General features: G+C 36.3%; 1 protein-coding gene across 5 annotated transcripts; it reads left to right on the forward strand.

Annotated features, from left to right (window-relative positions):
* The first annotated feature begins 24,397 nt into the window (after positions 1–24,397).
* LOC122025708 lies at positions 24,398–47,998 on the forward strand. Of its 5 annotated transcripts, none has more exons than XM_042584558.1 (11): positions 24,398–24,739; positions 24,960–25,081; positions 25,184–25,522; positions 27,440–27,539; positions 28,298–28,366; positions 28,659–28,776; positions 30,407–30,498; positions 34,197–34,258; positions 34,360–34,453; positions 47,272–47,356; positions 47,597–47,998. In XM_042584558.1, the coding sequence occupies exons 2-10, from the start codon at positions 24,990–24,992 to the stop codon at positions 47,305–47,307; spliced, it is 1,002 nt and encodes a 333-aa protein (XP_042440492.1). In that variant the 5' UTR covers positions 24,398–24,739; positions 24,960–24,989; the 3' UTR covers positions 47,308–47,356; positions 47,597–47,998. The 5 variants fall into 5 exon arrangements, with proteins under 5 accessions (XP_042440492.1, XP_042440488.1, XP_042440489.1 ...); XM_042584554.1 differs by lacking the exon at positions 47,597–47,998 and adding an exon at positions 47,003–47,123 and having other exon boundaries at positions 47,209–47,339; XM_042584555.1 differs by lacking the exon at positions 47,272–47,356 and having other exon boundaries at positions 47,591–47,998.
* Positions 47,999–72,089: the final 24,091 nt, after the last annotated feature.

The raw sequence follows: 72,089 nt of genomic DNA on the forward strand, positions 1-72,089 counted from the left end.
TCTCATATTTTTGTTAACACAGGTAGTTCTGTCAACATCATTTTCAAGTAAGTGTTCATGCAACTGCAGATAGACCCAAGCGATAACCCATGGTGACTCCTCTATATGGATTCATGGGTAATGAAGTTCAACCACTCAGTCAAATAAAATTGACTATATCTTTGGGGGAGGATCCCCTAGTAAGGATGCACCTATCGAACTTTATCGTGATTGACGTGCTCTCGGCTTATAATGTCATTCTAGGTCGTCTGCCCCTAAATGAGTTTCGAGCAGTAGTCTCTACCTTTTGTTAAAAAATGAAGTTCCCTTATGGATGATCAAGCCGGGGAAGTTCAAGGAGATCAATTGGCAGAACGTAAATTCTATGTTGATATAATAAAGATTGAAGTCAATGCCGCCTGAAAGTTATAACGGATGGAGGTCAATGTTGTCCAAGAGGCACCACCCGCCCTGGTCTATGAAGAGAAGGAGGAGGTTCAAATCTGACCGGGCCAGTCAAAAGTTGTTACATACTCAAGTGGTGGTCAACCTGCCCCAGGAACTTAAAAAGGAGTTGGTTGCATGTCTTACACGTAACAACGAAGTTTTTACCTGGTCACCTGCAGAAGTAACTGGGGTTTCACCAATAATCATGGAGCATGCGCTGCATGTATATTTAGATGCTCGACTGATCAAGCAAAGAAAGTGGAATTTTAGAGCCGAGTAAAACAAGATCATTAAAGATGAAGTTGACAAATTGCTGGAGGCGAGCTACATTCGGGAAGTTTAATTTCTAAGCTGCCTAGTCAATGTCTTCCTTATGTCAAAGCTAGGAAACAAATGGTGAGTCTGTATCAATTTTAGAGACCTTAACAAGGTCTGCCCAAAAGACTATTATCCGCTCCCTCGCATCAATCAAGTGATGGATTCTACTTTCGGGTGTGAGTTTATCTATATGCTGGACGCATACTAGGGATATCACCAAGTTTCACTCGCCAAGGATGACTAGGAGAAGGTCAGTTTCATAACTATCGAAGGCACTTATTGTTATAATGTTATGTTATTCAGACTGAAGAATGCAGGGGGTACCTACCAACGGCTCATGAATAAGGTCTTTCGGAAGCAGATCGGGCTGAATATGGAAGTGTACGTGGACGACATACTCATTAAGCCCCTTTGAGCGGCTGATCTATATGTGGATGTGGAAGAAACTTGCAAAACTCTAAGGCGGTATGGATTAAAGCTTTACCCCAACAAATATCTGTTTGGAGCCAAGAGTGAAAAGTTTCTGGGCTACATTATGACCTAGCAGGGGATAGAGGCCAACCCGAATAAGGTACGGGCACTTCAAGACATAGCTCCTCCACATAATCTGAAGGAGGCATAAAGACTAACTAGCTAGATCACTGCTCTATCTCACTTTATCTCCCGGTCAGCCAATTGAAACCTACCTTTTTTCAAGATACTCCACTGAGCGACTAAGTTCCAATGGAAGGCTGACTATGACAAAGCTTTTGAGGAACTAAAAAATCACATGCCCGCCCTGCCTATACTTACAAAGCCCATTGTAAGTGAGACATTATGGGTATATCTATGAACTAATGATCATGTGGTCGGGTTAGTATTGTAAGATAAGAGGGGAAGGAGCAATAGCCTGTATATTTTTTAAGTCATTTAATGAAAGGAGCCGAGTGTCGTTATATCGTACTCAAAAAGTTAGCCTATAGATTGGTTTTAGCTATTTAGAGGTTATGTCCTTATTTCTTCTCTTCTGATCATAGTACTCACTAACAGTACTTTGGGCAAAGTACTTGTCAACCCAAGGCCTCCGGAAGGTTGATTAAGTGAATCACCGAGCTCAACGAGTTTAATATACAATATCAACCATGAGCAACCATCAAGGCTCAAGTTTTAGTAGACTTTCTAATAGAGGTCCAAAATCCCAAGCTAGAGGAGACTTGGAGAATATATATGGATGGATCCTCCACTTGGCAAGGAAGTAAATAGGTATTCTTATGATATCACCCGAGAAGATAGAATGTGGCTGTCTGTTCGGTTGAATTATTAGGCCACCAACAATGAGGCTGAATATGAAGTATTGATAGCTGGTCTACAGGCTGCAAGGCATGTGAGCACCGCTCAGATTTTAATTTATTCTGACTCCCAACTAGCTGCACAATAGTTATCGAGCAATTTCAAAATTAATACTGAGCAGCTTAAGCTCTATGCGGAAGCATTCAAGAAACTCATAGTGGAGTTCCAAGAGGTAGTTATCCAGAAGATTCCACGATTAGAAAATCAAACGGTGGATGACTTGGCCAAGCTAACTTCCACCATCATTCCCTGGAATATAGACAGGCCGGTTGAGCATACACTGTTAGTAGCCTTCATTAAAAGACAGGTCAACCTTGAGCTATAGAATGATTGGAGAACTCTAATTATATTATTTCTATAACAGGATAGTTTACTAGCCGAAGGCGAGCAGGCGCATATGATTAAGAAGAGAGTTGGTCAGTTTACTTTGGTTTGTGATCATCTTTATAAGCGAGCTTTTTCAGGTCCCTTGCTCAAGTGCATAGGGTCGGAGGACATACAATACATTTTACAAGAAGTGCATCAAGGTTCCTGCGTAAGTTATGTGAGTCGTCGATCTCTCGCTCGGAAGGTATTGTTCGCCGGGTATTTTTAGCTCACTCTACAAGTCGATGCTACTCAGCTAGTAAGAACTTGTTTGTCTTGTCAAAAGCATCAAAACATCCCTCATCACCCCACGGAGTTTTTGAAAACTTCCATTATTTCTTGTGCATTCGATCAGTGGGGCATGTATATAGTAGGTCCTTTCTCCTTAGCACTTGCTTAGAGAAGATTTTTGTTAGTAGCGATGGATTATTTCTCTAAATGGATGGAGGCTGAACCATTAGCCAAGATAACCGAATAGATGGTTATCAAATTCTTATGACAACATATTATTTACAGATTTGGGATTCCACATAAATTGATTTCAGATAATATAAGGCAATTCCAGAGCATAAAAATCAAGGAATGATGTTCAGGTTATGGTATCATACAGGCCTTTATATCTGTGGCATACCCTCAGAGTAATGACTAGGTAGAGATAGCCAACAGGGAGATCATCAGAGGTCTCAAGACTAAATTGGACCATGTTAGAGGAAGCTGGGTCGATAAACTCCCTAGCGTGCTATGGGAATATCATACTACCCCTTGAGAGGCGACAGATATCACCCCTTTTCATTTGGTTTATAGTGGTGAACCAGTGGTCCCGGTCAAAGTGGGCATGGAATCTGATCGGAGATGGTTGTATGATGAAGATAATATCAACCAGTGCTTAATGGAGCTTGATTTGATAGAGGAAGTTAGAGACAAAGCGAGGGCTCAGTTAACAGTATACCACCAAAGGATGAGAAAAAATTATAATAGAAGAGTTATTCCTCATTTTTTTCAAGTAGGCAATCTGGTCTAAGAGTGAGTCAAGCCAGTCGAGGATGTAAACAAGTTAGAGCCATAGTGGGGAGGACCCTACAGAGTGGTGCAAAAGTTCACCTCGGACTCTTACTACCTTGAAGATGCAAAGGGTAAAAGATTAGATCGGCCCTGGAGTGCAAATCATTTACAGCTCTATTGAGCTTAACAAGTACGCCTGTAATTTACTTGTGTATTATGTAAAATCTCTTATAATTAATGAGGATGCAAGCGAACTTATTCAAAGATTCTTATAAGTTATAGCCCTCGGCTTAAACATTGGGCGAGTCCCAGACTCCCAAATCATTCGGTCGGGTTATAAGTGAACATGCTCTCGAGGCTCAATTAAATCCAGAGCGGCTTAAACACCGAGCAAGTCCCAGACTCCTGAACCGTTTGGTCGGATTATAAATGAGCATGCTCTTGCAGCTCAGTTAAATCCAAAGCCACTTAAAGACTGAGCAAGTCCTCGACTCCTGAATTGTTCGGTCAGATTATAAGCGAACATGCTCTCACGGCTCAGTTAAATCTAAAGCATCTTAAAGACTGAGCAAGTCCCAGACTCCCAAACCGTTCAGTCAGGTTATAAGTAAGGATGCTCTCGCGGCTCAATTAAATCCAGAGTGGCTTAAAGATCGAGCAAGTCCCAGACTCCCGAACCATTTAGTCGAGTTATAAGCTAGCATGCTCTTGCGGCTAAATTAAAAGCAGCTTAAAGATCGAGAAAGTCCTATACTGCTGAATTGTTCAGTCGGGTTATAAGTGAGCATGCTCTCGCAACTCAGATAAATCTAGAGCGGCTTAAATTTTAGGTTATGATAAACTCCTAAACTGTTTGGTCAAGTTATAAGCGAGCATGTTCTCGCGGCTGAAGTAAATCCAGAGCGGCTTAAAGATAAGGTTATGACAAACTCTTGAACTGTTCTATCGGATTATAAGTGAGCATGCGTTCGCGGCTCAAATAAATCTAGAGCAGCTTGAAGACCAAGTTATGACAAATTCTTGAACCATTCAGTCAGGTTATAAGTGAGCATGCACTCGCGGCTCAGATAAATCCATAGCGGCTTAAAGACCTAGTTATGGCAAACTCTCGAAGTGTTCGATCGGGTTATAAGTAAGCATGCACTTGCGACTTAGATAAATCTAGAGTGGCTTAAAGACCGGGTTATGACAAACTCCCGAACCGTTCGGTCGGGTTATGAGTGAACATGTGCTCGCGGCTCAAATAAATCCAGAGATTATAACCTCCAGCTTAAAAACCTGACAGGTCCTAAAACTCCTGAATCGTCCAGCCTTGAATTTTTAGTCAATATTAGTATCTCGCTCGATATTATAATTTGGCATGGCAAGCGAGGAAAATTATTAGTCCCTATGTCGTAAGTCTCTGAGTCATTGTCCAAGTTATAAGCGAGGGTATATTCCAGATGGATTTCAACTATAAGAATTTCATTGCATTATCTAACCTGATTATCTTGCTTGGCGTGATTAAGTCGTCTGGCTCGAAAGTGTATTATGCAAAATCATTCAGTACCTTGCCTGGCTTATTATGCTAGTTAATATATATTATATGGGGAATGCACAAAGGAATTTATTCTATGAGAAGTGTGGGTGGTTCTGAAGATATGCAAGAAAAACAAGTGCCACTTAAACTTATTTAAAGCATATCTTAACACAACCTAAATTCATATTTTAGAATATCTTATTAGTTAACTTTCATTCCTTTTAACAATTACGTACGGTTGCATGTTAGGGAACATAACATGGAAGGTATCAGTCAAATTTGCTTAAAAAATATGTTGGAAGCTTGTTAAGAAGTCGGTATTGGTCTATGAATTCTCTAGAGGGTTCTATTGACCAATAACAGTCTTCCCATAGTTGTTGAGCAACTCCTTCGACCACATGGTTGAGCATGCCTGAAAGTCGCTTAGCTAAGTTTATTTTAAATCCGACAGAATCTAGATATGCTCTCCTTCTAACTTCAAGGCGTTCAGCTTCCCCTTCCTTATAATTGGCTAGCTCGGTCTGTATGGAGTTTAGTTGAGCCTATAATGATCCTATCTAAGTCGCTCTCATGCTCAGGTCCTCTTGTTGCTCTAGAAGCAATAAGTTCTTCAAAGATAGCTCCCGAGGCAAGTCCTTCGCTTTGTAACTGGCCAGTTCAGCTTTTGTAGAATTTAGTTCTGCTTGCAATGATCTTATCTAGGAGTCTCGGGTGCCCAATTCCCTTTATTGTTCCAATATCAATAAGTTCTTCGTAGACAACTCTAGGAGTAGTTCAGGAGATTTGGACGCGCGTGAAAGGGCCAATTCTTCTAGTAGAGTGGTTTTATGGGCTAAGTCAGAAAGGGCTTTGTCTCTTAGTGCGTTGTCTACTTGAAGTTTAGATTCACTAGATTATAATAGGAATTCCAACTGTTGCTTATCTCTCTGTTGAGAATCCACCAGTTGTTGGGACTCCCTCAAGGTCTGCTCTAATTTTGAAAGAAGTTCGTTTCGGGCTTTAACTTCTTTCTGCCTAATTTCAACTTCTCTTTATAAGTTGATCATTGCAGTGTTCAGAAGGGAGGCAGTTGCCTCTAGCTCCTATACTTAACCTTTTAGGATCTTGTTAGCTCGCTCCAAGTCCATGACCAGTTGGCCCAAATATAGCCTAGAGGCATAGAACTGAATAAGAATAACGATAAAGTTATAGTGCATAAAGGTACTTTAAAAAGACTTAGTCATGAACTCATCGTAGTAGAATTTTGAGTGTGCTCGTCAGCACACTCTGATATGTTGGTCCCTTGTATTTATCTGTGCGCTTGTACCCATGACTCAGCTAATGGACCCTTCAACTTAAGTATCTCATAGGATAGGGACGAAGTGGTATCTAGCTCTTGTTGGGATGGTAACCCATAAGATTGCTTGAAACGACATTGAGAGCTAGGGGGAGAAGTGGGCCTTGAAGGAAGAGAAAGAGGGATCTCGGGCAGCTGTGGATGAACGGGAGTTAGTTGAACGGGTAAATATTCTGATATTTGTATGATCGACCTAGGACTTGGCTCGGGTATTGGTCGTTCAGATGCACAGTCGGCCGATCTTGTATTAGAAGTCCGTTTAGATTGAGGGGTGGTTGAAGAAATGCTCAAAGCTTGTGTTGAAGTTCGTTGAGTATGTAGAGGGGCCGATATTGCCTCTATTGGCCTGATAACTGGGGGGCACACAAAACATAGGTATAAGAATGTCTGACCTCATCATGGCAATCGTAAAATGAGAGTGACTATGTTTTTAAGATCCAGGCTCTTTATCTCAAACAAAAGAGATCTCAGCTACAACAAAAGGATCCAGCTTAATGATGGGTTGCTCAGGTATATCCGGGCCTGTAATTTCTGCTTGGGGCCTTTTGTGCTTAATTATGAAAGGAGCGTCTGAATTTATAGAGTTGGAGGAAGAGATATGGGTGTTGGGTGCTACTTGGAATTCCGTTCTGTTTCCCTTGTTCAAAAATTTATACAAGAACATAACTTTTCCTAGCAGTCCATGTGCTCTACAGAAGTTAAACTTGGATTGCAAACGAAACTTAACATTTTTAATCCAAGTTGTTGTTCAGAAGTTAAACTTGGATTGGAAATGGAACTTAATATTTTTACTCCAAATTCAACCCATGTGTTCTTTAGAAGTTAAACCATATTACAGAAGTTGATTAAATATCTATTTCAAATATTGGCTTCCAGGTTAAACATGGCGAGGCACTCGGTCGTCTTGGGTATTAAATAGGAAACTTCCTTCTCTTCTTCTTCCCCTCCAAGCAAACCGGCCACAAGAAGATGGAGCTTGATGTGCCGCCGACCTTAAGAGAAGAAAATAAAGGGAGAAGAGAAAGAGAGAAGGGTCGGCCACCAAGGAAAAGAGAAGAGGGAAAGCTTAGGTTTCGACCCTAAGGGAACAAGAGAAATATGGAGATGTGTTATGTGTTTTTCGTTCTTCCCATAAGGCACCCTCTACCTCTCTTTTATAATCATTGGTCATGGCAAAAAAGGAAATTTTAATAATAATTAAAATCTCTCTCTTTTAAATTTCCTATTGTGATGGCTACAAAAGAAAAGTTTAAAATTAAACTTCTCTTCTAAATCATGGTTACAAAAAGGGAAGTTTTATCAAAATTAAAATCTCTCTTTTTAAACCAATATAGATGGGAACAAAAAAGGAAAGATTTTAAAATTTAAAACTCTCTTGTAAAACTATGTGGATGGCTTCAAAAAAGGAAAGATTTTAAAATTAAAATATCTCTTTTAATCCTTTGTAGATTGCTATAAAAGGAAAGATTTTAACAAAAAGTAAAATCTCTCTTTTTATTTCTTTAGTGGTCAACCCCTTGCTTGGTCACCAACAGGGCTTGGTCGGCCACATCTTGGACACCAAGATGGGCTTGGCCAGCCCCTTGCTTGGGCACCAAGCAAGGATGTGGTCGACCCCTAGCTTAGGTAAAAAGCTGGGCTTTGGGTGGATAAAAAGGCTTTTAATAAGAGGCTACAACAGGGACCTAAGGAGGAATTGATGTTGGCCTCCTGATGGACTTGAGCTTCCTGTGTTCAACCCGAACACTCAACTCAAGTTTATCAATAATAACTCATACCACTAAAGAGTCATTATTGAACTATCAGACCAATCACATATTACATTATGAGCTCCTTCTTATTATGAGTGCATTAATCTCCCTGTGTTTAAGATATCGAATGTCCATTAATTAAATGAGTTACTGACAACTTACTTAATTAATATCTAACTCCAAGAGTAGTACCACTCAACTTCATTGTCATGTCGGACTAAGTCCACTTACAGGGTTTACATGACAATACTTATGAGCTCCTCAAGGGGGCATCATCAACCTAGATAACTAGGACACAGTTTCCTTCTATAATCAACAACACACCATATAAATAATATTATTTCTCAACTTATCGAGCCTATTTATTCAACGAATAAATCTCACTCATTGATAAATTAAAGAAATAAATACTAAGTATATGTGCTTATTATTATATCATGATTAAGAGTACACACATCTATAATAACAGAGGTTATGCTCTTTTATGCAGTCAATATAAAAAGAACAACCTTAAATGGTCCTGCTCAATACACACATAGTGTACTAGTGTAATTTTATAGTCAAGATAAACTAGTACCAAATTACACTACAACCATTCCAATGGTTTGTCCCAGCCCATCTTGGTTGTGAGCTACTATTTATAATTTATATGGAACTGATAACATGATTTTCTGTGTGACACCACACACCATGTTATCTATAATATAAATTAAATGGACAACTACATTTTACTAAATGCAGACATTTGACCAATGTGATTCTCATTTCAAAATAAATATTTATACAAAAATCTAGACTTTTAGTATACATTCTAACAATCTCCCACTTATACTAAAAGACTATGCTGCCATATATGCTGCTATATATCTTATCCCCATCCCCTCAACATGTCCATCAAAAGCTCTCGCCGGAAGGGCCTTAGTGAAAGGATCTGCCAGGTTATCTTCTGATGCAATCTTGGTGACAACAACTTCTCCTCGCTTTACAATGTCTCGTATCAAGTGGTACTTGCGCTCAATGTGTTTACTTGCCTTATGAGCTTGTGGTTCCTTCGAGTTTGCTACTGCACCACTATTATCACAATAAATTGTGATAATTTTGGGCAAACCAGGAATCACATCTAAGTCTATCAAGAAGTTTCTGAGTCATACAGCTTCTTTGGCTGCCTCAGAAGTTGCCACATACTCAGCTTCTATGGTGGAGTTTGAAACGCATTTCTGCTTAACACTCCTTCGTGCTATGGCTCCACCTCCCAAAGTAAACGCATACCCTGAGGTCTACTTACTATTGTCCCTTTCTGATTGGAAGTCTGAATCCGTGTAACCCACAGGGGCAAATCATCTGCCTGGTAAACTAGCATATAATCTCTAGTCCTTTTCAGGTACTTTAATATATGTTTTACGGCAGTCCAATGTCCTTGTCCTGAGTTACTTTGATATCTGCTAACCATGCCCACAGCAAAACAGATATCTGGTCTCGTACATAGCATCGCATACATTAAGCTTCCTACAGCCGAAGCATAAGGAACTGCCTTCATGTCCTCTATTTCCTTTGATATTTTAGGAGACATCTCTTTAGATAAAGGTACTCCATGCCGAAAAGGTAGAAAACCTTTCTTGGAGTTTTGCATGCTAAAATGAGCTAGGATAGTATCGATATATGAAGCTTGGGATAAGTACAACATTCTTTTCTTGCGATCCCTTATTACTTTGATCCTAAAAATATGTCCACATTCTCCCAAATCCTTCATATCAAACTACTTGGACAACCATACCCTTACGTCTGACAACACTTTAACATTGTTGCCAATGAGAAAAATGTCATCTATATATAGTACAAGAAATACTACCACATTTCCGTCACTCTTCTTATATACACAAGACTCATCCAGACACTAAATAAATCCATAAGATTAAACTGGATGTTCCAAGATCTCGAAGCTTGCTTCAGACTATAGATAGACCGATGCTGCATCTTTATCTTGGAGTGCTTCATCATATGTCCAGGGATCAGGTTCATGTACATCAGGGATCAAGTCTGAAGATTCTCCCAACAACATGAATCTATCAGGTTGCCTAACAACCCTCCCACTACAATGAGTAATTGTGCATCATTTGTGACACGTGTTGCGGTTTCTTGTGGTATCTCATCTTGTACCGTTGGTACTAAGGTGGACGTGTCTTCTTTTATTTCTTCAAGAATAATTTTACTCATGGGCTTGTGGTTCATTACATAGTCCTCTTCTAAACATCGGGCATTGATGCTAACAATGATCTTCTGATCTTTAGGACTATAAAATAAACCACCTTTCGTTCATTTAGGATAACCCGCAAACAAGCGAACTTCTGTATGTGATTCGAACTTATCAGTGTCTCCCTTCAGCACATGTGCTGGACTACCCCAAATATAAATATGTTTCAGACTAGGTTATGCCTATTCCACAATTCTGTGGGAATAGAGGGTACTGACCAAGTTCAGAATGTACACTGTTGTTTCCAAAGCATATCCCCAAAATGAATTAAGTAATTCTGAATAACTCATCATTGATCTAACCATTTCCATAAGAGTCTTATCCTTCATTCTACCGCACCATTCTGTTGGGGTGTACCAGGTGCAAACAGTTGGGATTGAATCCCGGCCTCTGATAAGTAACTCCTAAACTCTCCTAAGAGGTACTCGCCACCACGATCAGACCGTAGTGTCTTGATACTTTTATCATGACGTTTCTCCACATCAGCCTTATATTCTTTAAACTTATCAAAGCACTCAGACTTACGGCGCATCAAGTAAATGTACCCGTATATCGAATAGTCATCTATAAAAGAGATAAAATATTCGAAACCACTTCTTGCCTGGATAGTCATAGGTCCACACAAATCAGAATGAACCAATTCCAACACATCTTTGGCTCTATACCTCTTAACCTTAAAAGATCTCTTGGTCATTTTTCCTTTTAAGCAAGACTCGCAAGTTGGAAGGTTTTCCATCACTAATGAACCCAAAAGTCCATCGGCTACTAACCTTTGAATCCTACTCAAGTTAATATGACCTAGCCTTAGATGCCAAAGATATTTTGGTTCATTTTCGAAGATTGCTTTCTCTTATTTGAATTAGAATATGTGTTATTAATTTTCATTTGTTGCATCGTGGGAGTTATTAGATTTAGAGTATACAAATTGCCAACCAATGTACCAGAACATATAGCTACCCTATTTTTCTTGACAGCTATTTTGTCATTAAAAGAAACAGAATATCCATCCTTAAATAGTTTGGAAACTGAAATCAAGTTCTTTCTAAAACTTGATACATAAAGATAATTTCTCAAAATTAATATTTTATTCATATCAAAGGATAAATAAATATCTCCCACTACAACAGCCGCCACTTTTGTAGCATTGTCCATGTAGACGGTGATTTCCCCTTCATATAGTTGTCGGGTTTCCTAGAACCCCTGCAATGAATTGCAGACATGATTAGTGGCTCCCGTATCTATACACCATGTACCGATAGATAACACCGTTAAACATGTTTCAACAACTAATGAATAAGATACATCTTTATTGTTCTCTCTTTTGCGAGAACAGTCCAAGTTTTATTTCCAATCAATGTAATTGATATTCGTAAGTTTGTTCTCTTTCAATATATCAACAAGAGGATTGAAAGTCATTTGAAATCCTAAAAATCATAAAATATTTGGTCAAAACTTTAGAATTTAAAATAATATTGATTCCTCAAATAATATCATTTAAATTTACCAACACCTCAAAACACCATGAATTTTGTATGTCACGATAGTGTGGGCGTATACAAATTTAAATATTTGTAAGAGGGGGGTTTACCTATTAATTTTATTATCTTGTCAACCTAACTTTATGACAAATAAAATTAATAGTTGATTTTTCTTCGGTCACACAAATAATAGCAGTGACTCCGATGGGAATGATACTATTAAATGTGTCTAAGTGTATACCATTACTTGATACTTGGCCCATTAAATAGGATTGTGCCCCTTCAGATGGAGAAGATCACCCGCTCCTAAATAATTTCCTATAATCATCCATAAAGGAAGTTTGATCTAGTGATCCACAAACAAACTCATCTGATGTGGAGGAAGGTACTCAAAGCCAACGCGCAAGTTTGAATGCATCACTTACAAACCAGTAATGTAGACTGTGGAATTTAAATAATTCCTCTCCCACTTAGTTATTTAAAGTGAGGAATTTTAACATGCACACACATACAGCACATATAAACAGCATAAAAGGCAATAAATATAAAAAATAATTTTCCATATGGCCTCATCCATAGCTGTCCTCCGTGTGTCACTAACCCTAGCCGCCGCCAACGGGTTATGTCGTTGCGTCTATCTTGCTTCCTTTTCCACTGCACCTCCAGTCCTCAAATAGCACCACGCCTTGCAAGGATACGATCTGCGACAAAATAAAATTTTACATTTATCAATCCTATATTCCACAAGGGAATGTACATGTAATCTAGATCGAACAGAATGTAAAATCCTAAAAACTAATACAGCTCCTGCTGTATTTAATAATTACAATCATGCACACACATAAAATACCCTCGACATGTCCGAGGGTCCAATCTCAGAACTTTTCCTAGCAGCCCATGTGCTCTACAGAAGTTAAACTTAGATTGCAAACGAAACTTAACATTTTTAATCCAAATTATTCTTTAGAAGTTAAACTTGGATTAGAAACGGAACTTAACATTTTTACTCCAAGTTCAACCCATGTGTTCTTCAGAAGTTAAACCATATTACAGAAGTTGATTAAATATTTATTTCAAAGATTGGCTTCCAGGTTAAACATGGCGAGGCACTCGACCTTCTTGGGTATGGGATCATCCACCACTTCCTAGACAAAGCCTTTCAAAGAAATTAAATATTTAAACTTCTTATAGTAACCTTAGGTTTAACTATAGAGACCACAATAAAAATACAAAATTGATAACCTCTTGTGTTGGTATTTCAGGATCTATACAAAGAACACAAACTAATTATACAGAGGAAACAAATAATTAGTTATACCTTTCTTTGCAGCTAAAGACCTCTTGATCTTCTATTGTATTCCTCTCCTCCTCTTGGACGTCGTGTGGGCGATGATCTACCAAGATGAAATCCACCCGAACCTTCTTCTTTGCCTATAAGTTTCGGCCACCCAAGGAATGCCAAAATAGGAAACTTCTTTCTCTTCTTCTTCCCCTCCAAGCAAACTGGCCACAAGAAGATGGAGCTTGATGTGTCGCCGGCCTTAAGAGAAGAAAACAAAGGGAGAAGAGAAAGAGAGAAGGGTCGGCCACAAAGGAAAAGAGAAGAGGGAAAGCTTAGGTTTCGGCCCTAAGGGAACAAGAGAAATATGGAGATGTGTTATGTGTTATTCGTTCTTCCCATAAGACACCCTCTACCTCTCTTTTATAATCATTGGTCATGGCAAAAAAGAAAATTTTAATAATAATTAAAATCTCTCACTTTTAAATTTCCTATTGTGATAGCTACAAAAGAAAAGTTTAAAATTAAACTTCTCTTCTAAATCATGATTACAAAAAAGGGAAGTTTTATCAAAATTAAAATCTCTCTTTTAAAATCAATATAGATGGCAAAAAAAAATGAAAGATTTTAAAATTTAAAACTCTCTTTTAAAATCATGTGGATGGCTTCAAAAAAGGAAAGATTTTAAAATTAAAATCTCTCTTTTAATCCTTTGTAGATTGCTATAAAAGGAAAGATTTTAACAAAAATTAAAATCTCTCTTTTTATTTCTTTAGTGGTCGGCCCCTTGCTTGGTCACCAAGCAAGGCTTGGCCGGCCACATCTTGGACACCAAGATGGGCTTGGTCGACCCCTTGCTTGGGCACCAAGCAAGGATGAGCTTGGGTAAGAAGCTGGGCTTTGGGTGGATAAAAAGGCTTTTAATAAGAGGCTACAACAATGATCTAGCAGAGGAATTCGTTTTGGCCTCTTGATGGACTTGAGCTTCCTATGTTCAACCCGAACACCTAACTCAAGTTCATCAATAATAACTCATACCACTAAAGAGTGATTATTGAACTACCACACCAATCTCATATTACATTAGGGGCTCCTTCTTATCATGAGTGCATTAATCTCCCTGTGTTTAAGATATCGAATGTTCATTAATTAAATGAGTTAATGACAAGTCACTTAATTAATATCTAGCTCCAAGAGTAGTAACACTCAACTTCATTGTCATGTTGGACTAAGTCCACTTACAGGGTTTACATGACAATACTTATGAGCTCCTCAAGGGGACATCATCAACCTAGATAACTAGGACACAGTTTCCTTCTATAATCAACAACACACTATATAAATAATATTATTTCCCAACTTATCGGGCCTATTGATTTAACGAATAAATATCACCCATTGATAAATTAAAGAAATAAATACTAAGTATATGTGCTTGTTATTATATCAGGATTAAGAGTACGCACATCCATAATAACAGAGGTTATGTTCTTTTATGCAGTCAGTATAAAAAGAACAACCTCAAATGGTCCTGCTCAATACACACATAGTGTACTAGTGTAATTTTATAGTCAAGATAAATGTATCAAATTACACTACAACCATTCCAATGGTTTGTCCCAATCCATCTTGGTTGTGAGCTACTATTTATAATTTATAAGGAACTGATAATATGATCTTCTGTGTGACACCACACACCATGTTATCTACAATATAAATTAAATAGACAACTGCATTTTACTAAATGTAGACATTTGACCAATGTGATTCTCATTTCAAAATAAATGTTTATATAAAAAGTTATGCTTTTAGTATACATTCTAACAATGGGAAGGTTCTACCAGAGGGAGTATACCAATAAAAGCGGAGGTCTGTTCAAGATGACACTCTTTTAATAGGTTCTTGCCTATTCAATTTAAAGTTTATTTTGTTAGCTGAGTGTTTTTGAAGAGAAAAGCTGGAGTAATGACCTCCGCTGTAAAAATAAGTGAGCAATTAGAAATATTTATATTGATTGGCTAGGAAATACCAAATGACTAAGGAAAGACAAAGATTTTTTCTTATCAAAGGTAGCGCTTAGCTCGAGATTAACCGGAGTAAGTCCAAAAATATATAATAAGCCTTCTATAGTCAACTCGGGTAAGCTAAACTTCAAATCTCTTAGTTGATCTAGGGCTTGGCCAAGGATTGGATCTGTGCCAAGGTTACCCAAGTTAGGAATAGGGAGAAGGTTTGGCTACCATGTTGTGGGATAGATAGAGAGCTCGGAAGGTGTATGAAAAATATTTATCTCTCTATTTTTCCTAGGCTGGAATACTATTGAACAAAATCACATTAGGACGAGCCTGAAAATGAAATAGGTCATCCTCTATTTGTCAAGGGAAGAAATAATAGTAAAACAAACAAGGAGAAAGAGAAACATTGAACAAGTGAAAAATAATGACCACACAACTTAAGATGCGAAAAGATTGGGGAATAAGTTGATGGAATGATATGCCAAAATAATAGCTAACGTCAACAAAGAAATGATGAAGGAGAAGCAAAATTTAGCTATGACCTGTTCTTTAAAGACAACAATGCTCTCCAATGGGGGAAGATAAGGGTGAGCTTGGCCGGTAGGAATAATTATGTACAAAGGAAGCTCATAGTTGATGGTGAGGTCATAGGCATCCTCAATAGTAAAGTTGGAAGAGCATTGGATATATCACGAACGAGCATCAGCCATGGTGAACAAGAAGATGAGAAAAATAGCAAGTGTGAAAATACTGAGGAAGGAGAAGAACTAGAAACCTTAGGATTTTTTGAAAGATTTTTTATAGGAAGTTGTGAAGCTCTCCTATCAAGAAGAGTCGTTAGATGGTAATAGTGAAAAGGCGGGTTATATTCTAGATCGTTGGATGATGAAGACAAAGCGGTAGGTATAGGGAAGGGTGCATACAAGTAATGATGAACACACACGTGGCACTAGTTAGAAGTCTGCTGTTGTAACTAATTTGACAAACAACTCTCTCGGAGCGTTATTGCTCTTATCGAGGTAAACCTAATTTTTTGTGCGACCTTTTTCAAATCCTGGTTGATCATATGCTCACATGAGCTTCTATGACTCACTCAGGAGGATAATGGGTAAAGCAACTAGCTTGGGACTCTGAGTAAAATGAGTATCGATCGGTTTTCATTCTGGTCAATCTGACCTTGAAATTTAAACTCAAATAAATTTATGCCTGGTCGGTCACCAAAGTGGTTGGATTTAGCTAGAAATGTTTTATACATTACAATTCGTTCCACCTTAAGGGTCAGACGAATTTTACTTCATGGGGATCTAAGAGGATTGATTTGCCCTTGACGTAGTTCTTGTTTCGTCCTATCTAGGTTCTTTTGGTCGGATTTATGTTATCTTTAGTATACACATAAATTATTGGACAACTAGAATTCATAGTAGAGACATTTAGAGGAAAGTCAAGCGGTAATTAGGATGGGTATGCACATCTAAAAACAACAATGAAAAAATAACATAAATTATAAGAGGTTTGGAAGCAGGTTAGGAGGGCCACTATCAGTTATCCTTTAGAGGTTTAAAAGTTGGCAAGAGGATAGGAAGTCAAATGTCCATTTTCTTTCAATTGTTCTATTGCACCTTTCGCTCCAATAAGGAGTGATCTAGTGATGGAGGGGCAATGGGGGCATTGAATTCACGTGTCCCAAAGAGATCTTTTTTCTTTGCCTCAAAGTGCTCGTCCTCCCTAGCCCGATAGGTGGCCAACTCTATCTGGGCAGCTATCAATCCAGTTTGAGTAGTTATTAGATCCAAGCGCAAAGAGTCTCGCTCAACATGTTGAGTTGGTAGTTCGGACTCTTTGGCTGCTAGCTCTGTGACGTGTGTAGCCTTTAATTCTTGTAGTTGAGCGAATAGTTGGGAGATTTCAGTAGTTTTTTCATCCAACTTTATCTTCATTTCTGTTTGGAAACTGGTTTCCGATTGAAGTTAAGCTTCAAAGGCGTCTAGAGCAGTCTTCATCCTAGCTGCTTTCTCAAGTTCAACCTTGGCCAGTCTTTTAGCCTCTTGGAGTTGGGCGTCCAACTCCTTGATCTGCTCAAAAGCACACGTGGCAGTTGCTTCGGAAATCTGCTGCTTTAGTGATTCATTCTCTCGCGCTAGAGCATATAATTATTGAGCCACACTTATACTTATCGCCCAGTGCTGAAAGACAAGCGTCAATATGAGTATTCAATATGAGTGAAAAATAATAAAGTAAGTAATGTTACCATGGTTTGCTCATAGCAGTATTCGTCTGCCAAGTTCTTAGGGATAAGTTCACTGAGTCAGTTCCCTGCATCCACCCAGGCATCCTTTAAATGACCCTCCAGCAATATGGGGACGACAGGTGAATAGGGGGTCGTCAACGTAACCACATCCTTGGCAGATGGCAAAGCAAAGGTGACTAACGAATGATGAGGCTAGCTTGTTGTGGTGGTAGTAGTCTTTGCAAGAGGCGATGCAAAGAAGGTTGGCTCCAAAGAGTTGCCTAGTTGAGAAAAAGCCTCCAGTGTCAAGCTAATCCCTGGAGTCAAATCTGTAGAAGGATGAACAGATAAAGTTCATTCAAAAGACCATGCCTCCTCTCTAATGGGCTCTTCTTGGGTGGAAGATAGAGGCAAAGAGGGTGTTTCCAAGGAAGAGGCTCGCCTCTTAGGAGATGGGGTTAGGGTAAATTTATCTCCCTTGCATTTTTTTCATGGGGGAAGCATCTTTCTCTACTGGAAGTAGATCAAGAGGTAGCTCCCCGACAATGGTAGTCATGATGGACTCTGCTGCCTGACTTTCAGAAGTCTCTTCGGATGAGGCAATTAGGGGAAGACCTCCTTCGGCTAACAGTTCTTGCTCCTTGACACAAAGTTTTTCCCTAGTTAGTGGGATTTCTTCAGCGATCATGGATTTCAAAATAGAGTCCACTGCATAAAATAAAAGAATACCTTAGTTAGCAATAACGTAAGGATTAAATTGCTAAAACTTGCCAAAGGAGCAAGACAACTTCTTTTGGATTGAGCTTAAACCAAAAAGATATAGAAAATCTTCATTCAACCACTTATGAATGTTGAAACATTAGTTGCTCAATGTTGAAAGGAAAAAAATAAAGATAGGATCCCGTTTAAACTCTCCAAGGTCAGGGAGAGGAGGAAAAGAGGATTGTCATTCGGTGGATCAAGTAGCCGGAGCGGGCATCTCCATGAAGAAGAAGTGGGATTTCTAGCTTTTGTTCAAAGATGACATGTCTTCAGGGAGAGGAGGAAAAGAGGATTGTCATTTGGTGGACCAAGTAGCCGACTGCTTTTGGTCAAGACTGGAAAAGAATAACCCCGGGCTTTGATTTTTTAGGATAAGAAAATAGATACAGATTGCGAGGAGTGGAAGGGATATCGAATAAACGAAACAACATGAACATCCCACACATATACCAAAAGGCATTTGGAATGAATTATTGTAAAGAGATATGGAAGTATTGGGCATACTTCCAATAAAAAGGGATGGACAGGAAAGCGAAGGTCAGCTACTAACTAGTCGAAAAAGAAGGTGATGTGGTTAAGAGGGGGGTGATGAGGATGATCATCTGGCAAAGAAAGAGTAATATGGTAATTCTTGGGAATTGCATATCTAGAGTAGAGAAAATCTTTGTTAGAATCATCAAAGCTCAAACTTGTAAAGGTGTACCAGGGAGTGAAGGATTCTTGAGCTATAAGGAAGGTGAGGAGTAAATGACTTACTGGATCTCTTAAGGCACGCGGGTGAAGAAAAAGGTTGAGGAGGAAGGTTCGCCGGGAAAGGAATTGGAGAAGATGAAGTGGAGAAGATGAAGTGCAAAGTGCTGAGGAGGTCGGTTGTTTAGGGTTTTTATAAAGACTAGTGTAATGGTGACTGCTTGATCAAAACGACACGCACTTTGGCACACCGTTGATCTGTAAAAAGTTATGCCATTGAGTCATACAAATTAGCATGAGTCAGAAGTCGTTTCGGAAAATGAAAAAAAGGATGCCTCTCTTAGTAGCCCAGTATAAGCCTAGGTGGGAAAAGGACGATCGAGCCTACAGTACCTATCCTCGTATTATCACCCGAGCGGGATTTCAACAAAGCAAATGTTATTAGAAGGACTTCTAGAGAACATGAGGCGCTATATTATTTATCGAGCATATTTTCAATATGACTAAGATATTATTATAACACCCTCAAATAAATATCTCAGAATTGTACAGAATATAACAGAGCGGCTTAATGACCGGTCAGGATACATGTGGGATAGTATACGGCAAAGCAGATAATGAAGAATGCAACCTGGGCAGTCCAATAGAAGCGATAGACTTAAAGACCGACCAGGATATATTTAGCAGATTGCATCATCTTAACAAAGTGGTTGGCTTAAAGACCGATCAAGACATATTTAGTCAACAACATTATCTTAATAGGGCAGCCGACTTAAGGACCGACTAGGTTATATATTCAGTTGACAACAGCATCTCAACAGGGTAGTCGGCTTAAGGACTGGCCGAATCATGTTTAGTAGACAATATTCCCATAACTTACCATGATAATAACTTTGTATCAGAGAATATTCTTCTGAAAACTTCTTCAAGGACCATCGTGTCTCCCATCAACAGACTAATAATAACAGCATATCCCTCCAACAACATTAGTAATAATAGAAGCTATAAATGACAAAAGGGGTATACATGTGGGTACAACAAAGATTTCTCAGACGATTATGGTGAACTACTTAATAAACTCTGACACATTTTGCCGCCTTATGATTGCGGAGGTTATGAGAGGTGGTATACAAAAGGGAAGTCCTCTCCGCAACGAAGGTACGCTTACTGGCATTTGCAACTCCACTCTCATACATATGTTCTGACGGTTCTTCCATTTGGATCAAGATTAACTTGAGCGTCGGAGGGCCTTCGCCAGTGACTCCTTTTCCTAGTTTCTAGGTACTGATGTTTTGTTGGATCGTTTGCTGGTGTGTAGTATCAAAGGAGAAGCTTTTTTTTTTTAGAGAAAAAGGTCTTCTGATGATCATTTACTCATCTACCGTGCTCAGCGCATCATCTCCGCAGTCTCAAACAAGATCAATAAGTATTAATAAAGATGAGTTATTATCAATTTGGGTTTAAGTACTTTCGTTTGATGGTTAGACTTTAGGAACTAACACACAAATTTTATAGAGAGGATTATGACATGGTGGAGTCCTGAAAATGAAGTTCTATAAGATTAAGGAGATATTGTTTGATGTCACATTTAGTTGACGACGAATGATCCTAGATCATGAGTTGGGCCTTGATTGATACTTGAAGCTTTAAATGTAGGCGGTTGTGACATCCTAGTTTGTTTTTGCATAGAGAGTTATGGGTTAATAAAGTATACTTGTAAACTTACGAGATTTGGGGTAACTAGGGTTGTAATGTGTAAATGAGCCAAGCTCATGAGCCGATTGCGAGCGACTTGATCAAAAATTGACTCGAGCTTAAAGTTGATTAAGCTTGAAATGAGCTCGAGTCAGCTTGATTAGAAATCGAGTCGAACTTAATTATTATTGGCTCGATGACTTAACGAGCCAAACGAACTGATAATAATATATATTTTTTACATATTTTTATAATATATAGTATACTAATTTATTTATTAAGAAAATAAAAAAATTAAGTTGGAGCTCGAATCCATAATTAAATATTAAACTTGAGCTTAACTCGAGCGAACTTGAATTTGAATCGAACCAGTATAAATCGAGTCGAGCTGAACTTCAGCCTAGATTCACTCGAGTTCAGCTCAGCTCAGCTCTTTTACCGTCCTAGTCACAACAGAGAGTATTAGAAATATCTCTTATCAAAGATAGCGAGGGATGGAAAAGGGCTACTACTATTAAATGATCTTAGGCTATAAGTTGAATTTGAAGTATTATTCAGGATTTCCAGATTTAAGTGAGAGAATATATTAATAACCTAGTTTAGTCAAACATGGCTAGTCATGCTACTATAGTGGATTATACGCTTAGACGAGTGAGTGTATGATTTTGAGTAATTTTAATTTATTAGTCGTATCATGTGAAATTAGATTGTGGTTGTCCTACCTTCAGTGACAATTCATTCCTTCTATAACGACTTGAATAATTGTTTAATTATAAAAACACTAGAAATCTTTAAAATAATTACTAAATTTTGTTTATAAGTATCATCCTATTGTGTTAAGTGTCATCTTCTCATCCAAACACATTGCATTATTCTCGAAATCTCTTTCTCTAATCTCTCATATTCTCTACCTCGTAATCATGTTGGGTAAAAATTAGGACACCTCTTTTTATTCGAATTATCAAAGGAGCGCTCTTTTTTGATATATTTTTTTTTACTCAAAAAAACATCCACCCCATCAACTCCTCCTTTAAAATGACACATCTACGGATCTACCGTCAACTGCATTGCTCGGCTAGTTTTGATTTTTTTTATGGTAAATCGATTTCAAGTTTAAACTCTAAACCGATTGGGTGGAGTTGAAATCAACTGTTTTTAAAGGAAAGTTATACCAGATGCACCCATTCAAATTCTCCTTGCTAGCTTCTTCGAAATCTATCCAACATTCTACAGTGCTCGTCCCATCCCATCTTCGTCGATCAACTCCGCATCACTTGCCGGCATCTTCTCAATTTTCTCTCTGTAAACTTTATTTTGTTTTGATCAACTTAGAGTTTTCCTCATGTATCATCTAACTTGTCACCTTTGGATTTTTAGGGTTTGTCTAAAGCCATCAAACACATGAAAAAACTTTATTTTTAGCTTCTTAATTTTCATCTATACAATATACACATTATAGTATCTATGAAATTATAACTGCTACAACATTATAGTAGTTACAGTTTCATACCTGTAACAATAAGGATTGACTTGTTCACCTAATATTTACCTTGTAATAGTTATAGTTTCATAATTGTTACAATACATGCATGATTTGTTCACCTAATATTCATATTGTAGCAGTTATGAAATTATAACTACTACAACATTATAATGGCTATAGTTTTTTTATTTACTACAACTTGAACTTGACTTATTCACACAATATTCATATTGTATCGGCTATAGTTTTATAAATGAAAATAATAAAAATTAAAAACTAAGAAATCAAAAAGGCACTGAGGAGAAACCAAGAATATTTTTTTCTTATACGTTAGATAATTTTAAACAAGCCCTAAAGCGCTAAGGAGATAGTAGGCATATGGTGTGGTAGAGTTGATCGATCAAGATAAGACAAGATGAACAAGTGAGGGATTTTGGATAGATTTTTTTTCTTAAAAACGGCGGTTCTCGTTTGATTGGTTCAGAGTTTAAATTTGAAATTGACTTATCAAAACTGACTGAACAATGCACTTGAGAATAGTTTGTCATTTTATAGAAGAGACTAGTGGGATAAGATGCCCTTATGATAAAAAATTAAAATGAAATGTCCTTTAATGATTCCAAAGGTTAGTAGCCGTCCGTGATTTACCTCCTCCGTGTTGACTCTGGGACGGGTTGACGGGGATACTAGGGACGAACGTATTTATCTTTTACCATCAATTCCTTTGATTTTTGCCCATTTATGTTCTATAGAGTAATGATTCCAATACAAAGTATAGCATTACTCGAGGCAATGACTATTTTAATGTCATGTGATTTATATGGCGAGTACTAAGGTGATCAATGCAGTTAGAAGATTTATAAGTAAGAATGTTTTGTACTAATTTCTTTCTTCACTGTCTTTAGAGATAATATCGAAACGATTCCGAAGCTGACTATGACATTTAATTTATAATTATAATTAATAGTATACAAAAACACACCCATCTCAAACATGTCTCTAACTTTGTTGACTGCCACCATTTCTTGGATACCATGATAGAGAAATTTGAAAGTGAAGTCGACCTTATAAGTAATAATAATCGTCGAACTCTATTGTTGTGCCAACTTGAATAGCATAGGGGTATACAAACCTTTTCACTAGTTAAAAAAATATTCGATCATTCAAGGCATGGATATGACAATTTGAGTTTTTTTTTTTTAGAATTTAAATTGCTACATATATAACGATGTTTTAAGTAATAAAGTAAAATGTAAAAATCAAAAGTCTCAAACGATACCCTTTTCATTTAAAAGGGTCCATGCTATTATGATTCCTAGATGCTCTAACTTATAACAATTATAATTCATAGATACTATAATGCGTAACATCTATTAAAAATAATATCATTCATAGTTGGTTCACCATGTGCACAGTAGAGATCTTATTTAAGTCGTAGCAACAATTAGGTGTAGTTATTGTGATAATATACATAGGTCAAATTATATTCAATCCTAGTTAATATTGATCAATAACATATCATAGTAGTTATGAATCGTAGTTACTATAATATTATAGTCATTATATATAGTTTATAGCTATATATTATATCATGTGCACAAGTGGATAATATCATATTATAATAATTATAATTCATAACTATTATAATATAAATATGATCAAATCTATCCAACTTAAACTGATCAAATTTAAAAGTATTAGAGTCAAACTACTAAATGGAGCAAACATATATACTATTTTAAAAATTAATTAAAAAACTCTTATAACCCTTTTGATTTTGGACGAAATTTCAAAGAGTATTCTTTTTAGTTAGAATCATCAAAAGACATTTCAATCTCACCTCTACCTTTCGCTTTTCAAAAGTACAATATTATAATAATGATAAGATCATCGCTACTATATAATTATAATAGATACGATTTCATAACTAATATAATATAATATTGATCAGTGTAGATATTAATTAATATTAATTAAAAATGAAATGTTTATATTATAATAATTATAAATTATAATTACTATACCATATTATTATTAATGTTGACTAGAATTAATGTATTATTATAATATAATATTAATCATTATTGATCGAAATAAAATTTTCCTATTGTAACATGAGTACAATTAGTGTTTAGGGACGGACTGATGGAGATAGTAAGGGTGCGTGAATCAGCTCTTTACTATATGAGTGCTATTAGTGTCAATATGAATCGAAATATTCATATTGTAATGATTATAAATTCATAATTATTATAATAATATCAAAAATAAAAAATAATTTTGAAAATAAAAATATACTGATAGGATGAAATATTATTTTAATAGCAAATGGAAAAAAAAAAAAAAAAAATCCTCCCTTATGATTTTTGCCATATTTGCCTCAAACTGAACCAAAACCAAAGTAAACTAGAAGTTTCACCTAACGAGGTGGTCAAGTATTTAACGGCAAGAGGACAAAATAGTGCTGAGTGTGACAGAGGGCGTTGGGTGGGGAAAGGGGAGAGGGAGTTCCAGATCGCTGATTCCTCGAGGAAGAAGAAGAAGAAGAAGAAGAAGAAGAGAAGAGAAGAGAACAGAGGAGGAGAAGAGGCATTACCCATGCACGCAACCACTTCCATGTCCTCTTCAAGACGCCAGCTGCCGCTTTACTGACTTCGTTGCGATCTCGCTTGCCATATATCGGAAAGTGAGTAGCTTTGTTTCTTCCCTCCTCTTGCGTTTTCATTGGAGCGAGGAGGAGCACCAGGGAGGCCGAGAGGAGGGCAGGAGAGGCTTGAATCCTTAGTTAGGGTTTGATTGTGGAGACTGACAGGTATTCTCTTCGTCTTTCTTGGTTTTAGGTTTCTGTTGGCGGAAAGTTCCTCTTTTTGTTCGAGATTGGTAGTGACAGTCGGGTTTGGATTTGACTGGTCTCTTAGAGTTCCTTTCCACTGGAAAGATCGCTTTTTGAATCGAGTTTACTAGAAAGAACGTCGTGTTGATTTTGAGACTAGATTGAATTGTTAATTGAGCTGTTCTACTATTGTCAACAGCTAGACGAGCCTTGTTCTTGAATTATTTTTATGAGATGGTGGCTTTTTGATTCTTCCGGTTCAAACTCCAGTGTGCGCGCTTCGTTCTCTGGCGTTCAACTTATTTATTGTTTAACGATAAGGTGCTGAGATTTTGGTTCCCTTCATCTTCATGAGCAGTCTGAGAAGTTCTAGCTTTATATTAGTCTCTTTCTGATGGATTACTACTTTTGGACTTTTTTTAGTGCGATGAGGATGGCTGCGAATCACAGCGTCAGTTTTCCTTACGGCGTTTTCCCGCAGTCCTTTTGCAATCAGCACGTCGTTTCTTTTCAACCAGGGGCTGTAAACAGTGCATCCGGACCAGTCTCAGGTGACGTGGACGTTTTAGGTGCAGTTGATGGAACAACTGGGTTGATGAAGATAGGGAACTCTAGCATGTTGAACACTATTTCTTCCGTGATGTCGACTAGTAATTCTCCTGGAACTGTCCTTGATCCGACGCAGGGTCTTCAGCTTCGTGCAAAATTTTCTGTCACTTGGTCCTTTGAAGAGCTGCAAGTGCTGAAGCAAAGCATCATCAGGTGAGGAATAACTTGCAATTTTCTCTGTATATGCGATGGGAAATTGCCTTGGATGTGATTTAGATGTATAAATATATTGGTCGGTCTCTTTCCTACTTTAGCTTTTGCAATTGGTGGTTATTCAGTCAACTTTAACATGATTTTATATAGAAAAAGGCTAGTTAATCAACTTCAGTATGGTACTAGAACAAGAGGTTATTTTCTTAATCTTGCTTCTGACAAGTTATGTCATCATTTCATTGTTGGGTTTGGGCCACTTAACTGAAGTATACACTCACACTCGAGGAGAAGTATACTAAATTGGTTCTTAATATGTCTAGCTTTAGGATAAATAGTTGGCCAATCAACTTTATTTCTTCTATTGGAGAAAAGGTGTCTTGTACCCTCCAATAGATAGTACATATGACATTTAATTGCACACACAATTTCAAAAAACAGCCAGTCTCGATCTGAATTGAATGAGTCAGGTCTACTTCTTGATTTATCAGGTGATTCAGGCCTATGATTGCACCCCGAGATGCAATGTATACAAAGAGAAGAGACAGCTAAATGTATGAGACACTGCTGAAACCTGATAAATTTGACAAAAATATGACATAAAAGAGAGATGAACCATTCCAAGATCTTACTCAATTCTACTCAGGAAGGTAGAGCTCATCTAATAACAGGAATGATGATTGTAGGGGAAAAAAATGAGTGAAAAACTAAAACAAGAAGAAAGAAGCATACTAGGAAGATTAGATCTTGTAGGCTTAGAGGAGCTTCTCTTTGCTGTTGCTGCAAAGCCTCAATAAAGGAACAAGAAACTAATAATAGGATAAAGGAATACAACGGAATAGTGGATGGGCATTGTGGGGTAGCAAAGTTGTCTTCAAGTCATACTAGTGTGGTGGGACTGTGTGCTAGAAATACATGAACAACTGATTTTAGGGCAAAAGTGTGTGTAATTAAGTTTTCAAAATATATCAGACTTTAATATAGAATCAAAATGTTATGAATTATAATATATTATCTATTGCTAATCAGACTTTATTATTGTTTACTGTATGATTTTTTTTTGTCTAACAATAAGATAATTTAAATACTATAACACTGCCTTTCTTTTTAATTGAAACCTATTGTTATGCATTAAAATTTTATATCAATGAGATGAGTTAAATACTACAGTTTACTTTATTAATATAATGCTCCTTTTATTGATTTGATATTATTTTTTTTTATTGTTTCACACTCTAAAGCTATTGATTAAATAGTAATCATGTTATTAAATTTAAATGATACAATTTAATAATTGTATATGATTTAACTGAGCTTAATAGAAATCTTAATGTTTTTGAACTTTTTTTAATTACTTACATTGAATAATTTTAATTAATATTTCTATTTCTTAAAAATATTTATTTTCTGCAAATTCCAATTCATCTATCATATTTGTGCAACCAATAATTTGAGTTTTTAGCTATACAAAATTGATACCGTAGAATTTTAGTCAAGGCATGAACTATGGAAGGGCACTACTCTAAATAGTAAGTCTTGTGTTGATTTATCACAGTTTAACATATTTTTTAATCGATTATCCTTTTATTGATTCAATATATCACACCTTCTAGTTATTTTATTTTATTTTTTTCCCTTTTTTTCAACTCATTTAGTTGCAACATCATTTACTGATTAGCAGAACATTTTTTGTTTATTTAAATTGAGCTATCATTTATTTAGCTACCAGTCGTGAACAACTTCAGATATTATTGACCTATCTTATTTTCCATTTATCAAATTTTTGAAACACTTAATTAGTGTAAATTTGTAATTTAGTTGCATTTCTTTTTTCTACTCGAACATTACAATCCTTCGCTTCTTTCTTAGTACGACATTACTTGTTTTCCTTGTCAATATTTTTGTCTTTTGTTGTGCCAGATATGCTAGTGAACCTAATATCATGAAGTATGTCAAGATAGCAGCTAGGCTCCCTGAGAAGACTGTGAGGGATGTTGCAATGAGGTGCCGATGGATGACTGTAAGTATTTTGTTTTGTATGCTGGAAGTATTATAGGAGAGTGTGCAACATGTTTCAATGATTCTATCATTAAGGTCCATTGTTTGCAGTGTGGATGTAGATGACTTATTAAATAGATTATCTGCTTCTCTCCCATATTTTCTTATTGGCCCGCTTAAAAAAACTCCAACTTTTGAGAAATGCATCATGGATGGACATATTTATCAATTACAAAGTTATTCACAAGCTTGTTCCATCCATTGCCACTAAACAGTTTTGAGAATGGTTCCTGATTTTGGAAGAACTGTTAAATGAGTTGTTTAGAAAGTAATTTCATGGTAAACATCATACTTAGGATATATCAGTGCCATCAACTGCTGAAATGTTATAAATAATGACCATACCATATTAAAAGAAATGTAGAATTGTCCTAACAAGATCCTGCCTTACTGACTACAGCCAAATCTCACCCGAAGTTGTAATACAGAGCAAGCACATTCACGTTTAAACCTATATATTATAGGTACATACTCAGACTAATTCACTTTTTCATGTTATGCTTGTCTTCGATGTATTCTTGATTCCATTTTGTCTAACTACGTTAAGTGTTAAAGAGCTCTATTGCTGCACCTTCTATCTTCAATAATATATAGTGCTTTTTCAGACCAGTAAAGATATTTGTGTTCTAATTTTTTTTTCAATTGTCTAAATTTCTCTGGGTAGATTTTATTTGCATGCCAAACATGTAGCATTGGTGATAACTTTTGATGAAAATGCAGAAGAAAGAGATTGGTAAACGGCGTAAACCTGAGGATTGTTTGATTGGGAAGAAGACAAAAGACAGGAAGGTAGCCTTTTGCTGTCCTGACATCATTTTCTGGATTCTCCATTATCTAGCGTAGTTATCATAGCTCTATAGGTTGAGCATGCTATCCTCTAAAATGCCTTTTTCCTTTATTTTTTCATTTTTCACTAAGCTAAAATAATTTATTGAAGTCAATTACGATATAGTAGTCAATGAAGAAAAGGTAAGCACGAATCTTCTAGATTGAACGTGTCATTTCTTCTTTGGCTGAAGGGGTAACTCACAAATGTTTTATTTTGTGATTTGATTATTCATCAAATTTACATTGTTTTTAGGACAAGTTGATCAACTCATCCTCAGTGGCTTTTCTGCACCAAAACCCATCAGAGAATGTGACTGCCTATTCTTCTATGCGGCATGATGGGAACAACAATACCCCATTTCTATGTGGAGGTTGGTTAGTGCTATTTGTTTCTGTTGACTCAGTTGATTTAGATTAACTTCATTGGTAAATTAAATCACTTGTTTGTGGTTCATATATGTAAATAGTTCTTATAGCCCCTGAAAAATATAGTGTTGAATTCCTTCTTTAAGCAGAGGGAGTTCAATTTAGTCATAGGATTCTTATTTTTTTTTCATAAAGTTCGCTCTCAACTTATGCTTTAATTTCGATTTATGCTTGGTGATCTCCTGATCTCCCTCCAAAAGAACTTATGCTTCATGATCAGCTGCAAATATTTCTTTTTTTCCTAGGACAAATCATGATTGTATTTGAATGAGGATAAACATTTTCCCCCCATCATGTTATAGGATTTGGAGCCTGTTGGGTTGACAGATTTGAATAATAATGTGGTTTATGAGTTATAAGACCTCACTATTATAAGTCTTCATTGAAATTAACGCATGTGTACCTGCATTTACCTCCCTCCATATCCATGGGGCCGGCACTAAGGGTCGTTAAGGTAGAGGATCTACTTTTCATTGAAATTAACCTATAACAAAATAGTATTTTAATGATGAATAGTGAATATAGGTATGCCTTGACACTTTGATATGTGGGTGCCCAAGAATCAAGTTTCAAGTAAAGCATCTTTGCAAATAGGATAAATTGTCTTTTTCCATCACATGCATTATCATTGCCTTTGCATTGGTCCGCCTTTCTAGACTTGAGACCTATCTCAATTTTCCTTTTCTGATCAATCAGTTTTAAATGCAAAAAAGGTTGCTGAACCTCACTTCTATATTTGCTGAATCCATGAAGCCTCTACTTTCTTGTTGATATGGTAAGCATGAAGCAAAATTATGTAGAATCTGGAAACAATGCTTTCAAGTGGTCAAGTTCAACCAACTTATTTTAATGTGTTTGACAGAGTTTAAGCTGGGCTTGACTTGACATAGTGTACATAGAGCTCATGAACCTTGTTGACTTGATAAAGTCGAGTTCATTTGTGCTTAATGCATAGAATGAGTTTTGAAGCTTTTGAGGAGCTTGGAGGACACTTGAGGCGAGGAACATTGAGCGGTTGAGGATGTGATCATGAGATTGTGGGTTTCATGGTATTAGGTGGACTCAAAAGGCAAAGAGGATTGATTCACATGGAGTAAGCTTGGGATCTTGGTGCATCCAATGGATCGGAGGCCTGATGCAAGGTGGACTCTATGGTAGTTCAAAATGAGGTAGACTTAGAGTCTAGAGATGAGGATGATCGGATGATATGGAGCAAGTTTAGAGAGCTTGATATATTTGATGGATTGGAGGCCTGAAGAGGTGGACTTTATGCCCCTGTCTATCCCAACAGACGGATGGAAGAAAGGATGAATTGCATGAGAGTGGAGATAGTTTCCTTCGTTTACTAGGAATATTAAAGAAAGAACGGGTTCTAATCCATATGTATATGCTTTATCTAGTATTTTTGACTCAACCTTTTTTAATGACTTTATCCTGACATTTAGTCAAGCAGTTTATTCTGTTAAATTGCTATATACGACTGCTTTAAATTGTTGCGTATGACTATCTTATCTTCAATGATTGATTATTTCGTCTAATTATATATTTTTCTTCTTGTATTATTTGTTTTGTCAGCCACCTGTTTGATTGATAGCAGAACTGGTCATCTTCTGGATGAAAATGTAAAAATTTTTCAACAGATTGCTGTTAATCTCGATTACAATGAGGTAGGTATTATAGATGTTCATTCCCACAAAAAATGAGGTACTGATTGTGTTTCCTAAATTTATTTTGTTTTCAGGAAGAGATTAAAGAATATCTGTATTACCTTCGATGACTTTTAGTAGTACTTTAGTAATTGTGGAGAATTTAAAATAAATTGCAACATAAAAACATAAAACCATAGAATTAATTGAAATATGATCTTGGACTCTGGAATCCAGTATATATTATTTTTAATCAAAGAAAATTCTTCATGGGTTTTGTAATACTATAAATTGTTAATTGTGTAGGGGAATACCCGATATGGTGCGTGCTAAAACACGTTTCGTAAACATGCGCAACGGAAATAAAAACGTAATAATTCCTAATTATTACATCACACAAATCACATGCATGCAAGGATACAACACAACTAGACATGATCACATAATTAAAAATATTTACGGAAAGTAATTTATGCTAAACGTACCTTGAAGGTTCGTTAACGAACATTATAGAGAACGTTTGCCAGCCTCGCAAGGCAAGCCTCTTTCGGAATCAACAAGCAAGTGGCTGATCGATAAGGAGTGGAATTGGAATCAACCAAGCAACACTTGGAAGTCTATTCGTATCCACGCTGAGTAATCTTCGAGACGACTTCGGAAGGCACGAGTCGTCCTTGCTAAAGGTACTAGCCATGCGTGCAAGGACGGAGTTTGGTCCCTAGCGGTGTACGCAACCATAGGACACCAAACAGTGAGAAAATGCAAAGAAGTGGCCTGCTGTCCAGCTGAAAAAGGGGGCTGTTCGCCGCCTTTTCTTTGCTGTGTGGTGTCTGTAATTAACTCCCAAAGAGGTATGAAGTACCCCGAGACGTCAAGAGTCCGATAGCAATGTTTGCTTGCCGAAATGGATGTCGGAGGAGACCGGAAGAGGGCTGCGGTGCCGGCGGACAGATTCTATCCGCTGGTTCTCTTTGCTTGGAACAGTGGTGGCCGACCGGAGCTATTGCTCTGGGGACTCTTGCTGGCCGGCGGGGAGGTATTGGCCTGAGGGGAGGTGGCCGACGACAGGCTTAAGCGGCGACAAACGTGAATGGCAGAGAAAGAAAAAGGAGTACATAAGTTTTTCTTTCGTGAGCAGTAGAGTAAATAAGAAGGTGAGAGAATAAGAATAAGGAAAATTTAATTCTATAATTAAATTTAATTTCATAATTAAATTTATTTTCTTTTAAACCCATATCTTATAACAATCTCGTATCGGATTTGGATCAATCCAAACCCATATCCACTAACCTGCAATCCATACCATTAGCGATTGATTATAGAATGATTATGAGTGACTCAATTTCTCTCGATCTGAGAATTCAATTCTCAAACTCGTTTTAATTCTCTAAGATAAACTCATAGTGGATGTGACCCGTATAGGTTCATGGTTATGTTGGCCATTCATAATTAATGATTGATTATAGAATGATTATGAGTGACATCTAATAGTACATCATGACCCTAATTGACTGAAAAATCATCGGTTGATTCCAGAACCACTTCTGAACCTTTCAGTAGTTAAAATGAGTCTTGCCTCATTCCTTTTACTTGTCTTATACCCACTTGGTTCAGGACATGGTCTATGTGTCATTCCCCATTAGGCTGACTAGGCTGACTAAGTCACACCTAGCTTAAATAATACTTCATTGTCCTACAGATTTAGATTACTCGTGCATGTGTCCAAGAATATAATACTTTAAACATGTAATGTTTTGGTTAAAGACTTTGAATAACAATTTTGACAAGTGGTCGTAGGGTATATATATCCTTTTACAAGGAGTAGTGAATCCTTTTTTGGTTATTCAAATACCTTCGGATACTTTGACTTATACCCAATTATGTCGGGTCCACACCTTCATGGAGATGCTTGCTTAATATGTCAAAGTATAAGTTTCCATGACCAAGATAACTTGAATATCTCAAGTCGAAGGAAACTTGCACTCGAGCTGCAATAAGAGCTTTATTGACATATCCATATATGTAGAGAACCATATGAAGTCATAGCAGGTTACTCCAATCAACTAATTACCATAGCTAGCATTCACGTTTAACTCTCGACATCCCAATGTCTCCAGCCAGTGAGGAAGCTGCTTGGTTAGACTAAGTAGTATAACCCGTACTAGTCTCACAGAATCGATGATGTTCAAACTTATCAATTTATTGACTAGGGACTATTTCAATACATTTATAATTGCACATGTAGAGATGCTCACAAGTGATCCAATCATAAGTTCTCTCATACTATGAATCATATTACGGGGGCATTCAGTAAGTGAGTTTAAGATCCAATCAAACACATATAGAATGTGCACTCATGTAGTGAATCTTTATTTATCCAATAAATAGGTACACACTTTAAGGCGATTGTCATAGGACACCTCTCAAACATAACAAATTGAAGGTAAAATATGTGAATTAAAATTCGGTGCAATTCCAATTCAATAGAGAGACCAAACTCTTATCTTTTACATAATATATTTAATTTCCATGCCATCAGATATATTAGACTAAAGGTTGGGAGATGTTATTTGCTAATTCTACCTGGAAGAATTGAAATTAGTCTATGGTACAAAATGCAAATGATACAACCTTATTCTTTGAGTTAATATAGAGTAGTTCCTACCTAACAAGTGCCTTAGAGTTGTGGGATTAGCCTATCTCTAATGGTCAGTTTACTTGGGAGAGCGGAAAGAAAAACTAAAGAAAAGTTTCCGCAGTGGAAAAGCTTCCGTCGTTTATTTCATTAAAATTTTCAGACGGAAGAGAAACGCAATCCATTAATGGATAATTTTGGAGCTAAAATCGATCAACTCAAAATTGGACAGAAAGCAGCGGATGAAAAAAAAAATGACGCAGGTACCCCTTTTCATTCACAAAATTACACCATATCAAAAAAAAAAAAATGACGCATGTACCATTTTTAACTCACAAAATTACACCATGTACTCAAAAAATAACGCATGTACCCTTTTTTATTTACAAAATTACGTCGCATGTATCCACCTTCCTTTATTAAGATAAATAAGCATGCAAAGGAAGAGATTTCTTCATCCTTTCTCTTCTCTTCTTTCGAGGATAATTTTCCACCATAGATTTCTTTCTCTTCCTCATTCGCGCTTTAGAGTAAACATAGCATAATATATGGGAATTGTAAAACTCAGCTAGTCTTTGTTGTGTGTCTAGACCAAAGAGGTATAGATTTAATAGTGAGAATATAGCAAGAGATACATATATTTCATTACCTCAAAAAATAAAATTTTCAGCAATATTCAACAAGTCCAGGCTATCATTCTTTATCTCAACCAATACTGTGTTTCTCATTTTATTACCTGTCAGAACATCCATTCTGCATTTGATGTGCCATTATTGCTTCACATCACCATACATCTACATGGAGTGTTCATACATTTGATCTGTGTACATGAAGAATGCATGAATAAGGAAACTGCATAGCATTCATCACCTTTTCACTATGTGATGTTGTAAAGATCATCCAATCATTTGCAATATATTTGTATTTGTCTAGAATTTAATTCACTATTATCAAATTATGGAGCTACTTCAACAGATAGCTTGCCTAATATTATTAGGTCATGTAATTTTTTTTGTTCTTGTTACGTTTGTGTAAATTATAGACAAATTTGTGTGTTATTTACCAGCTGTTTTTGTGTCTGCAGATACAAAAGAATATCGATTTGTTTTGTTGCTCAAAACAGAACATAACTACCATCTTGAATAGGTATTTTACAGTTGAAGAAGTCATAGAATGATCCATGTAATAGTAATTTATACATGGTATTTTTTTTATATCTTAAGCTTGACGAATCCTGTTTTCCACAGCATGAGCGGAATGACTGGTATTATGAGTCAGATGCCTCCACTACCCATGGATATCAATGACAATCTTATGTCTATATTACATTGTACTGCTCATGTAAGTATCTAGTATTATCTTTTTCATTCCACTCTCTTTGGTTTATTGCTGATTTTACTTGTTAGATAAAAGTAGTCCCAAAGTCCGAAAGTTTTCTTGTTCTTGCTTTTTCAGCTCAACATTTATTGCATATTTTTAGTTTAGTCAAGGTAGCAATGGAAATATAATAAGACTAGAAAATAAGGGGTTTGCCCCTCCCTAGACCCCTCCCCCTCTCCAAAGGTTATGCCACACACATCGGTTTGGACACACATGGCTTGTGTGAGCTCTCTTGAACTTGCTCTTGGTTAGATCTGTGGGGTTGGTCAAACTGTCTACACCTAATGGCTTTGGTTTTATTCCCATTTCCTTGCAGAAATAGTTTGGACTAGTAGTTCTTTCTTGATTTGGCTACCTTCCTCATGAAGGTATAACGACAAAAACTATTGCTTGCCGAAGGGGATTGGAACTCACTTTGCGCCATTACTTGTAAAAGGATTAGATTTAGAAGTTGTGTTTCTTAGGATCCGCTGCATCTGAACCCACTACCCCACTTTGTTCATATAGTCACTTAGGATTTTTTATACTAATTCTTTTAAACGAAACATTCTTAAATTTACTTAAGGAAACATCGTAAAAGAACAACAAAAGGGTTAGAGTGTATGTTTAAATCTAACATTTTAAGCAATGAAATTCTTGTATATGAGTTGAGCTATATCATTATAAGTTATAATGATACATTAGATCAACTTGCAACATCCACTATTGATATGATTTTGGAAATATATCTCATTTTATTTTTTTTAGATATATTTGGTAATCTCTTCAAGAGACTCAATGTGGTCCGACCTTTCTCCGGGACCCCGTATTGACGGAAGCTTTGTGCACTGGACTACCATTTTTTTATTTGGTAGTTATTTCAAATTAGGAGAAAGAATTTTTAGGGTATTTGAATTATTTTTTAAATTTAGTTGAATTTTATATTTCTAAATCATAGTTAAATTTTTTTTTAAGGTAACGAGTACTATTAATTAAGTGGTATTTCCTTTGTTTGTTTAATTTTATTTTCCAAATTTAGCTAGGTTGGAAGATTTAAAAAGTCCCTTTCTAATTTATTTAGATTCCTTAATATTTTCTTCGATAATTTTATCATTTTAGAAGTTTGATGCTTCATGTTCGTCTATTTCCACAACCTAATGTTGTGTCAATTGGTCTCAAAGCATGTTGTTATTGTATTAATCATGATTTAAAATCTTGACCCAGTTTTATTTTATAATCGAAATGATACGCCATGCGCAGTCTTAGAGAAGGATTCATTGTACGCAACCTTACATTGCTTTTTGCAACAGACTGTTTCTAGGATTTGAACCCGTGATCTTTAGGTCACAAAACAACAACTTAACCGTTGCGCCAAGGCTCCTCTTCATTTTTAAATATAAAATATATTAATTAAAAATGAGAAGTCTAAATATTAAAAAAAAAACAAAGATAATAAAATATTTTTTTTTAAAAAAAGAAAAATATGGGATCGCAATGCCTTCGTATGGTAAATAAATAAATAAAAATTATTATTATATATATATAGATAGAGAGAGAGAGAGAGGAATGTTCTTCTACTTATCTTATGGTACACACCGCGTGTGCATTATGTGTATTTTTTTTCACTTTCTTTAGTCTAATTACTATACCCTAAACCCTAAGCTTAAAAAAAAAAATACACATGCTGCGGACGGGTGTGCACCATAAGGTAAGTAGGGTAACATTCTTTTGTATATATATTAGATTAATGGGATAATTTTATTAGAGTTAGATTAAATCTGTTTAGATTATATATTTATAGGTAAAAGTTGATTGAAGTTATTAACCTAAGTTTAATTATTAATCCAAGTTTTCTGCATCACACCCTTGTGCCTGCGGGTATCCCCATCGCGGCTCGAAGTTATACCCGAGGGTGGCCCGAGGTGCCTGGCGGCAAGAGGAATGACGACTTTCATCTTACATGGAATGAAATTTTAAACCATGGTACCGATATAACATCTTTCCCAGTTGGTGTTCCTGTAACCTGCACATGGGAAATCAAACATGGTCACCCTCACTTTGTGCATGCCTTTCAAACCCATGCTCCACCATCTGACCTCGGCATTCACCACCATTGTTATCTCTTCCACTAGCTCCAAATTGACATTGTCCTTTGATGCCAACAATCTCCACCCCCATGCCTCCAAGTCGTTGATTATGACGTTCAACACTCCTCCATCAAATGCCAGATGTTCTTTGACATTTGCAGTTCTTCCGAGAGGACACCTTCACTGACACCTTTGCTCTGCGGCTAGCAACCTCCTACATGCTTGGCTGCTTATTGAATCACCCCAACACCATTGTTAGTGGCCTCCCTTGTGACCACGATCAAGTTACAATATAGAATCAATATCAGGCTCAAACCAAGCCTATTCCATGATTCACCTATAGTTGATATTTGTCATTTTAGTCTAATAAGTTCTACAAATTACAGTCTAGTCCTGTAAAACATCTTGGGTATGTTAGTGCAATCATACCTCAAGTGGTCAAATTCAATCAAAATATTTAGATGTCTTGCAAAGGGATCGAATTAGGTTTGTGTTGTTACTCATGCGTGTGCATCAAGTTTGCAACGGCTTAGTAGATTGCATATAAGACATTGATAAGGATAGTATGGAACATCTGATGGACCAAAAGTGTTGGAGGAGATACCTTTGGGCTTTGGAAGTCCTAGAATCTCTTCTTGGCTTTTGGGTATATCTTGGAGGCTACAGGTGCAACCTTTAGACATGTAGAAATTCTGAGAGTGTGACTCTGGGGTAGGTCGTGAATGTTGGGGTTGCAAGGTTGCAAACATAGTCCCACATTGAAAACACATGGGAAAGATCATGAGTTTATAAGAGAAAGATATCTCCATTTGGAATGAGGTCTTTTGGGGAGAGCTCAAAAGCAAAAACCATGAGGGTTTAGGTCCACAGTGGACAATATCATGCAATTATGGAGATATCTAAATTCTTTTTGATCCTACAATTGACATCAGAGCCTGGACTGCCAGAAGGTTTAACCCCCGACTGTGCATAAGAGCTATGATCTGATTGAGCCATGTGAGTACAATATTGACCTCGAACAAAGAAAGTGAGGGCTCCTATGTTCAGATCAAGATGATCAGACACCAGGCAGTAAGTCCTAGTTGCGGCTAGGCAAGGAAGTCCTAGTAGGTCGGGTGGACCGAGGGGTAGGAAGACCTGGTGGGTCGAGGATCGGACGTGGGAAGCCTGTGGTCCTTTGTTTGAGGGGAGGATAAGATCATGGGTTTATAAGAGAAAGATATCTCCATTTGGAATGAGGCCTTTTGGGGAGAGCCCAAGAGCAAAATCATGAGGGCTTAGGCCCAAAGTGGACAATATCATGCAATTATGGAGATATTTAAATTCTTTTCGAACCTACAGTGAATATATGAAGTCTTGGGCAGACTAGTAAAGACTAAAACACTGAGAGATGAGAGATGTGTGACTTGTAATGTTTTTTGGGCAATTGTAAGTGATAGTTATAGAGAGCTTTCAACTAGGAATAAGGATTCTTGGTTGTTGTCACGCCCCGGGGAAGTCCTAGTCCGAAGAAATTTCGACAGCACCTCCCATGTACGGGTGACAATCTGAAACATTTCTACAGACACAGTATACATCAGCCACAGGCGACTGGAACATACACACAACCACGCAGTTTATATGCAGCCTACTCGACTGATACAAAAACCAAACACAGCGGAATACAGTAGAAAACCAAATACAAACCAAAATACAAGACTGCTAGCCGGCTAGGCTTACACAACCAACAAACAATACAAAATACCACGTAACAACAACAACACTCCAGAAACAAAACTGGAGCACAAAGATAAATACACTAACACATAAAACAAATAAAATATATAAAGGGAAACTGTAAGTCTTCTGATGTGATGTGGGAACCGGCAGACAGGATACTCCAAGCGACTCCATAAACAACCTGGTACCTGAAAAAGATAGTGTCCACGGGGTGAGTTCAACAACTCAACAGATACTAGTTGACATGTATAGTAAGCTATAACAGACAGTAATAACTATGGAGTACAGTCTCCTGGACAAAAACTGGAAATGCACAATAGAAAAAGGTTGAAGAGAACTGTACTCACCAGGGCCTCCTATCAGAATAATCAGGTCGTCACACCGAGAGTATTATAAATCCTGTATGCATCTCAAACATATGCATCCATCCAAATGCAGCATATAAATGCAACAAACACAATCAGTAAATGCATGATGCGATAATGGTCACCCACGCCGATCGACCATCTCACACACAATGGTGAGACCGAGTGGGTAGGGCTGTGACAATCGTGCACTCTGCCGTCACTGCTCCTGATGAGTGACCGAGTGGACGGGATGCTGTCGGAGTACACCTATCCTCCTACCCCAAATCATAAGTGGGGGAGCACAATGTTCTCATCTCCCGGTACACGATGACGGGGAGGAATCTCAGCCGGCTACCACGCTGCGTCACACTACCCATGAGCGGACCAACAGAGGCAAACAAAGTCCAACCGCCTGTCGACTACCACGCTGCTACACTAAACCAGCGGAGCTAAACAGAACAGAACTGTCTGTCGGTTACCACGCCGAGTCACCAGACCAATGGAGCCAAACAGCAGAACTGCCACACACTTGTCTGATATACCATTAACCCATGAGTAGTGGTGTGTGCAGATATATGTAACTGGCGACGTGCTCGACAATAATGGAGCAGACTATCGCACAGCATGCAATCATGCGAGATGATGCATGACACTAAGTATGGCAAAATCCTGAACAATATAAAAATGTCTACCATAGGACAATGAACCAAATCAAAGGTACACAGATCAGATAAGGTATAAAACCTAGATCCTGAACACAATAAATACATGGTTGTGTCACTACCCCAATAAGCATGTATAATCAGGTAGGTACTAACATGAAGTGCATAATAAGTAAACAAAACAAGCATGTAATAGGTATCGGGTAGTGACCAACCGAAGCAAAGACGAGCATAATCATTACTAAAGGTTATAACCTACTAAACATATCAACATGACATTATCAAAGATAAGTCAAGGTACCTACCTCAAATAGCAGGTCCAATCTAGTCAAATCTAACGTTGAGATACTTGTCTCGAACCAGAGTCATGTAATACATGATATACAGATTTAGCTAATTACATATAAATAAATTAGCTAAATCAAATCCTCGAGAAGCTAACATAAATCCAGATCCAATTATAAACCCTAATTGGATCATCTAACTCCTCAATGGACTTTAACTAATCCAAACGAATTAAAACTTGCAATAAGCATAATCCATCACAACAACTTAATCTAAACCAATTCATAAGAACTCACTCAAATCCAGGATGGTCGCTGATGGCTCACGGTCAAAGGGTTTCCCTGCCCAAAACAGAATGACCGGTGCTGTGGATCGCTAGTGAACAATGCTGGCTAAGCTACAAAGGCTAGTAAACAAACAACCACAACCTTCAACTATAAATTAAACTCGCATCACTACCAATCTGATATCATACTTCTTACCTCAACGCTAAGCCTCTCTGGTTGATCACAGCCAGATAGGGCAGCCGCCGTAAACCGCTGGATGGGAGTGGCGGTCGGATGAGGTTGTTGTCGTAAATCCGCACTACTGCTGTCATCCAAGTAAACACCCCAAATCCAGATTCACCGAACAGCCCCTCACTCACTGAAATCCTGCCCTGAACAGAACGGGAGAAGATCAGGAATCCAACCAAAGTATAGAATCAGATCCCAAATTTCATATTCACATACTCAAATCTGTCTTACCTAACCAGTGCCCCTCGTTCCCTCTCTGTCGGTGACTGATAGAAGAAGGAGCCGGTAGTGGAGAAAAGAACTAGGGCACAGCGTCAACGATCAGCGGATGGGGAAGAGGGCTCGACAGAATCCTGCGACCACAATGATCACAGACACAAGAAGCACCTCTGGCGATGAATGGCGGCAGTCGGGTGATGATGGTCGGCGATCGAGTAGCTCTGATTGCAAACGCCGAAACCAGACGCGAGAGCCAGTCGTGGGTCCACAGCGGTCGGCAGCGGTGCTAGGGCACAGGAATGCAAAGCAGTGGCCATCTGCCGGCACTAGAGCAGACGCAGAAGCGTCAGGACGGCGGTGGCGCGCGTGAGGAGCAAGGTGGCCGACGCTCATGTGGTGTGGTCGGAAAAGAAGGGAGATCGGCGCGCGGCTCGGCGAGGTGGCGGAGCAAGGTGGCGTCGTCGGGTGGAGGACGAAGAGCGCAGGAGGATTGAGGAGGAAAATCGGCAGAGGCATCTGCGGTTTGCGGCTCGGAGAGGAACGGTTAGGGCACGGTGTCGGGTTCGGTAGGGGGAGAAAGAGGGAAGCACGCGGAAGAAAAATAAGGGAAAAGAAAAATAAAAGAAAAATAAAAAAAATAGAACTTTTCCTCGTTTAAATGGGTAGCCTAAACAGGTTTTTCCGGACCTCATTTTTTTATCCCCGTAAATTCGTCCATACGAGCTCCGAAAAATTTCTAAAAATTCCGGAAAATTCCCTTATTGTTATTCGTCCATTTTCGGTATTTTACAGTTGTAGTCGGTTAACCAAACTTGATCCCAAAGTCGGGATTGTCGAGCACATTCAGTCGACTTGAGACTAGAATTTGAGTCAGATTGAAATAGCTTGCTTGTGAATAAAATGCTTTCTGTTGGGTTTGAGTTAACTGAATAAGGGGTCCAGTCAACTAAATAAGATTTGAGACGATTAGACCTTTGTTTAGTTAAATAAACTACTAATAAATTATGTTAATGATTCTTTTATATGAATTTGAGTTGACTAAAGATGATTTCACTTATTAGACAACTGCATAAAATCTCTGTATATAAGCATTAATTGCGTGTTTTCTCAATAACTTTGCATGAGAATCGTAGTTGAATTTTAGCCTTGTGTGATGGAACACATCTTCAACAAGCACAATAATATCTTCCTTGTTCTTAAAGTTTCAATCTTACAAGAAGATACTTGTTATATGAGGTTTCTTTGCTTTATCCAAGGAGATTTTCATAGTGGGATTGCCTATTTGATGTGGTACCCAGGAAATTTTCAGAGTGGTAGTCTGTAATTCAATTAATCTCGTCAGTTGGCAAGATACTCAAGATATGATACTCAACTTTGTTGTTGGTTGTATACTCTTTTCGTTATTTCTTAGTTCATATGTGATCTTCCAATTTATCTCCCTCTACATCATTGGGCATCGCAAAGTCATATTTCATGGTTAGCATTAAATTGAAATCAGTATGAAAAAAATCCCTCCATCTGGCACTTCTATTGAGAGAATTCTCCTTCAAATCTATATGGATGAAAGCTCGTTTTGACCATGATGCTCTAGACTCCATCTCCTTGTTTTTTCAATAGTTAAATCTTTCAAGTAACTAGACGCTTATACCACTTATTGAAACCCGATCAAGAGGGGGAAATGGTGACTAGAGATCATGCCTACAAATAAAAAATATTCTTTTCTCTTGCTGTAATCCCAACAAGGTCACAAAACAAATTAGCAACGGAAACACACCATAAAGTCAGACGATTTATTACATGGTTCGGCAGCCCCTAGGCTTTTATTCTATGGCATATGATCTTTTAGGTGGATCACATTCAGAATCCTTTCTATATTCAACCTCTTACAAAATCATTAATGATAGATTTGGGAGGCTTGCAACAGAGCTAGGATTTTGACATTAAGGCTCAACAATAGAATAACAACAACAAAGCTTTTCTCAAATAGAATTCTATTATTCGTGGCCTCTTGACCCCATTTTAAAGATCTCTCCACAAATTGCTTCATTGACATGATGTTACTGATATGACATCCATGACATCCATCAGTCAATTAATCCTAGCTCATTGACATCGTGACCATTTTCTCTCGATGACGGCTTTATCCAGGATTCACCAATCGACTATACCCATCAGTCGATTGGTCTTAATCGAATCCAGCAGCTCAGATCTTTTCCTTCATTTCCTTAATGACTGATCTATCCAAACTCGCATCAGTCAACTAATCATAGATAATAAGTTAACTAGTCCACTTGAAACCAAGATTCCAGTAAGTTCTAAGTCGACTACCCAGCTGAATTAGCCATCAATTAACTAACAATCGATTGAAGAATCAAGATCAACATACAAATTTTTTAGTCGATTGCCCTATTGACTCACTAATTGATTATGGTCCATCTAATGACCGAGTCCATCTAGGTTAAAAGCTACCCTCACTCAAGTGTATTTTCGCTCAACCCTCAGTTCACCAACAATTATCTTTCACCACTGATTGACTACGGTCCATCTAATGACCGAGTTCGCCTAGGTTAAAAACTACCATCACTCATGTATATTTTCTCTCAACCCCTAGTTCACTGGCAATTGTCTTTCTCCATGAGCCGTCGACTCCTTACCCATGTCATCCTTCTCACTCGGCTTACATTATGCGTCTCTAGCAATTTTCCATCAAGCTTCTCATTCCTCAGACGGAGCCCTCGCTTCCTTCTTATGTCATCCTTCTCTCTTCACTTGCGTAATATATGGTGTTCCTACCACACTTTTTTGATCTTCCATAGATCAGGTGCTCACGACCTTGACCAAGTCAAATCATCTCCATGTGTGTATACCTAAGTCGCTATACACTTGAATTCACAAAGCAAATACAGATGCAACGCTTAACTTAAATTCTTTGCCCAAATTTCAAAACTTGGTGTGAACATCAAAACTTGTGGTCACACTTGACCACTTGAGGATCGAAAATTTCAACAGGAAAGGTTTCCAAATTATTGATGATGCTTGGATCACAATGATGAACTGTGGCAGCTCACCATAGCTCGCTTCTGACTTATTTGACGCAGACAAGTTACTGAACCATATCCACCAAATGCACCCTAAAGCTGCCCACTACGTACCTATTCTCAATGATGCAAAGTTTGATTGGGTCTCTAGTATCCCCACTCATTAGAGTCGACTTCTTCTAGGAGAATGATGCAAATTTTAAATTAGACCTTATTTTAATTTTTTTGATTTATTGATGGTCTCTCTGAATTAGGAAAGAGTTTGAGTATTTAGATAACTTTTCTAGTTTGGTAGAATTTTATATTTTCAAATCGTAGTCACTTTATTTCTCAAAGTTATCAAGTTCTCTTAGACAAATGGATATTTGTCTTAATTTCACTTTCCAAGTTTAGTTGGGTTGGATCCCAGTGTTTGAAGTGTTGAGCCATGCCGCCCGTAACCACTGGAATTTACTGTTCCGGTGTGGAAGTGAAACCGACACCACACGCAAATAAATTTCGCGTGCGTCATCTACGTGTGATCAACGATCGCAAGATGCCTTCGTGCCACCGAAAGTGTCGCGGGACGCTTCTGATGGTGGATTGGACTAAAGTTGACAACTTGAAGTTGCATATGTATGAATTGTGAATTGTATTTACTAGAAAGGTTTAGCTACACATTACACAGACTAATTTAGAGATTCCTACCGACTTGACACAACTTTTATATTCTAAAAGATTTTAAAAGCACATATACCAATCCTTATAGCATGGTTAATAGTCATGGAGTATGTCGATTATGATTCATTACCAAAATCAAGGTTCATGTCATATCTTGATAAAGAAACATTGTTCTATTTTATTTTTCATTTGGAATTGAAATAAAATATAAAAAAGAATAATATAGTTTTCCAGTTTTTCTTTATTGTTGACTTCGAGTCTTAAAGCATTTTACATGGTTGAAGAGAAAAAGGAGATAGGTGGCTTTGACATGACAAGAGCTTTTCTTCTCAGCCATTACCGACTCTATTCCTCAATGTGATTTTGAGGTCATGGATTCGAATCGTGGAAATAGCCTCTTACAAAAATACAAGATAAGTATGCATACAATTGAACCAATATGGTCTTTTCCTGGGACCTGCATTGGCAGGAGCTTCGTGCACCGGATGCCCTTTTCATTGTCGACTCTATTCCTCAATTCCTCAATGTGAAGAAAGGCACGGTCTTCTCAATCATCATCAAGTGATTTCACCCTTGCTATCAGCTTTGAGTCCCTATACGATATGATTTCTTGTTCTATGTTAGGATTTTGAAATCCACCCTTCTCGACCATATTGGTATTCTTTTTTTTTTATTTCATTTGGAATTGAAATAAAATATAGAAAATGGCATTTAACCGCTGTCCACTCCGAGTCTTGAAACATCTGATGACTGAAGAGAAAAAGTGATAGATGACAATCAAGAGAGGAAGAACAAGATGGCTTTTATGGTACCGGACCTTTTTCTTCTTCCCATCCATTATTGACACTATTTCTCAATGCGACAAAAAGACTTTCACCCTTGCTATCATGATTTGAATATCTACATCACATGATTTCTTGTTCTACATAGTCATAACTTCGAGTTTGAACCCTTCTCGACCTCCACTTCTAAAATATTCATGATTTGATTTTGTTTACATTTGTCTGAATCCATAGGAAAGGAGGATTTTCAATGCGAGATATAAAAACATATCTCTTCGTAGCACTTGTGCTAAGTACTCTTTTAGCAGGCCTATTGATAGAGATTAATCGTTTATTCCCAGATGCCTTGTCATTCCCATTTTTTTTATTCTAGTTATTGATTATGTGAAGAAATAAATAAAATTAGAGATACAATTTTACATGACTCAAATTTCGAATTTCCTCCCTCCTTTTTCAGTTCTTTCATTTCAGTTCCTTAGCTTTAGGATAGGGAGAAAAGAAAAAAAGTGTATGGAACCTCAACAAAAATGTGATAAATCGAAGATCGAATTTGGGAGACCTAAAATTTAAATGTGGATCCAGTATAGGGAGGGTTCCGCGAGAAAGAAGATACTTATATTAAATAAGAATAATAATTTAGTGGATTTAGGATAGGAACAATTGATAGTTAGAAAGAAATTGTATTACTTAATTATTACTTCGTAAAATAAAATTATTATTTTATTACTCTATAAAATATAAAATGAAAATTTTTACTTAATTACAATTACATTAATATTAATTTTTAAATTTGAATAAATAAGAATTTAATGAGGTCTATCCCGTAGAGGTGCTCAAATTGGATTAGTGATCGATTTCTAGGTTTCATCGTAAACTTAATTGGTTACTTCCAATTACGTAAATCAATAGTTCAAACCGCACTCAAAGATAGGGCATTTCCTATTGATATAGGAACTTCTGTACCAGAAACAATGGTATCTCCAATTATAGCCCCTCTGGGATGTAAAATATATCTCTTCTCACCATCCCCATAGTGTATGAGACAAATGTATGCATTTCGAAATATAGTTATATGATTCAGAGTATCATTTCCTATTTGATCCCTTTGAATTCCATATTCGAAATTGTGATCGGATCTATTCATTAAAAAGAATCGATTAGATATATTTCTTAGAGAAATGATATTCATCTAGAATTTTCATCTAGAAAATTCATCTAGATAGACACATAAATGATGGGCCCACAAAAAGTGAAATGGTGGGTCCCATCATTTATGTGTCTATCTAGATGAATTTTCTAGATGAAAATTCTAGATGAGTATCACAACTCTATTTCTTATGTACCCATAGATTTGAATTAGATTTCGGATCAATCTATATTGATTGACCGCCTCCATTATGTTGTTGCTAGCAAATACCGGTGTTTTTCGTTTTGAATCTTCCAAATCATTCCCGCAGTAGATCCGGGCTGATTTTTTTCTGATCCTTCGATAAAAAGATTCATTCTCTTCGTAAAAAAGAGGAGGTAGAACCAATAAAGATTTCTTTTTCAATTCATCTCTGGAGTTGAATACCTGATTCAAGAATTTTTTTTTATCCAACTCGTAGGAATCAATAGAAAAGGCAAATCTCCTATGGTACACCAGATCCGGCTCGGTTATTGATAGAGTGAATAGATCTATCATTTCTTGAAATCTCTCTTCTGATTCAAAATCGTGGTGTAACGTGTATTCTCTTTTGTTCCAGTCATGGAATAGATGAAATAAATGTAGATACTTGTTTCGAATCATTATCTAAATGTAATTCCTAATCGTTCTTTATTTACTCTGAACTTATTTTATATTAATGAAAAATAGGAAATTCCTAATATAAAATTTTATAATTGCATTTTATTTAATTATAAAATAATAATTTATTTATAATATATACATATATATTTATATATTATAAATATATATTATATATGTAATAGTAATATATATTAATTAGTAATATATATTAATTCATAATATATGATATGAAATATGAAAATAAAATAAAGAAAATATTGAATTTTCTCTTGGGACTTGCATTTGATCCATATTTAATTGAATAGAATGGCAATGCCTCTTTTAAATTACAGTTAGTATATATTATGTTGTCTTTCATTCGAAGTATAGTATCTTGCAATATGCCCGGTGATGTCATGAGATTCTGATAGCTATCGGTCGGACCTTAGTCTTTTGGCCTTAATATATTGGACGAGCGAGGATTGGAGGATGCCCTCACCCAAGTGGTGTATTTGGTTTCATGTATCCCCTTGCTCCACGACAAGATGCCACTCTTGATATGTGAACTAGGTTTGTAACTCAACTACTTGTGCATGAAGTGAAGCTTAAAAGCTTTCTTTTACTTGGATGATTTGTCCTATATGATAAATTACAGGCAGAGTTAAGTAAAATCAGGTTGGTTGACAGTCGAGATCATTTTTTTTCCCCTGTCGCAAAGGTTTCTTCGCCGTCAAGACATTTTTTGGAGTTATGATGGAATCAAAAGATCAATGTAATTTGTATTTGCAGAGACAAAATGACTGGTAAATAGTAAAGTTCTATATAACTTCGCATGATTTTTTTTATCCTTTCCTTTTTTAACTGTTTGCTACTTTAGAACCTCATATCTGAAACTTACCGATTTTCATGGCTCTTGGTGGTTTGTCATGGCGAACCATCCAAAGTTGCTTTAGGCTATTAACACTAGGAGTTTAGATTTTTCTTCCCTATGTCTTCGCCACACTTGGTACTTCTCTCCTTATTTTTGGTTTTGTAAGGAACAGGGAACTATCGACAGCGGCTTAAAGGAAGAGCCAATGAGCTGGTAACCTGTGCGCAATTTTCTAATATCAAATGCAAGATAGCTGGTTGAAGTAGTCTCCTGAGTGTACATCCTCGCCAACGAGAATAAAGATTGCACGGTGGAGTCCTTGGTTTATCAAGAGCTAGGCAATAGGAACCTCTATATTGTCACCTAGAGATAGTCAGTGTAAATCAGAGCTTGTATGCACTTTGTCAATACACGACGGTAGGTTACTTAAGTTTTCATCTCCGAAAGGTCAGTATTTTGTATAAGTATCATTATTTATGGAGGATCTTCTGCCTAGTTGTATCGATCCAAGTGTATAGAAATGATATTTATCGCTAGATAATAAAGTTTTGCTCTGTGGGTTTCAGTTTTGCTAGGTCCAGTTTGTCAGTTTGTCATGTTTCCGCTTGGATGTAATCGTAAAGCTTACATTCTTAAGTGCTATGGATTTCGGTTTTGCTAAGTCCAGTTTGTCAGTTTGTCATGTTTGCGCTTGGATGTAATACTAAAGCTTACAGTGCTACTGAAGTTTCCTCCATAGTCACCGTTCATTGAATATGCATTCACTAATTTTGCAAGCAAGTCAAAGGTTACATTTTGGATGGAAGTCTGATATCGAAGAGTTACAACTTCAAGTTGTGCTTCCACTACGATTCATCATCAGTTGGCTTCTACTCTTGCTTATTGATCTTCCTCAATTGATGATGACTTAAGAAATGCATTGCCGATAGTTTACAAATTATTTGTATATCAAGGGGGGAAAGATTGACTTAATTTTGCTAGCATTTTATTTTATAAATTTAAGAATAGCTTGATCATGAATTGAATTTTGGATTTATGATCTTTGTTTTTCTTTTCTGTATTCTTTTTGTCATCATCACTTGTTAGCCGGGGCTCGTCTAACACTCCTGGGGGTCCCTTTTTTCTCATGGTCACAAGAAGAGGATGGAAGAGTCAAACCAAATTTGATGGAGGATTTGGGTGATCAATGAGATGCAATAAAAGCGCAAGGTTACACGAAAATATTCTTCCTTTTGATTTTGTTATGTGTGTTATTATACGACTTGGCTCTGTAGGAGTCTTTCCGGTACTATAATCCTATATTACCTTTTCATATGAGTATTTGCAAATCTTAAATGGGTATCCTAAATTCAATCTATCAAATTTGGGTCTTTGCATCTAAGTTCCTTGACCCAATTGATAAATTTTAAGTGTTTTCCCAAGGTTCATAAGTTGTTCACTCAAAGTTTGAGTTTTCAATTTTATTTTTTAATCCTAGAATTATTTTGTCCGCCTTGAATATTGTTAGACCTATTCCTAGGCATGCGTCTATCGTTCTTCTTAGATCCTAGGATTATCAATATCATGCATTACAATCCTAGATCTATCATAATATTTAAATCTATAATTCTTCATGGGTAAAATGCATATAATTATTACCCCTAAGCATGGAAGAACTCAAATTTAAATTTAAATTCAAATTTGAAGGGTATAACTTCTTCTTTACCTTTGGAGCTCCCCATGAGCATGAGCATTTGTTTTTCTCTCTTCATTTCTTCTTCTTCCCATTCTTTGGACATTGTGTAATAGTGGCATCTCTCCCCACATTGTTAAACCAGTGATATGATTCGTTTTCTTCTTCTTCTTGGCATTCAAGCTCTTATAACTTATTTAGATGAAAAATCATTTAATTTACTAAGTTTAGAATAATTTAATTTACATCCTTTACCTTTGTTGCTTTTTTCCTTAATAATTGATCATCTATTTTTGTAGTGTCCCTTTTGATTGTACCCCCATAACATATAACATATGTAGAAGATCTAGAATCCTCTTTGCCTTCTTCAATTGTTAGACTCTTGATATTCTTTTTCACTTTCCTCCACTTCCCATTCACTTTTATCGTCTTGAACCTTTTTTCTTCTTTCTCTTAGGATCCTCACGGAGGCACACAATTCGCTGTGAATTTTGTTTATCTTCATCTTTAGGCCATCTATACCCCCAAAGAATGGTGAAACATTTTCCTTGATTGAAAACCAATACTCCACCAAATCCTTTCAAACCCTAAAATCTTCCTGGTATGGTGGGATTTCATAGTCTTTGACGCCTAGAGCAAGCTTTCCTCGTCTCTCTAGCCATCTTCACTTTGCCCTCTTAGTGGTTAGTCCAAATAAGAGTGCACTTTCCGTAATACCATATGTTAGGATATATCAAATGATCGAGCTAGAGAGGGGTGAATAATGATAGTTAACTGACAAGTAAGTATTATATTCTCTTGCTATCAAACTACCAAGGTTTAATAAGATAACACAACAAAATAATAACAAACAAGAAATCAAGCAGTACTTATAATTATTAATATGGTCTAACAACCCGTGAGGCTCTTATTCCACAACCTATGATCCATCAATGGATTACTCAAGAAAACCACTATATTGCTTCCTTGTTGATCAATTAGTAGAGTTAAGAGAACAAAAGGAATTACAAGGATAAAGTACATGGGAGTAGTTCTAACAAAGACTTAACCAATTTTATTTTTACTAGTCTTCAAGCTTCCAATGAGCCATCCTTTTATAACCTTCAATCTTCTAACGTCTCTTATTGTTTGTCGCCTAATAGTTAATTGCTCTATCATATAAGGCAGGAAGATCTGAAGATTTTTATTATTATTTTTAGTAATTTTTATTCTTTTATTATTTAATGTATTTTTGATGGTTTAAGTACTTTAGCAATTTATATCTTTTTATATTTTTATATTTTGAGTCAGTTTAGGAATTTCAGATTATGAATCTGTTAATAATTTTTCCTTTATTTTAGAATTTCTTTTCCTTCTTTACAGGAGGAATTGAATTTCATATATTATGATTGCTTTCTTTTGTTTGGGTATTAAAGTCTAGAGTTTATATAACCATGTAATTATCTGATTGATAATTAATCCTTGAATATTAAATAATATTTTATTTTTTCAAAAATACCTAGAGGACCGTAGTTCTTCTCTTCTTACCTTTTATTCAATTCTCTCTTCTCGTTAGTCCATAGGATAATTGCTATCCTGGCTAGCATCAGTTGGTATCAGAGTCGATTAGATCCAATGAAAGGTCTTCGTGGTCAAGGTCGTGGCCTCAATAGGCATATTTCGATGGAGGAAATCGAGCACCATGAAAGATGGTTGAAGAGTGTGGATTTACAGAGATAAATTGCATATTTGACCTAGCGTCTAACTGAGGCGACGCAAAATCTTAAAGTTCGCAAGGTACGTGGTTGAAAGGATTGATATAGAGACCTCGGAATTCGAGTTGATCAACCTGAATTTTCTAGTACATTATAGACAAAGAATGTTGTTGATTGGATCAACAAAGTGGAGTGGTTTTTCATCTATAATAAAGTTCCGGATCGGATGAAGGTGAAGCTGAATACCATCAAAATTGAGGGTCGAGCATCGGCGTGGTGGAAGTACTTGTAGCGCCCATGAGACAGACAGGGCAAAATTGAGATCAAGGATTGGAAGAAGATGAAGAAAAATATAAAAGATTACTTTCTTCCTTTTGGGTACACTCAAACTTCATTCTAAGAAAAATTAGATTTACCATGGAGAGCAATAGCTTTGACGCCCAAAATGACCTTGACCGATTCAAAGATGATCTAGAAGAAGAGGTTGACAAGGTACTTTATGGTGATGACCCTGAGACTTTAATCCTTCATGAGAGTTTGTTGATTGAGGAAGATATGGGAGCCGATAACTATGCCAATCCCTTACCAGATGAGATCCCACCAGGAAGGCTTTTCTTCATATCGTTTTGACTTCGAGCTTTGATCTTGATGATCTCTAACTTATCGATAAAGGGAGTTGTGATCCGATCCTTGTGGCAGAGGCCCGTCACACTGAGGGCATTTTTATAGCTAGCCTAGAGAAGTTGGTGGTGAATCGTAAAGATGTTTGGGGGGGGGGTGAATATTGATCGTTACTTTTTCAAAAGTTGAGAATACGCAGCGAATAAAAGGTTAAAGGAGAAAGAAGTGAGAAAGAAAAAGACAAGTACGTGCTAACAAAAGTATTTTTTTTATTTGGTTCGGAACATTTGACGACTCCTACTCGAAAGCTCACACTCGTCGAGTGCTTTCATTGGACAATCCACTAATAGTTCGAATAATACAGTAATGAAGTACAAGTGAACTAAAAAAGGTTACCGACAATAACGAAAGTAAGGAGAACTTGATCGCCCGTTGTCGGAGGAGTCTTACAACTTCTTAGGAGTTTTTTCGGAGCAGCGCGCAGGAATGAAAGTCGTAGCACTTGATGTTCTAAAGTTGTTGGTCGAAGACTGCTTTTATAAAACCATCTAGGCACCTGGATCCCCTCCTAGGTACCTGGACTGTGCTGACATGATGAGCTCTTGTCGAAATTTCATCCTCAAAGTTTATCCACCTTAGGGCACTCGGACCCTCTCTGGGCGCTTGGACCGTTGACATGGGCCGGCCAATCATCGCTCTCCAATTCAACTTCTAGATGAACTTTTCTGGTCCGGGTGTCTGGACCAACTCCAGGCGCTTGGACCGCTAGGCACCTAGCCAAGCACCCGTCTGAGCGAATCTGGTCCGGCAACCAAAATATGTTTATCCTATAAAACAAAGTTTAGCACAATAAAGTTGTAGTATTAATTAGATCCTGTCTCCTCGAGACCAAGATCTAGTCATGGTCTCAGATTATGTTTCTCAAATTGACATAAGTTGGACAGACGCCTACTGTTCCTTCAACCGGGAAAGCGTTCTCATTGGATTTCTCCTCCAGTAGCTTACCTTATACTTACCAACTACAGACACTTGACTTACCTTTAACTCACTAGGTCTTCCCGCCAGTTGTCAGGTCCGCAGCTCCGACTGGACTTTAGCCGGTTGTCAAGTCCTGCGGACCTAACCAGACTATTCGCCAGATATCGAGTCACTCTTTGACTTATCTAGACTTCGCATCAGCTATCGGGTTCCACGGACCTATCTAGATTTCAGCTGGTGTTAGGTCCTCCAGACTTGTCAATTCCTGCACACTTGATAAAGCAATTAGACCATAAATACTTTAACTTTAATCCACATGTCATTCATCAAAATCTTAGTTAGATTATTAGTGCAACTTGCATCAACAATCTCTCCATTGTTGATGCAATGATAACCTGAGTTAAAGTTAAAAAAAAATAATATTAAAAGGCGATATGCCAAATGCAAACAATTGATCTAAGTTAGTTTTGAATTTGATTTACTTGATCAAGTTTTTTTTGCTCTTTGTTCTTTTTTTTAACATTAACTCTTATCCTCCCCATTTGACATTCATAAAAAAAACTAAGATAAAAGAAAGACAGATATAATATGGGATGAGTAATGCCAGACATTAATGTAGAAATATAACTAAAAGTATACACTTTGTATGTATCGAACTTAGGGAGAAGTCTGAACAAAAGTTTAGTTTAGCATAAAAACTTTGGAAATATTTTTTAAGAGCATTTTCTAAGTAAAGCTTTGTCAAAATTGTATTCCAAGTAAGGCTTTGTAAAAAATTTTCTAAGTGAACTTCTTCAAAATTTTCTAAGTAATCTTTTTAAAAAATTTAAGGATTTTTAAAAATAATTGTAAGAAAATTTTTTTCGTAAGTAAATATTTACAAAGGAACTATATTCTTAGTAAATATTTTTCAATAATTTTCTAAGTAAAGATTTTTATAGTAAGTTAAAAAAAAATTGCTAAGTAAGATTTTTAAAGAAAAATTTTCTAAGAAAGATTGTTAAAGTAATTTAAAAAAAATATTTTTTAAGAAAGATTATCAAAGTAATTTTAAAGAAAAATTTTCTAAACAAGATTTTCAAAATAATTTTAAAGAAAAATTTTCTTAAGAAAAATACTTTCAAAATTTGTAAGTAAACGTTTAAAAAAAATTGTAAATAATTTTAAGTAAGCCAGATTTTTACAATAATTTTAAGAGTACAGATTCAAAATAATTTTTCAAGTTTTTAAAAAATTATCTAATTTTTCAAAAACTTTCAAAATTATGTATTCAAAGTAAATTTTAAAATATTTTTAAGTTATCCAAACAAATCCTCCCCCTTAACCTAAGATCTTAGTTTTCAAGAAAAAATTTTGCTTATAATTATTTTACGGAGTTTACAAATGTGATAAATTTTAAAGAAATTAATTACTACGTTAGAATCATTCTCTTGTGTTTATTAGTATTATTTCTGAATTTTAATTAAATTTGAGTATTGAACTGATATTACTTTATTTAAAAGTCATTTTGAATTAATCAATTATTAATTAATTAAGTTTTAAATTTAAGTTAACTAAATTTTATTTAATTAATGTAAGTTGAATTGATGTTTTAGATCTTATTTAAGTTAGATTTAATTAATATTTTATATAATTTTTAGTTAAATTTAATTTAAATTTAAATTTAATTTAATTTAATTTAAATTTAATTTTAATTTTAATATATCCTTATTCATCTCACCTAGTCTATGTTTTCAGACAAAGGGATTCTATGATTTTATAAGATGAATTAAGTTGAATTTTAGGGTTTGGTTTAACTTGTGTTAGATTTAAGTTTAGTTTTGGATTCAACAAGCAGATATTCTTTAGACAAAAGTCTAAGTTGTGGTAAGTCATCTGGATATCATTAGAGTAACCACATCTTCAAAATTTTTCAAATAGTCTTGTCCATTGAACTTAGTACAAAACTTTGATATAACCAAGTAGGATTAGCAAGGGGTAGCTTCAGTTAGTTCCACTAAGTCAAATGCACTAGGTCGAAGCCATATTTCCTAGACATGCACAGACAAAGATTTCATAACCTACTATCATCCAAAACTTCTCTAGTGTTATTTATAAGTTAAACTTTTATCCCTTTTTAACCTAGTCCTAATTAATGGGTAAAGTTTATATTTGTTAGGTGTCAACTAATACTTTCTCATGAATCATAGATTATCCTTTTAAGTTTTTATTTAATTAAGCTTAATCAATTTTTAGTTAAGGTTAAATAATTTTTAATTAATTATAATTTAAGTTCATATTTTTAATTTTGAATTAATTAAGTCGATTAAATTGTCCTTCGTTAGAGTGGTGTACTCAAGATTTAAATTTTCTTTTAATTTTGAGTTCATTAAATTAATTGAATTGTCTTTATTTAAAAGATCATTTAAATTTTTATTAATTTTTAATTTTGAATTTGTATGATTTAATTTTGATTTTAACAAATTAGTTTTATCTATAGATTTATCCTTAAGATTTAAATTCCTATTTATTAAGTTAATTTTATTTTGGATAGAAATTCCTAGATTAACATTATCTAGATTATCAAATATTTTCTTAAAAAATTTGTTAATTTTATCTAAATTTATATTGACTTCGTCATTTTTAACATTTAAAATTTTAGATTTATTTAAGTTTGAATTCTTATTTAATTTTTTATTATTATTTGAATTTTAAAGATTTTTATTAATTAATTTATTTAAATTCAAATTTAGATGTGGTGAATTAATTATATTGTTTGAATTGATTTTATCAATGTTCTGTTTGACCAAGTCAAGATTGATGCCAATCTGATCAAGGTTTTGCTTAATTTGATCAAAACCTAGATTATTCATTAGTTCTGAATTTTTAATCAAAATTGAATTATGTAGATCTAGATTATCATGTACTAAATTACGGGTAATTTTATAATTAACTAAATTATCATACAGATCTTTTAGATCACTACTGATAAAGGCATTTTGGTAAATAGTATTAATCTCAAGTGCAACTTCTAATTTTGTTGGCTTTTCTGTTGGTTCGAGCTCGAGTATGGATGCAATCTTATCTTGTTCCTCCATCTTCAACAGTTTCTCGTGAAGCTTGGTTAGATGGGTCCAAAACTCGCGGGCATCTTTGAATTCTCTGAGTTTGCATACAATTTTGTTAGGCAATAATTCTAAAATAAAATTTATTACCTTTTGGTTTGCTTCTGAATTTTGGGTAGATTTTTTCAATGTTATTTCGTAGTCAAAGTCACCCATCATGATGAAGCACTCTATCTGATGCTTCCATATTATGAAGTAATCAGTTTAGTATGGTGGAGGTTCGTGAACGCTTTGTCCTTCACTTATAGCCATTGATATGAGAAGATCTTGCAAGATAGATATAGGTAAGAAGTAATTTCCAAGACTTTTGTCTTGGGGTAAGTAGTGTGGAAGGAGAAAGAAAATAAGGGTATTTCATCAATTTCGAGAAAATAAAATAAAATAAAATAGTGTGATAAAATTGGTCAAACGGGATATTTCACAAATTCTAACTAATGGTGAAAAAATAAAAATGGAAAAAAGATGCAAGAATATTTTTTAATAAAAAGGATATATTGGTGGTTTTACCAATTCAGAGTGGTCTTACTCTGATACCACTTGTTGGACCATAAAGACGCTAGAGGGAGGGGGAGGGTGAATACTGATCATCTCTTTTTTAAAAGTCGAGAATATTCAGCGAATAAAAAGTTAAGGAGAAAGAAGTGAGAAAGAAAAAGACAAGCATGCGCTAACACAAGTAATTTTTTACTTAGTTCAGTGCCTTCGACGACTCATACTCCAAGGCTCGAACTCGTTAAGTGCTTTCATTGGACAATCCACTAATAGTTCAAATAATACAGTAATAAAGTACTAGTGAACTAAAAAAGGTTACAGACACCAAAGAAAGTAAAGAGAACTTGATCGTTGGTTGTCGGAGGAGTGTTACAGAGCTTTTTTGGAGCAGCGCGTAGGAATGAAAGTTATAGCACTTGGTGTTTTGAAGCTATTGGTAGAAGGCTTCTTTTATAACCCCATTCGGGCACCTGGATCCCCTCCTGGGCGCATAGACTGTACTAACATGGCGAACTCTCATTAAAACTTTATCCTTGAAGTTTATCCACCTCCGGACGCCCGCACCCACTCTAGCGCTTGGACTGTTGACGTGGGTCGACCAGTCATCACGCTCCAACTCATCTTCTGGATGAACTTTTCCGGTCTGAGTGCCTAGACCAACTCCGGGCATCCGGACCGACCGGGTTCCTGGCTAGGCACCCGTTCGGGTGAATTTGGTCGAGGCGCCCGATCAACTTTGGCCGCCCGGATCCCTTCTAAGCTCCTAGACACCTCTTTTTCACACTTCTCTTTCCTGTAAAAAAGAGTTAGTTCAAGTAACTAAAATATGGTTATCCTGCAAAACAAAGTTAACACAATAAAATATTAGTATTAATTAGATCTTGTCTCCCTGAGACTAGGATCTAGTCTCAACTTAGGTTTTTCAAATGGACCTAAGTCAGACCGACGCCTATTGTTTCCTCAATCGAGAATGCCTCCTCACTAGATCTCTCCTCCAGTAGCTTAACATTTACTTTCCAACTATAGTCACTTGACTTGCTTTTGACCCATCAGGTCTTTCCGCCACTTGTCAGGTTCACAGATCCAATTGAATTTTGGCCGGTTGTCAGGTCTCGCAGACCCAACCGGACTTCCTAAGTCACTTCTTTACCTATCTAGACTTCGCACCAGCTATCGGGTCCTGCGAATCTAGTTAGATTCCAACCTAGTGTCAGGTCCTCCAGGCCTATTAATTCCAACACACTTGGTAAAATAATTAGACCACAAACACTTTAACATTAATTCACTTATTATTCATCAAAACTTGAGTTAGATCATTAGTGTAACTTGCACCAATAGTTGGTTCCCCAGACTCTTCCATCCTAATCCTATTACTAACTATTTGCAATGCTTGCTACCATTGAACTCTGAGAATAAGTTAGTAGAGAATGATTCGAATAAAGTCGATCCCAAGTACACTGTTATAGAATTGATAGAAAGAATGATTGAACTGGTTCCTCATCGAGTGGTGACAGCTTTCGATGCCAATTTGAGCATCAATGATCCACCGCCATCAGTGTGTGAGTCCCTGGGGCTATGGTGTCACGGTAGAACATCTAGGTTATTACCCAGGCACCCGTGGTTCGAATCCCAACTACGACGTATGTGCAGGAATTTTTTCTCCAAATGAGGGGCGTAACCAAAGGATGCTGGGCTTCTAGGCTGGTCACCGCGTGCACTTCCCGATTTACCTTGGTGATCGGTGGAAAACTTTTGTGGGGCTGGGCCGGTCACCCAGAGATAGTCAATGAGACTAACTGAGATTACCATTTTTTGTTGGAGTACAATGAGAGTAGTTCGAATTCGGGTCATCAAGCGTCTTGGGATTTGGACCCATTGTTGCTAGAGGACTACTTATCACTGACGCTAGCGAGGTCGAACATGGTTGCATTCACCATTGTGGAGCTGAAGGCGGTGACGAGGAACTTCACCATGACCAACCTACTTGGATCCAGTGGGTTCAGGCACGTCTACAAGGGTTTGTCAATGAGTGGATCCGGTCGGGGATCTGCCAGTAGCAAGTCATCGTCAAGTCATTGAACCTCGACAAGCAGTAGGGCCACTGTGAGTGGCTGGCTAAGGTCGTATAGTTTGAATTGTTAATTTGATCTGATATTACTGCGAGGATGAGCGCTAGATGCTGGTTTATGAGTACATGCCAAGAGGGAGCTTGGAGAATCAACCATTCAAGAGATTGCTTGACTCGTTGCCATGGTCGACAAGGTTGAAAATCACCGTTGGAGCTGTAAAAGGACTAGCGTTTCTCCATGAGGTCAAGCAGCCGACCATTTATCGTGATTTCAAAGCTTTGAATATCTTATTCGATGAGGATTACATAGTGAAGCTCTCGGGTTTGACCATGGAGGATATCTTCAAGGGGACTAAGCTATTCAAGCAGGAAGTGCGGGATCTGTGAGGTGTCTCCCTCTGGAGTATCCTGTTGCTAGGGATGACAATGGGTCGGGTTTAAAGCCAACCTCGTATTAAACCCGCCCTATTTGGGACGGATTAAACTCGATTAAATGAGTTACGAGACAGGTCTAAACCCGTTGATCGGGTTTAGAAGTAGGTTCGAGGCGGGTTACGAGTTTCAATAAACTCGTCTCGTGTATATATATATTAATCTTAGTGGGTTGGCGGGTCCAACCCGCTATGGACCCATAGGATTTTGATTGGGGTCGAGGTGGGGCGGTTCCGGATTTGGGTCCACTTTTTTCTGGCAGGGCAGGTTTTTGGGATTGGCTAAACTCGGCCCAAACTCATCCCGTTGTCATCCCTACCCATTGCACTTATGAGCAAGAAGCACGAGGGCATCGACGTGATCCCCCTCAACTTCCTCCAGACCCAAGAGTTCATGGCTATCGGGGCGTTGGAGATGCTTTGAAGGATGATGCGATGGCAGTGGGAGTTCAAACTCGAGTGTGCGAAAGGTGTTTGTGAGAATGACGAAGAGGAGACAGCGCTGGCGGAGCACCCCCAAGGGCGCAACCGGGAGGGGAACCTCGGTCTATGGAGTATTCAAAGATCGAGAGGTGTATTGCAGGGCTGTGGGCAACGCCGAACGACGGAAGCGACTACTGTGGTGGAGGGTGCGACTCATAGGGCAAGGGATTTAGCAGATGAGCCTCCACTCCAAGGGCTCTACTGCCCATCTCCACATCATCGACTTTAAGGACATGCTATGGCAGAAGTTGAAGGAGCTTTGTGTTGGTCCCTTTGGAGGTCGGCAAGAGGGGAGGGGTGAATTGCCCTGAAAAAATAAACCAACCTTTCTCGAATTTTCAACTAATAATAAAACTTGTAATCAAAACAAAAAGAGAGTAATTAAATAAAATCAGACACAGAGGATTTACTTGGTTTGCAATCAGAGGATTGCTAATCCAAGGAAAATATGACGCACTATCTGATGATCTCCTTTCGGCGGAGTAGCCTCTTACAGCGTTGACAACACAAAAGAAAAAGCAGAAATGAAAGAACTGGATTACAAGTTGTTGTTCTAAACTGTGGAAATCAATGCTCTATTTATAGCACTATTTGGGGCGCCCCGAAGGGTCCGGGCACCCTGGGGGGATAAACTTTATCCCCTAACGTTCAGATCGAGTCAAAACTCGATCTGGTCAAAAAGTCGGGTCCGGGCACCCGAACCAGGAAAGTCAATAGGGTTGACTTTTCTCGGTCCGGGACCTTTGCTCCGGTTCAGCTCGTCTCGGTCTGGGTCTTTCGCTCCGGCTTCGCTAGCTTGGGTGATCTCTGCCATCCGGAATAGGGCTCACCCGAACCCAAGTTCCGGCCTTCTCCTCGAGCAGTCTTCCTCCCTGGTTTCTCATCCCTCGAACGTCACACACGTTCTTCTCGTCCACCGGTGTACTCTTCCGCGGCACCGCACCCCTCAAACGCACCGAGCCCGTCGGCTCTCTCCCTGTGTCGTCCTTCTCGCTAGCCGCGTCTTCCTTTCGACTTCCTGTGCTCGTAAGCTCCTGCACACTTAGACACAAGGGTTAAAATAAACAGGACCTAACTTAACTTGTTTGATCACATCAAAACACCTTGGGGTTCCAACAATTACCCCCTTTTGATATGAGCAACCCAAGTTAAGTTAGGGTAAAACAAACATAAAGTAAAAACAATTAAGTTTGTAAATAAGTGCAAATATGATTTTTCAATGAAATTATGCCCCCCCTAGACTTAACATTCTTCTCCTTCTTTGATCACATAAAAAATTGGGGTTCCTTAACAAGTTTAAGGTCAACTTTAAAAAATTTTAAAAAAATTCTAAGTTAAAAGAAAATTTAATTTTCAAAGTTAAAAATAAATTGTGTGCAACGGAATAAGTAACTTAAAAAAAATTCTAAGTTAAATTTCTAAGTTAGAAACATATTTTCAATAGAAAAAAAAATCTAAATAAGAAAAAAAATTCTAAGGCAAAATTTATAAGGGAAAAATATTTTTTAAAATGAAATTGTTAAGCATTTGGAAGAATTTTTAAAACTTAAAAGAAATACTTTTAAATTAACAATAAAAAAATTAAATATTTTTCAAAACAGATTGAGTAACCCTTTAAAGTATTTTTTTTAATTTAAAAAAAATTAATTTAATACTTTTTCAATTAGTCAATTAAACTCTTATTTCGATACTTGGCTTCCAAGCAGTGGCGAGGCACTAGACCTTCTTGGTTATTGGAGCAACAACCACTTTCTTAGACAAAGCCACATAAAGAAATTAAATGTTTAATTTTCTTGGTGAAAATGCTAAGTCTAATTTTAATTTTTAAATTAAATAAGTTTTTAGAACCCAATAGAGGTTCCTTCCTACAGGGCTAATCAAGTATTTTCTAGGCACATAGACTTTTGATATTTTTCTGATTTGATTTTGATGAAACCTATTGTACAATTTAATCCTCTATAATTTTTAAAAGCAGAAATATCTGAACAGGTAAGTTTTTTCAAATTTTCTATTTCTTCTTTTAATTTATCATTTTCAAATTTTATTTTATCAAAGTCTTCTATTAGACAAGATTTTGTCAAAATTCTTTTTATTTCTAAAATTTCATTTTTTAATTTGATAATTTTATTTTCTAATTTGTACATGGATTTTGTCATAGCCTTAATACCAAAATAAAGCTGATCAAGAGGTAAGAGGCATACCTCACTTACCATATCAGACTTGAAGCCTGACTCTCCCCCTGTTTCGCTGCATTCGTCTGAAGTCGCTCCCCCTTCATTGATGCTGGGTTCCGATGTACTTTGTCCTTCATAGCTCGCTATCAGTGCTAGTCCAACATATTCTTGTACTTCAGATTCAGATGATGAAGTGTCATCCCAAGTGACTTTTAGGATCTTGTGCTTCTTGGTTATCTTGACTTTGTCCTTCTTTAATTCTGAGCAATCTTCTTTTAAGTGTCCTTCCTTTTGACACTGGTAGCAACGAACCCTTCTTCTATTTCTTGGATTTTTCTTATTATGCATTTCTTTAAATTTATTAGATCGAAAGAATTTTTTAAAATTCCTTACCATATATGCTTCTTGGTCTTCTTCTGAGTCTGACTCGGGTTCATCCTTCTTGGTTGCGTTCAGCGCCATAATCTGGCTTGTGTCTTTTGTTGTCCCTGCACATCTGGTTTCATGTAATTCAAGAGTAGAAAATAATTCCTCTAAGGTACTTACCTCCAGATCCTTTGAAATATAGTAGGTGTCGATGACTGAGGTCCATTCTGGAGTTCTGGGAAACGCGTTGAGTGCGTAGCGTATGGTGTCCTGGTTGGTTACCGTTTCACCGAGGTTCTTGAGATCGGTAATTAATTCTTTTACCTTCGTGTGTAGATCGGCTACCTTCTCACCTTTTTCCAGACGTATGTTTGTCAGTTTGTTTCGAAGGATGTCTCTTCTGGTGAGCTTGGCTTCGGATGTGTCTTTGTGGAGTTCTAGGAACTGTTGGAGCAATCTTGCTCAAGACATTACTCATTGTTGATGTTTGGTTAAATGAGTTTAAGTTAGGCGTTAATTGTGATCTAACATAAATGTTGAGTGAGCAGATATGAAGACTTGACAAGGAAAGTCCCGGAGGTGTGACCTCTTGGCAAAAAGGAGACTTAGCATGACAAAGCCAAAGGTAGCCCTTGAAGGCAAACACAAGGATGAGGAGTTGTGGAGACAGAAACATCCTAAGGGCGCAAGGCTGATGGAAGGTGCTTGGAGGCATGAAGTCTAAGCTAAGAGAGTAATTCAAGTATATAAAGTAATGTAAGTTTCAAACTGTAAAAATGATGTAATCTCAAAGATATAAGGTACCAGTCGACTGGTACACACACCAATCGACTGGTACCAAGACACAAAACAAATAGAATGCGGCAGGCTAGAATAAAGAGATACGTATGTAAATAAAAAGGTGTTAAGGCTATGAACATTAAGATACCCAAACCTTACTGTTAACTTAATAGGAAAAAATAAATTAAGGAGAGTAATAAAGTCAAGGGGAGTATCAAATTCAGGGGAGGAATTAATTAAATATATATATTTCCTTTATTAAAAATAACTTAATTGGACTTGAAAATTTTACGTGAATTTTTAAATGTTTTTAAAATACTTTTAAAAGAATTTAAAATAATTTTTAAATAATTTTTAGAATAGTTTTTAAAGAAATTTTAAAATAATTTTCAAAGAATTTTTAAAAGAGTTTTAAAATAATTTTTCAAGAATTTTAAAATAATTTTTAAAATAATTTTTAAAGTAATTTTTAAAATAATTTTTAAAGAATTTCAAAATAATCTTTTAAAGAATTTTTAAAATAATTTTCAAAGTAAGTTTTAAAATAATTTCTAAAGAATTTTAAAATAATTTTTAAAGAAATTTTAAAAGAGTTTTTAAAGAAATTTTAAAACAATTTTTAAAGAATTTTAAAATAGTTTTTAAAGATTTTCTAAAATAGTTTTTAGAGAATTTTTAAAATAGTTTTTAAAGAATTTTTAAAAGAGTTTTTAAAATAATTTTTAAAAGAATTTTTGAAAGAATTTCTAAAATAATTTTTAAAATAGTTTTTAAAATAATTTTTAAAAATAGTTTTTCAAAGAATTTTTAAAAGAGTTTTTAAAATAATTTTTAAAATGATTTTTAAAAGTGTTTTAAAAATAATTTTTAAAATGATTTTTAAATGTTTTTTTAAATGATTTTTAAAAGTTTTTTTTTAAAAGAATTTTTTAAAGGAATTTTTAAAATGATTTTTTAAAGTTTTTAAAATAATTTTTAAAATGATTTTTAAAAGAGTTTTAAAAATAATTTTTAAAAGAATTTTTGAAAGAATTTTTTAAAATAATTTTTAAAAGAGTTTTAAAAATAATTTCTTAAAATAGTTTTTGAAAGAATTTTTAAAAGAGTTTTTGAAAGAATTTTTAAAAGAGTTTTTAAAATAATTTTTGAAAGAATTTTTAAAATGATTTTTAAAAGAGTTTTTAAAATAATTTTTTTAAAGAATTTTTTTAAAATGATTTTAAAATGTTTTTTTAAATGATTTTTAAAATAAATTTTAATATGATTTTTAAAAGTTTTTTAAAAGAATTTTTTAAAGGAATTTTTAAAATGAATTTTCAAAGTTTTAAAATAATTTTTAAAAGGAATTTTAAAAATGATTTTAAAATGAATTTTTAAAATGATTTTAAAAATTTTTTAATAGAATTTTTAAAAGAATTTTTAAATGATTTTTTAAAAGAATTTTTAAAATGATTTTTAAATGAATTTTTAAAATGATTTATAAATGTTTTTAAAATAAATTTTAAAAGATTTTTTAAAAATGATTTTTAAATGTTTTTAAAATGACTTTTAAAATAATTTTAAAATGATTTTTAAAAGTTTTTTAAAAGAATTTTTTAAAGGAATTTTTAAAACGATTTTTGAAAGATTAATTTTTAAAGGAATTTTTATTTATTTATTTTTATAATAATATTTAAGTTAAAATAATTTTTAATATGATCTTTAAGTAAAGATAATTTTTAAGTTAAAATTGTTTTTAAGATAATTTTTAAGTTAAAATAATTTTTAAGTAAAAAAGATTTTTAAACTAATTTTCAATTTCGTTTAGTTTAATTTTAATTTAATTTAATTTGATTTGATTTAATTTTAATTTAATTTAATTTTAATTTAATTTAATTTAATTTAATTTAATTTAATTTAATTTAAATTAAATTTACTTTTATTTAATTAATTTAATTAATTTCATTTAGGTCCTTAGTCATCTCACGCGATCTATGTTTTCAATCAGGGAATCCTATTATTTTGTGTGATGAATTTGATTCAATTATAGGGTTTGGTTTAATTTTTTTTTAGATTCAGGTTTAGCTTTTGGCTCAACAAATAGATATTCTTTGGATAAACTTCTGGGCTATGGTGAGTCACCTAGACATCATTAGAGTAACCTTGCCTTCGAGGTTTTCCAAATAGTCCTATCCACTGAACTTAATATAAAACCTTGGTCTAACTAGTTAGGATCCGTAAGGGGTAGCTTTGGCTAGTTCCACTTAGGCAAATGCACCAGGTCGAAGCCATATCTTTCTAGACATGCATAGACTAAGCTTCCCTAACGTACTATCATCCAAAATTTCACCAGTACCGTGGGTCAAGTTAAACTTGGTCCCTTTCTAATTAGTCCTTGTTACCCTACCGGGTAGGTTAGTTTGGGTTACCTTGTCGGGTATGTTAGTTTTGGAGGTGTCAGCTATTCTGGAGCCTCCCCCTGAATTATTGGCTTTTTATTTTAAGATTTTTGTATAATTAGAGTTGGTTTTAGTTAAGTTTTAATGTTTAATTTGTAATTTAAATTTAAGTTTTTAATTTTGAATTAATTAAATTGGTTAAATTATCTTTCTTTAAAATAGTATATTTAATATTTAAATTTTATTTCAATTTCATTTTTATTAAGTTAATTGAATTGTCTTTATTTAATATATTATCGTTAATAATTGAGTTTTTATTAATTTTTGAGTTTGAATTAATCAAATTGTTTAAATTATATTGCTTTAAGGGTTTATCTTTTAACCTTTTATTAACGGTTAATTTTGAATTTTCTAGATTATCTTTGTTTAATATGTTATCTTTAACATTTAATTTTAAGTTTGTTAAATTTATTTTTGATTTTATCAGAGTGTTTGATTTTATTCTTATATTTTCTTTATCTTTTAAGTTATATAATTAGTGGAATTTATTAAATAAGTCTTATCTTTAAAATTTAAATTTTTGATAATTAAATTATCTTGGGTTTGGATAGAATTTTCCAGATTGATATTGTCTAGATTATTAAACAATTTATTAATTGTGTCTAGATTAATATTGACCTTATCATCATTATTATTTGAACTTTCAGATTTGTTTAGGTTTAAATTTGATTTTTTAGAGTTATTAATTATTTTCAGATTTTCTGAATTTTCTAAATTAATTAGATTTATTTTATAAGAAAATATCCTAAGGGTATTTTTGCAAGTATTGTTAGCTACACTATTTTCACAAATATTTTCAGAAATATCCAAATTAACATGTATATCCTTTAAACTACTATTAGCAGGGGTATTTTGGTAAATATTACTCACCTTAACCGCATCCCCTAATTCAGTAGGCTTTTATATTGGATCTGACCCAAGTTCGGATTCGATTTTTACTTGATCCTCAAGCTCCATCGACTCCTCGTGAAGTTTGATCAACTGGTCCAATTTTCATGTGCATCTTTATACTTTTCTAATCTGCATAAAATATTATTAGGTAAAATATTATAAATAATTTTACTTACATTTGTGTTTAGTTCTGAGTTCTGAGAAGGTTTTCTCAATATCAGCCAATAATCAAAGTTTAGACTTCCTAAGAAACATTCCATTCTTCGCCTCCAGTAGTTGAAATCTTGATCGTACGGTGGTGGTTCGTTGGGTTCCATCCTTCTTAAAGAGGCATTGGTCTTGCACACATGGAAACAGAGAAAAAGTCCCAAGACTTGGTCTTGGATTAGCAGTGTTGGAGAAAAAAATATAATTTTTCACTATATATATTTTTTAAAGAAAAATAATAAAATATTATTAAAATATTAATAAAAAATATTATCTCAAAATTTTGAAAATGTAATATTTTGTCGATACTAAATAATGGTGAAAAGATGACGATGTATTTTTCAAAACCAATTTTGGAGGGAAAAGGCGAAAGGCGTAAGGTTTTATTTTAAGAACGAACGATATCTAATTTTTCTTTAAAAAGACCCCCCCCCTTTGTCTGATTGGTGGTTGCACCAAATCAGAGCGGTACCTGCTCTGATACCACTTGTTGAACTGTGATCGTTCGATAGAGGGGGGGTGAATATCGATTATAAAAATTCGTCGATAAGAGTAAGCGCAGTGGAAAAGAAAGAACAATGCTAACACAGAACCTTTTTTACTTGGTTCGGAGCCTGTGTCGACTCCTACTCCAAGGCCCGTACTCGTTGAGTACTTTCGTTGGACAATCACTATCAATTCGAATGATGATTACAAAAGAATTAAGTACAAGAATTGACAGAAAGAAAATACCGACAAGATTAAAAGAATTAGACCGAAGACAGCGCTTTGTCGGAGTAGCCTCGCGGTGTCGCAGGAGCACAGTAGAGCAGTCTGAGAGTTTTTGAGTTGTTGTTGAAGCTCCACCCCTGACCCTTCTTTTATATGAGGCTCGGGGCGCCCTAGTGTGACGTGGCAGGCCCAACCAGCGAGCTCCACGTGTCTACACCGCGAAATGGATAATATTTGCCTCCGGGCGCCCGGACCTCTTTTCTCCAGAATGTCCTTATCCTGTAAGACAAAGTTAGTCCGAGGTAAATATATAATGTGTACCCTGCAAAATAATGTGTTAGCACAGTTTATAAGTTCAACATGAAGAGTATGACTTAGATTCCGTCTTTCCGAGACCGAAATCTAGTCACGATCTCGACTTAGATATCCGAAATGGATCTAAGCCGGATCGACGCCTAATGTTTCCTTCTCGGGAACGCGTCCTCACAGTCACTCCCTTCCAGTGACTTACCTTTACTCACCTGCAAGATGTCCGGTCAGCCCTTCGACCCATCTAGACTTCTCGCCAGCTATCCGATCAGCTCGTCGACCTAGCTGGACTTCGTGCCAAGCGTCCGGTCAGCCCGTCGACCCGCTTGGACTTTGTGCCAAATGTCCGGTCAGCCCATCGACCCATTTGGGCTTCGTGCCAAGCGTCCGGTCAGCCCGTCAATCCACTTGGACTTCGTGCCAGACATTCGATCAGCCCGTTGACCTGACTCTCAACCTTCTTAATATCCAAAGACTTTAGAAGAGGAACAATTGACCCAACTCTATTTTTAAAGTCTAAGGGTGGAGATATTTTTGTTGCACAAGTTTATGTCAATGACATCATTTTTGGTTCAACAAATAATGAACTTTTTCAAGACTTCATTAATCATATAGAAAGTGAGTTTGAGATGAGTGTAGTTGGAGAACTAAGTTTCTTCCTAGGGTTGCAAGTCAAACAAACCAATGAAGGAACTCATGTCTATCAAACAAAATTTGCTAAGGAACTTATCAAGAAATTTGGTTTGGAAAACGCTAAGGTAGTATCTACTCCTATGGGAACTAATACCAAAATAGATAGTGATCAAGAAGAAAAATTAGTAGACGCAAAGCAATATAGAAGTATGATTGGTAGCTTGTTATACCTAACCGCTAGTAGACCGGATATACTCTTTGCGGTAGGTATGTATGCAAGATACCAATCATGCGTCAAGGAATCTCATTTAGTATAAAGAGAATTTTGAGATACATCAAGAGTACCCTTAATGTAGGTCTTTGGTACCCTAGAACTCGAAATTTTGATTTAATTGGGTATACTGATTCCGATTATACGGGTTGTAAATTAGATAAAAAGAGTACTAGCGGTGGATGTCAATTTCTTGGACCTTCCCTTGTAAGTTGGAGTAGTAGAAAACAACCTTGTGTGGTCTTGTCCACAACCGAGACCGAGTATGTGGCCATGGGTAGTTGTGTAGCTCAATTACTTTGGATGATGCGTACTTTAGAAGATTATGAGTTTCACTATTCCAAAGTTAAGGTGTTGTGTGATAATGTTAGCACCATCAACCTAACTAAAAATCTGGTGCACCATTCTAGGACAAAGCACATTGAAGTGAAACATCATTTCATTAGAGATCATGTGGCAAGAGGAGACATTGTACTAAACTATATTGACTCTAAGTCAAATCTTGTCGACATATTTACCAAACCATTACCGGAAGCTGAATTTACCTCACTTCGGAGAGAACTTGGTATGTGCTTTGTAGAATAGTGGGTATAGCATTGCATGATCCCATATAACATCAAAATCTATCTCAATGCATCTCACAAAAGCCCTTTGGAGGTTTGTTTGTGCATTTTGCTTTAGACATTATGTGAGATGCTTGGGATGATGTAATTGGTTCATCATGTTTGTTATGATACATTACCTTGAACCAATATGACATTTGGTCCCATTAATCCTTAATTGGACCAATCATTGGGAAGGCTTGTGCAAAATTAATGTGTACATAGCTCTTTGAATATGATTGGAAATTTTTCCTCAAAGACACAATTATCATACCCCGTTGTATGCAATTTAGGATGACATGGAAAAATAACATAGAAACTTATGCAAGAAAGGCATTTTAATCTAGTATAGGCACATCAACTGTAAGGAAGTCCTAATTAGAACTTTCTCTCAAAGATATACTACATCATATTGCTAGTTTACTATCTTGTGTCAATCTTGGAATCCGAGACTTCTATATTTTTATATATATTTTCTCCAAGTATGCACTGCTAAAACACACCTCTCCATAAATTTTTGCGAATTTTGGAGGTCTGTAGACTTTGTGGTGAGTTTCTGAAATTCAGGCCAGAATTAGGCTAAAACTGGTATCAGTCGACTGGTGCAGATACTAGTCAACTGGTAACAGTGAATTTTGCGAACAAAATGGTTCTATATGTTTCTGTTTTGTGCGCCAGTTGACTGATATATACATCAGTTGACTGGTACTCGCGTTTTTATATCTCTCTGCGCGGCAGACGACCCGATGAAAACCCTAGTTCCATCCGCCGCCTGCTGTCGCCTGCGTTCCAGAGCAGCTCCTCGCCGTCTCCTGTCTCCTCCGGCCTCCTAAACCCCATTTTCTTCCTCGATCTGCTCTTGCCTTCCCTCGTTGCCCACCTTGGGTCTCTTGTTGCCTCTCGACGCCAGTCAGCAAACCCCTTCATCGTGACTGTTCTTTACTAGTTCCTTCTTCGATTTCGTAGCTATGGAATGAAGGTAACTTTTCTCCCACATATTCCTCAAGTTCAGTTGTGATCTAACCCTAATACTTCGTTGTTCTGTGTTGTTTTGTTCTGTTCTGCCTTCTTTTCTTTGTTTGGGGTTGCATTTGGTCCACATGCATTGCATTTTCATAATTAGGGTTAGGCAAAAGCGTAGGGCTGGTGAGGGGACCTCTTGACAGTCCGCCCCCGTGCCTTCGACAGATAGGTTTCGTTCCGAAGCCGCACGGCAACGGTTCGCCAATACTAACTTTGCCATGATGAGCTGTCAGTATATTAATCAGACCTATTTTACTGAGATCGTGCCTGATATCATGGAAACTATCCTACATTTTGGGTTAGATAGGTTAGTTCATTGCATGCATACGGTAAATCTGGACCTGTGCAAGGAATTCTATAATAATCTGCATCCTAGTGCTAGCGGAGGTCATGCATGGGTGTCTCATGTTGGCGGTGTAGACCTTGAGTTCACTTCCAGCATTCTCCAGTCGTTCTTAGGGTGTCGGGCTTCTGATAGCACATTTACGTGTTTTCCTACTGTGGTTGAGCCTTTCACTGAGTCATTTTCTCATCTGTCGGTCGAAGTGATACATCAATATTACTTCAATGCTCCCCGGGCTCCTCTGCGGTGCATCTTTGATGCCACTCGTATGTCCGCCCACAGTAACATTTTTTATAAGATTGTTATTGGGTGCATCCTACCCATTGTCACTAGAGGGCAAGCCAAGATTCGGTTGCCCCATCTAGTCCTCATGTATGCTTTGAAGCACCGGCTCGATATTGACATTGCCCTTCAGATCTTTGAGTCCATCTTGCACTTTTCTAGTCCTATCTAGGAAAAGTTGTACATGCCTTTTTGCCATATCCTGACCTCCTTCTTTGCATCTCGGGGTATAGATGTTTCTAAGGGTCAGCAGCATCAGTTGTCCAAAGACTATGATCAGATTGGAGCCCGCTAGCTATCTCTCGCAAGGATTGAGATACGCCAGGGGGTGATGGTGTGGCATGCTCAGGCTGCCGATCACTTTGATGATGAGGAGGAGGCGGATGTCCCTGCTCCGGCACTGGTGCCAGATCCAGCTCCTGTGCCTGTCGAGGATCGGCTGACTCAGCTGGAGGAGACCGTACACCAGGTATTTCAGGAGTTTGGTAGTTTTCGGCAGGATTGGCAGCCTCTCAGCAACATCAGACCACGATGTACTAGATGCTGCAGCGCTGGGATCTGACTTACCAAACACCTCCACATCCTCCTTCTGGTGACAATCATTAGGCATGTTGCTTTTGTTTCAGTTGGTGTCGAGATATATTTTGGCACAGACAAAGTTATCTTTTGTTGTATCTCGAACACTATGGTTCATGACTATGCTAGGTGTATGTTATTGTATGCTTTCTACGACATCATGTGACTGCTATCTACTATTGTAGCTCTTGTCATTTGCGTATGGTTATCTATTTCTTTCTAGCTAATTATTGAGTTTCTCTATATCAACATTTGTCTTATTTCCATGGCTTTCTTATTATGTGCATTTATAAGTCTTGATTGTAGAGGATATTTGAATTGAGGGGGAGTTATATTCGTGTTGAATTAAGGAGGAGTTTCAATTCATGTTGGATTGAGGGGGAGTTTAATTTCTCCATCTTTTTGTTGTGTGTCAAAGGGGGAGATATGGATGGTTTAAGTTAGATATTTTTTATACGTATGCTTCACATTATGACTATACCTTGTGTTATATGTTTCATGGATATTGTCATACCTTATAGTTGTTGTATATTTCAAGACCTAACTTAAACAAATTTTGCCAAACATGATATGGATGGTTTAAGTTAGATATTTTTTATGCGTATGCTTCACATTATGACTATACCTTGTGTTATATATGGTTCATGGATATTGTCATACCTTATAGTTGTTGTATATTTCAAGACCTAACTTAAACAAATTTTGTCAAACATCAAAAGGGGGAGATTGTTGGAGCAATCTTGCTCAAGACATTACTCATTGTTGATGTTTGCTTAAATGAGTTTAAGTTAGGCGTTAATTGTGATCTAACATAAATGTTGAGTGAGCAGATATGAAAATTTGGCAAGGAAAGTCCCGGAGGTGTGATCTCTTGGCAAAAAGGAGACTTAGCATAACAAAGTCAAAGGTAGCCCTTGAAGGTAAGCGCAAGGATGAGGTGTCGTGGCGACGGAAGCATCCTAAGGGCGCAAGGCTGATGGAAGGTGCTTGGAGGCATGAAGTCTAAGCTAAGAGAGTAATTCAAGTATGTAAAGTAATGTAAGTCTCAAACTGTAAAAATGCTGTAATCTCAAAGATCTAAGGTACCAGTAGACTGGTACACACACCAGTCGACTGGTACCAAGACACAAAACAAATAGAATGTGGCAGGTTGTTTGGAATCAGGCACCAGTCGACTGGTTCCATCACCAGTCGACTGGTAGATGACCGTTATGGACCAGGGGCTGAAAATCACTCCAAATCTTAAATGTCGTTGAAGCCCATCAGTCGACTGATAGCTATATCAGTCGACTGATACCGGGAGAAACTATAAAAGTAGTTTTTGAAGCTGGGAGCAATAACAACTGTTCAAAACTGAAAAAGTGCTCATCAAGTGATCTTTAAGCCTACAGATTCTAATTCTCTTCCTTCCAATCTTAGATCTCATTTTGTAAAGAGGAAGAGAAAATCGTGTAAGAGTTTCTCCACCTTCGGTTATGATTCGAGAAGGAGAAGTTTAGAGTGGAGCTTGATTGTG

Source organism: Zingiber officinale, chromosome 9B (genome assembly GCF_018446385.1).
Source record: "Zingiber officinale cultivar Zhangliang chromosome 9B, Zo_v1.1, whole genome shotgun sequence".
Lineage (NCBI taxonomy): Eukaryota > Viridiplantae > Streptophyta > Magnoliopsida > Zingiberales > Zingiberaceae > Zingiber > Zingiber officinale.

Bases quoted from the DNA above. Each gene is read 5' to 3' on its own strand.
- LOC122025708 (XM_042584554.1), top strand. From the start codon at position 24,990: ATGAGATGGTGGCTTTTTGATTCTTCCGGTTCAAACTCCAGTGTGCGC. The intron at 28,777-30,406 runs GTTGGTTAGTGC...TTGTTTTGTCAG, and splicing joins TACCCCATTTCTATGTGGAG to CCACCTGTTTGATTGATAGC. The intron at 34,259-34,359 runs GTATTTTACAGT...TGTTTTCCACAG, and splicing joins ATAACTACCATCTTGAATAG to CATGAGCGGAATGACTGGTA.